The 71,648-nt window shown below is 47.9% G+C and overlaps 1 protein-coding gene and 1 non-coding gene across 2 annotated transcripts; both read right to left on the bottom strand.

Annotated features, from left to right (window-relative positions):
- Nucleotides 1-17,760: 17,760 nt before the first annotated feature.
- On the bottom strand, nt 17,761-53,086 carry RGS10 (regulator of G protein signaling 10). The gene is made up of 5 exons (XM_065894608.1): nt 52,987-53,086; nt 42,887-43,005; nt 41,405-41,491; nt 31,910-32,053; nt 17,761-18,114 (listed from the first exon to the last, which is right to left on the bottom strand). Exons 1-5 carry the CDS (start codon nt 53,033-53,035, stop codon nt 17,965-17,967), a joined length of 549 nt encoding a protein of 182 aa, XP_065750680.1. The 5' UTR covers nt 53,036-53,086; the 3' UTR covers nt 17,761-17,964.
- Nucleotides 53,087-58,891: 5,805 nt separating this feature from the next.
- On the bottom strand, nt 58,892-58,964 carry TRNAV-UAC (transfer RNA valine (anticodon UAC)). The gene has a single exon. It is a non-coding gene; the product is annotated as a tRNA-Val (tRNA).
- Nucleotides 58,965-71,648: the final 12,684 nt, after the last annotated feature.

The raw sequence follows: 71,648 nt of genomic DNA, 5'->3' as shown, positions 1-71,648 counted from the left end.
CGTCCCTATCAATCTGCCAACTGGACCACAGCCAGAACAACGGGCCTTTTTTTTTTTTAAGACAGAACTATAAACCAAACCACATAAATGTATTATTTTCCCCAGATATGTAAAAAGAAAGTGTATACTTGTTACTGAAAGCAGACAGTGAGGGAAAGGACTGGGTGGCAGCCGCTGAGGGAACAGACTCACTGAGGTGGCCCAGCCCCAGAAGGTCATGGCCTGTAACTTGTGGAGTTTGTGGTTGATGGGGTGGGGATGCCTCAGGAAAGGAGGATGTGTCAGAATGGGCGACAGCGGGCCAGCCCAGAGCCCTGGGAGGTCCCACAGGGAAAGGGAAGCCGTCACATGGATGCTGGGCCAGGCTGGGGAAAGGAGCCCCAAGCACAGTCTGAGAGTCTCTTAGTACAAGGAGGTCACCTCGGAAGCTCATTTAACATAGAGGTTCAACTCCACGCACTCGAGAGAGAGAGTGACCTTTTTAATAGTCGAGGCAATTCCACGAACCATCCCACGCGGGAGCATACTCCGTGAGCGAGCCTAAGGGGGACACGTGGGTCTGATCGGCTAGTGTTACTGCCCTACTTGGGGAGATCATCTTGCCCCTGTGTGTAAGTCTGCTGTTTAAAGACGTGCATTTTTCACCCAGCCTGACCCCTCCGTAGAGGCGACCTCTGGGCTAGAACCTGTCCTCAGACCCAGGAGTCTGTCCCACCCACCCTGGAGGGAAACCAGACGGATCTGTCTTCAACATAATGCCTTTCTGCAGGGGTTTCCAAGGGAAATTTGGACAAAGCACGACTTTCATCTGATGGGAAGGAGTGGAGAGAAGGGGGCAATGAGGCTCACGAGCATGAGGGAGGGAGGGAGAGGATAGGAGACTGTGGAGTAAAGTCAGTCCCAGCAGAGCCAAAGTCACCACTGTCTGACCTCGCCTTGACCCTTAGGGGGCTGAACAGCCCCCATCTCACCTTTACTGAGACTTTCACCCCTCTCCACTTTATGGTGAAATGAGGAGCAGAAGGCTCCCCCTTAGAAAAATGGGGGACCCCTGAACCAGATGTGCACTCTTTCCCCAGCATATAAGATGCTTTGGGGTGGTGCTCAGACACAAACAATATTGTCAACATTCTAGGAAAGTGATTTCCTTCCCATTCATTTGTGAATCTTTCTGGCTATCTTACAGGGAAAGCTGTCACACCAAGTCCCATGGAGCAGGGGGCTTAAGCAACAGAAATTCATTTTCTCACAGTTCTGGAGACTAGAAGGCCAAGAGCAAGATGTCTGCAGGGTTGGTTCCTTCCTGTCTCCTTGGCTTGCAGACAGTCGTCCCGTCTTCTCCCTGTGTCATCACATGGCCTCCCCTCTGTGCACTCCTACATCCTAATCTCCTCTTTTTAAAAAGACACCAGTCAGATTGGACTAGGGTCCCCCCTAATGGCCTCATTTTAACTTAATCACCTCTTCGGATTTCAACACATGCATTTCAGGGGGACACAGTTCAGCCCACAACACCTCAGTTTAGTGCTGACATCACTCTCTCCTGACCTTCTCTCCTTTTTAGAAAAGAGAGAGAAGACCTCAGGTTTAGAGACTTGAAGGCAAAAGAACCTGAGTCAGAGCTAATCATGTCATGTTTCCATCAACTGTACATTGTCTTCTAGGACATTTGACACTGATTGGCCACTTATAGCAGTGATTTAATTTTTTAAAATAAGTACACTTGACAAGTGAGTGAACTCTTCAGTATTATGAGGTGCATTATGAAGGCGGTACACAGAGGACTAAGGTTTGGGGAAATGTGATCTAGCCTAAGAGGCTTTGCAAATGGGATTGGATTGATGCCCAATGGCTGGCTGTGTTAGAGCAAGAACTGGAACCCAGGGCCCTACCCCCCAAGCCAGATCCTTCGCAGCAGACCCAGTGCTATGCCAATGGGCGTTTGGTGTCATGCTCAGGGGTAGTGGAGCTCTGTGGTTTGGTATCTTAGTCTGTTTAGGCTGCTATAACAAAATACCATAGACTGGGTGGCTTGTAAACAACAAACACTGGGCTTCCCTGGTGGTGCAGTGGTTAAGAATCCGCCTGCCAATGCAGGGGACACGGGTTTGAGCCCTGATCCAGGAAGATCCCACATGCCGCGGAGCAACCAAGCCCATGAGCCACAACTGCTGAGCCTGCATGCCGCAACTACTTAAGCCCATGTGCCTAGAGCCCGTGCTCCACAATAAAGAGAAGCCACCGCAATGAGAAGCCTGCGCACTGCAACAAAGAGCAGCCCCCGTTCGATGTAACTAGAGAAAGCCCACGCACAGCAACGAAGACCCAACACAGCCAAAAATAAATTAAATAAATAAATTTAAAAAAACAACAACAAACATTTATTTCTCACAGTTCTAGAAGCTGGAAATCCAAGATCAGTCTGCCAGCAGCCTTCTTCTGGGTTACAGATTATTGACTTCTCACTGTTACCACATGGCAGAAGGGGCTCAGGTTCTCTCTGGGTCCCTTGCATAAGGGCACTAATTATTGATGAGGGCCCCACCTTCATGACCTAATCACCTCTGGAAGACCCCACCTCCTAATACCATCCCCCTTGGGGATTAGGATTTCAACATATGGATTTGAGAGCCAGGAGAACACAAACATTCAGACCATAGCATTTAGAGAGAATAGTCTTACAGGTGAGCCCACCATGTTCAGGCTGCAACACACTGGACACGTTCCTTAAACACTCTGTGCCACTGTGTCTTTATCCACAGGGCTGTGGTAGAATTTAAAATGCTAATATACATATGTGCTTAGCCTAGTACCTGATCTGCAGCGAGGCCTTGATTAATATTAGCTATTGATCATGACCACAAAAAGAATCATGGAACATCCTCTGAAACAACTGAACCCCAGGAGTGTGTGTGTTTATTTTTTAAAGAAAAAAAATCTAGAAACAAACATCCTGTGAGCGCTTCCCATACATGTACTCAAGCACATGTAAGCACCCGCTCTGGGTAATGAATGGAACCCGTGAACGGTGAATGAGTAATCAGTTTCCATCTGATGCTCCTGGGGCACATGTTAAAATGCAGATCCCTGGACCCAGAACAGGGACTCTAGGAGGAGGGTTTGGGAATCTGTTTTAACAAGTGCCCTGTGTCATTCTGATGTGCTCTATGTGTCAGAACCACTGACCTAGAGCCAAACTTGTCTGCCTGTATGGCCTGTGGGCTGGTCATCCTTTTGACAAGGCCCAGTGTGGGCCCTCCTAGCTACAAGATGAAAACAACCTTTCTCAAAAATGTACATTGTTGGAAGTATTTTCCCATAATTGGCTGTAATATGGAGATGTTGGGGGGGGGCGTTGTTTTTGCTTTGTTTGTTTCTTTTTTTTTTTTTTTTTTTTTTTTTTTTGCGGTATGCGGACCTCTCACTGTGGTGGCCTCTCCCGCTGCGGAGCACAGGCTCCGGACACGCAGGCTCAGCAGCCATGGCTCACGGGCCCAGCCACTCCGCGGCATGTGGGATCTTCCCAGACTGTGGCACGAACCCGTGTCCCCTGCGTCGGCAGGCGGACTCTCAACCACTGAGCCACCAGGGAAGCCCTGTTTCTTTTTTTAAGTGAAGTCTTTTATTTTGAGAGAACTGTAGATTCACACACAGTGGTAAATAATAGAGAGAGAGAAATAGAGACCCCATGTACCCTTCATCCAGCTTCCCCCAGCAGTGACATCTTACAAAACTCTAGTACAGCACCACAACCAGGACGGTGACATGGATGCTGTCAACTTACAGGACACGTCCATCGGCACAAGGATTCTTCATGCTTCCACTCCTGCCCCACCGGATCCTTGACCCCTGACAGCCACGAAATAGAAAGGGAGGCCACTGCAGAGGGCACACACGGCAAAACCACCAGCTCAGCAGTAGGAAGGAGAACCCGCGGGCTGAGGGCATGGCAGCCTGAGCCACGGGGGCTCATTTTTTTAGGAAAACACTTCAGAGACAAATCTGTTTAAGGGGAAGCCTTAAACAAGGTGTGCGTGAAATTGAAATCTATAAAGACCCAAGGGTGAGGTGGAAAGGATGTGGGAATGGGCATCAGGGTCCCATGCTTTCTGCCGGCCTCTATTGGGGGGGACGGCAGGGGGAGACAGAGGCAGGGGGAGACAGGGGTGTGGGGGGGAGTGGAAGGGGGGGCTGGGTGGAAACCCAGGGGGAGGTCAGACCTCTAGACCTCTGTGATAAAGTTTTGCAGAGTGAGTAGCATCTTGGAACCTGTTTTTTCTACAGTTAAAGAAAAAAACCAGTCCAGTGAACTGGTTTCACCTCTGAAGAAACTCTGTGGTTTCTACAGCTTGAACTTGAGCAAAACTGGAACATCAGAAAATTCTTTCCTTCTGTGGCATCTCTTAAAATCTTCCAGTGAGATGCCTGATCTGTTCCCTCACCCCGTTTCCATAAAGAAATCTGGGTGAATGAGGTTGTCTCAAAAAATATATTTTATTGTCCCTCCTTCTGCTCCCTCTGCCCCCTTCCACCGCCCTTGCCTCCTCTGGGACCCACAGAAGGAGGGTTCCTGTTGGAAGGGGTGACCTTCAAACCAGTCTCTTCTTGAGATGAGCTGCCCAGCAGTTTGTTTGCTTTTCTTTTTCATCTAAACTCCAAATACCACAGAACCAGCACCTGCAATTTTCCCTAACACATCCTTTGAACTTGCTGCAAGTTAAACCATAGAAGGTTTCATTTCTCAGCTGCAATGTATGTCGCCTTCCCCCACCCAATTTGCTTCCAAGAAACACCCCATGTTCCTCCTTTCCTACCCCGCCTCCCAACAACAACAACAAAATGGAAATACGAACTTCAACAGCGCCCTTGCTTGACTCTATGTAAACAGCATAGTGAGAATAAAGGCCAGGCTCCCTCGCCCTTCTTCCCCTCACTTCTGAGCCAGGAACACCATAAATAGGGACTTTGCTGAGGGGCAGATAAGGCACATCCAGGCGGGAGAGATGTAATTAACGGCATCTTCCTTTGTCTGTGCAGAAGACAGCAGAATGCCGCCACCCACGTGATGCTTTGGCAAATGTATTGTCACTCATTTTCACAAACAATTCAATGGGTTTTTTAAAAGTGCCTACAACAGGCAAAGAAAGGCAGGGGAAAAAAACCAGAATGACAACTCAGCCAGTGTTCCAAAGTTACTTGAGAGTTGCTTTGGGGACAGCGAAGCCAAACTGACTTGACTCCTCAAGCCAAAGTTCAGATGGTCAGAGAGCCTAGGGTTCACGGGACAGGCAGGGGGCAAAGCACCAGATTCACAGTCAGAAAAATTAAGCTTGAATACCCCCGTGTTCTTCATGCGGCTGTCACATGCCTCTGAGTCTTAGTTTTCCCATCTGCTTAATGGGCATATTGATACCAGTGTTTTACCTCTAGACTTCTGGTGAGGCTCAAAGGAGATCACTTGGAAGAGTGAGTGCTTTGGGATCTATAGGATAGGTACTGTTGTTTAAGGAAGCCAGAATGGCAAATCACCCTGCAACACTGAGTATTAACTCTTCCACGGAGGCAACCCCTCTGGCCTCCCTTCATTAAGAACAAGGGTTAATAAAGTAACCCAGAACCTACGCGCTCCACTCTCAGAGCAGCTGCACAGTTGATGAGGCACCGTCCAATGTGTTTTCCTTTTATTTCCTCCAAACCCTGAAGGAGATCCAAATACCAGGTTCTGAGAACTTGTTAAAAATCCCTGTTTCTCTCCCACCCTCTCCCCGCACCCCCGGCAGTCGCCCTGGCACTCCTCCGTGCTCCTCTCTCCCCTCTTCCCCACCTTTCTGTAGGATGGAGCTCAATGTAGCCTCTCTGGCCTAGAAAGAACCCTTCTTACGTGTGAGGTGGTGATCCAGCTGGCAGTGATGGGATTCTTGAGGGCAGCTGGTTACAGAGGAAGGGAGGAAGGCTCCGGGGTTAATATTTATTCTTTATACCAAGGCGATTGTTTCTTTTGATGGTGTCCTCAAAGCTCTCCGGGGCCCAGACTTAAGGGTTTGTGCAAATGTTGAAAACAAATTATGCCTTTGGGGATATTTTTTTTCTCCTAAATCTCCCTTTTAAGCTCATTTCCTGCTTTCCCTCAGGGTGAAAATGAAGATTTGAGTTCCTGCCTTTCTTGAGAAGCAGCTTCCAGAACAAAAACCCACAGCCTCTCAGAGCTGAAAGAGGCTTCAGGGTTCAGCTAGTCCAATCGCAGGTGATGTCTGAAGGCCCTGTCCCACGCCCCACAGGAGGGTGCCCAGCCTCTGCTCGGATGCGTCCAGGGAGGGGGGATTCTCCTCCTACTTGAGGCTCAGCAGATGATGTCTCCCTTCTTCCCAAGTAAGCCCTCCCTGAGGGGTACTCTGGCCTCTGCGTCCAGGCTCCACACCTTCCCACCCCACACACCCAGCTCCCAGGGGAGGTTGTAGGAAGGAAATGACCCAGAAATACCCACATATCCTGTACAGGAGATGCCCCAAATGTCTGAGGAGATGCAAGTTTTGAAGGAGAATGACTTAACCTTGATCAACCAGAATTCCAGTGGCTTCTTCTCAGATTCACAGCTGAAGTTGTTTCCGAGAAGGGAATTGGAAAAGCACTGAAGTCAGGGGCATGGGCCGCAGCTGCGACTGCTGAGAGAGGCCAGCTCCCAACATTTCAATTGAGACGTTTAAATAATTCACCAAGGAAATATTGATATTCTCATGGGAAAAGGGCGCTCAACTCTCCTTGTCTACTGAGATTGAGGGAAATGGCCTCTTTGGTGTGGAATGGGAGGGGAGAGTCAATATCCCTGGAAAACTGCGATGACAGGGTTTAAATCCACCCTGATGTTAAGTCATGCCTTGGGGATACATTATTTATGTCCCTTTCCTCTCAGTGGCTGGAGAAACACAAGGGCAGGGCTGGCCTTGTTCATCTCTGGGTCCCATACTGCCTGGGGGTCAGGGACTGTCACATGAGATGTATTCAACCAGCACCTATTCAAGAGAACAGGTTTTCTAGAGAGGGGCATTCACAAGGCCACTGGATCACTCTATTGGCTGGATTAAGACCCAGGCCTCGTTCGTTGAAACTTTATATTGTCTTTTTCCATTTTCTTCTCTGAGAGTGAACTCTGAGTCAGAGGTGACCTCAGAGGACTTGTCCTAACACAGTGTCTTTGGGTTACTTACACCACCAGGGATGATCCCTTTTTTTTTTTTTTTTTTTTTTTTTTGGTACGTGGGCCTCTCACTGTCGTGGCCTCTCCAGTTGCGGAGCACAGGCTCCAGAGACGCAGGCTCAGCGGCCATGGCTCACGGGCCCAGCGGGATCTTCCCGGACCGGGGCACGAACCCGTGTCCCCTGCATTGGCAGGCGGACTCTCAACCACTGCGCCACCAGGGAAGCCCATGGGATGCTCCCTTTTTAAACAGGTACCTGAAACCCCCCGGGTCAGTTTCCCTGGGGCGGGGCTCAGGAGTGTTCATTGCAGTAAGGTTCCCAGATGTTTCTGATGCGTAGTGAGGTTAGGAAGCACTGCTCTAGGTAAGGAGGTGGTGTTCTCTGGTCATTTAGTTGAGACAAACCTATGCTTGTTCACTTTGTCTTCTGGCCACTTGCAATCCTTGCAGCTGAAGTTAGCAGATGCTGGATTCATACTGTGGTTCCCAAACTGCCCACCGAGGCACCCAGAGGCCACCGCAAACTGACAGGAGTGCCAGAGGATATCTTACACTTTCAAGGGAAACACGGGGATAGCTGACACTGAATTAACTCAAGGTGGTTCATGGTTTTAACACTAGATCATGCTACATTCCTTCTGATGGAGCCATATCTTTCTAAAGCTGGGTTTTCGGTGGTTGCTGTGATAAAAAGGAAGTACTGCATGAAAATCGCTATGGGACAGGATCTAACGGTGGTGGCATCAATCTGATTCCAAGGTTTGAGAAGCTGGCTGGAGCCCACAGGTGCACACATTCCATTAGTAAGTAATTTTGGTTATTTTTGAATGAAATAGAAATACTCTCTTTAAATTTTGATGTATGTGTGTGATTTTTTAAATCAATTATGAAGTTGTTAGGACACAAATACTTATTAAATTGTTTGGACCTGTTTAATAAATGGAACAGTTAGTTTGGGGTTTGTTTGCTTAACCTAAGAACACTCGGAAAAGATTTATGAGACTCCAAGGGCATCGTGAACTGAGAAAATTCAGGGGCCTCTGGACTAAGGAGAAAGGTCAGCATACATAATGTTAATTTATTCTCAGAAGTAAAGGAAATACAAGCTAAATGACACCATGAAGAAACAATAAAACAAGTCAGGAATGTGGAGCATTTTATACTATACTTAGCCTGGTTTCTTCGAAAAAGGCAACGTCATTAAACAAAAAATAAAAAAGATTGGGAGACTGGTCTAAATTACAGAGAGACATTACAATGCTAGCTCCTTGATTGGATCCTGGTTTGAAAAAAGGACACTTCAAAATGTTCTGTCATTTGAGAAGTTTTAATACGGAGTTGTTATTAGATGATATTGAGAATAATTGTTCAGTTTACTAAGTGTAATAAATGTTATTACTTTAGGTGAACCACTACATCTAATTTTCTTTAAAATAGTTTGGCAAAAAAATATGAACATATAGAGGAAACATGGCTAATAATTATTAATAATAATTAGTGGTAATTATTAACAATGATTAAATACAATGGTTTTATTGTAATCGTATTTTTACTTTTCTGAATGTTTTGAAACTCTTCCTATAAGCAGTTTTTTTGTCTTTGTTTATTTATTTATTTATTTTTGGCTGCGTTGGGTCTTCATTGCTGTGCGCGGGCTTTCTCTAGTTCCGGTGAGCAGGAGCTACTCTTCATTGCGGTGCACGGGTTTCTCATTGCGGTGGCTTCTCTTGTTGTGGAGCACGGGCTCTAGGCACGCGGGCTTCAGTAGTTGTGGCTCGTGGGCTCAGTAGTTGTGGCTCACGGGCTCTAGAGCACAGGCTCAGCAGCCATGGCATACAGACAGCTTAGTTGCTCCACAGCATGTGGGATCTTCCCGGATCAGGGCTCGAACCCGCGTCCCCTGCATTGGCAGGTGGATTCTAAACCACTGCGCCACCAGGGAAGCCCTATAAGTAGTTTTCATAAAGTAACAGTTAGTGGTAAACTGAGCAATGCAACTGGTCAGCACTGAAGAAGCAGGGATGTGAAGATATGGACGAATCCACTGAAATCCCTCCCAACTTTGCCACAAAATTGTACAGAGGCAGAATGGCACCTTGGCTAGTAACTATTTTGCAAAGTAACTAATTTTCTTAATGAAAAAAATCAGAGGAAAGTCTCAAAGGGTTCTGTGCATGAAGGAGGGGCCACTTTATTCTCACTCCATACAGCTGGACAAGTAGTTGGGGACAGGGTACCAAGATCTCCATCCGTGAGAACCGAGACAGGAAATACAGAAGGTAGGATGAAAAAGCACAGCTTCTTGAGAAGATGCCCCTTAAAAGCTGTCCCCCAGATGCTGGCATTGTTCTGTAGCTGGACCTGGTAGTGATTCCATGTGTGTAAACAAATGTGGACAGTCACTCAGCTGCCCACTCGAGATTTGTATATTTACTGAACATTAATTATTCCTCAATTTTAAAAAAAAGCCATCCCCTTACCCGCAAGATAATAATGCAGCCCAGAGAGCTGGGGAGGAAAGAGTGAAATTTTAACCTCTTATCTTGGAGGCTTCAGAAATAACCACATTTCAGAACAAACACCAGAGATAAAAGATGAGGGTTTGGAGCTATACTTTTAAAATCTACCGATTAGAAAGAGAGAAATTTAATATCTCAACAATTTTAAACCTTTAAGCCTCTGTGCACAAAGCGAGTCATTTCTTGATCTCTTTGTTAATGCAGCTTTTGTACCAGGCAGTTTACTGTACAAAGTCCTGCAGTTCTTTAATAAACTCACATCAAAACATTGTTTCCAAGTGCTTAAAAGGAAATTAACAGTGACTTTAGAAATGAATGAAATGAACAAAACAGTCCTCTCCTGATGACCTGTCTGGGTCTTTGGGGCCCGCAGAGGCCAAGGTGGGGGGCTGGGGGGAGCGAGGCCGGGGGAAAGAGGCAAAAGAAAACCTCAGTGTAAATGCAGGAAGTGCCTCATCCTCCTCCCTAAACAGCTGTGGGACCGTGGCGGCTAGGAAGAGTGCCCACCTTCCTGCCACTCACACCTAGAAGCCAGGGCGGTGGCCCTGGTCAGCGGGCATGGACCTGGCAGTTCCAGGGCTGCCCCATCCCCAGACCCGGGCTCTCGGAAGGTGATTAGCACAAAGACCCTTTTACAAGTGGACCTGGGGAGGGGGCACCGCAGGGTGCCTCTGGGGGGGTGGGGACCCCTCGGGTGGGGACCCCTCCCCGGGGGTGGGTGTGGTGCCCAGGGCCTGGTAGGGTCCTCCCCCGCTGCCGGCCCCTCCCCGCAGAGAGCCCAGCTGCGCCCTCTCTTCATGGCTCAGCAGCTCCCCCGTGAGCCCGAGCCGGGAACTTCAGGAAAGCTGTCCCTGTGCCGGGTTCCCTCCTCTCGCAGAAGCAGGGTCGGGGACATCCTGGAAAGCACGAGGGCAGCTCCTCCCCGGGGAAACCATCATTCTTGCAGGCCGAGGGAAAGTCGCCCAGGATACGAGCAGCTCCCCACAGGACATCTACTGGATTCCCTTCCCTTTCCTTCAGACACAGAGGGGCTCCAGAAGAGACCACCAACTCCGTTTTCACCGCTTTTCCCTGGTCAGAAGCCAACCCCTTCTGTCAGAGACCCTCTCTCAGACTTCCTGCCCTTTAACTTGGCCACTTGGCTGAACTAGGAACCTGGCTCCAGGTTGGCAACGGAGCCCCCTCCCGGCCTTGATACCCAATCCCAGGCCCATCCTGGTCAACCCTTCCCCCCCCCCCCCACCAGCTGCCCTCCACATCCTCTGGTGCTGACCCTCTCCTGCTCTGAGACCCACTCACTTTCTACATCAATCATTTGAGCAGTATTCAGATCCAGCTCCCTGGCCCTGGGGCTCTTCCTATGTTCACTCAAATGACATAGAGGAAGAGCCCCAGCCAAGGACTCAGGAATTAGCCCAGACTAGGAATCTGCTACATCTTTCCTTTGTGACCTTGAACAGACTACATGACTCTGGATCATTAATGTTTATTGACCCCCCTATGGGCCAGGAACTGTGCTATGTACATTATATGTATTATCTCATTAAATCTCATTGAGTCAATGTTATCCCCATCCAACAGGTGAGGAGATTTAGGCTTGGAAAGATATGTGACTTGCCCAAGAGCACACAGCTACTAAACGTTGGAGCTGGGTTAGAATTTAGGCAGTCAAACTCCATGACCTGATCTTAATCAAAATTCTCATGCTAGTCAATAGTAAAAAAGAAATAATAAAAATAATTGAGAGAGATTCTTCTACTGCTAAGATTCTGGGGAAAGCTGAAAAGTTAGTAGAAGTGGACCCACATTTTCATGTCTCCAGATGGGCCATGACCTTAACCACCCAAGAAAATTCAGAGAAATACTGCCTCCAAGAGGGAAAGGGACAGCCCTCCTGGGAGGGCAGGGTCTCACCTCTGTAATCGCCAGGATCTGTAAATACAGATATTTACAAGGCAGCCAGTGAGTGGCACTATATTTCTTCCCCATTCATCTTACGAGGGTAAGAGAGGGGACATGTGGACCAAAAGCCACATACTCGCAAAGGCATCCTTCCTCTGGAGACCAAGAAGCAGCAAATTCTTTTCCTGGGAACATCTCCATCAAGCAGACATCTGTTACTCTTAGGCGATCTGTATGCCATAACAGTTTAAAAAACAGAGTTTAAATGCTTAAATAAGAAGGAAACAGTTTGCCCGCATTGCAAAATAGCATATAAACTGTGCTGGAATTAGCACAAGGGAAACATTTATCTTCCCTAGATAATCTTGAAACTGGACTTTTTTTTTTTTTTTTTGGATGGTGTATAATTATGTTTACTGGCATGGAAAGATGGTCATGATATATCACTAACTGGGGAAAAAAACTGGTTTTTTTTCTAGTCTACCAAACCAGACTTTTTAAAGGAGCATTTGACTCTACCTCCCTTGCTGGGGCAAAGTACTCTCTGCATATCCTGCGAGGGAAAAAGAAGGATGAGTCAAGACCAGCTGGGTGGTGGCCTTGTCCCTGAGAGAGCAGAAAGAGAGTCCCATTTTTTAGCTGGAATGGCCAAAGATTTGTCTGAGCTGAAATCTGGCCCAGCCTGGTATAGAGAAAGATGGTGGGCTGGGAAGGGGTGTGTGGAGGGGTCTAAAAGACCTGGGTTCCTATCCTGGCAGCACCAACCATGAGCCATGGTGACCTGGTGCAGGTTCAATGCCTCCAAAGGTCAGCCCCCTTTGATATGGTGGAGGCCACACCCACTGCCCAAGTTTGACACCATCTGCAGTGCGCCTTGCACAATGCCTGGCACATGGGAGGTGCTCAGGAAGTGGTGGGCCTCCTAATTCTGCAATCACAAGGGTTGACCATCACCAAAGGGCAACACTGGAGTGCCAGGCTGTGAATGAGACCAACCAAAATTTGAGATCCTGACCCACTTGACATTCCTTTGCTCACTCAAGGAACATTTATGGAGGGCCTACCACGTGGCTGCTCGGGGCCAGGCAGTAGACTCACCTCTGGGAACTCAGTGAAACACATCTCGTCCCTGTCCTTGGGGAGAGAGGTCATAAGCTGGTAACAGAGAAATAGCCACGTGCCAGGGCTCTGAAGGCGCTGGGAAGCGGGCAGGGGGATGCTTAGCGGGGTCCTCGGGAAAGACCTCTCCCAGGAGCTGACATTTGGCCTGAGAGCCAAGGAGCCGAGGTCAGGAGGAGGCAGCCTGTGCAGAGGCTGCAGGAAGCAGCGTCCGTGCCCTGCTCACATCTGAAATGAGCTGTAGAGGGACAGAAGGTGAGCTGGGGCGGGGCTCAGCTCTCCTGGCTTTGCAGTCCTGAGGCCATGGTCATGATCTGAGCTTTCATTCTGAGCACAAAGAAAGGCCCAGAAAAGGCTTATCCAGGTGAGCAACCTGGTCAGGGTTTTGCTTTCAAAAGGTGTATGCTGGATGAAGATGGGGAGGGAGTGTGCAGTGAGGACTGACCTGTGCGGAGGCTCCATCGGGCAAGACACGAGAGAGGCAGATTGGTCAGGGCCCAGGGCTGTGGAGGTGGGAAGGATGAATGCATTCAAGATAGATTTTGGAGCAGAATTTAGAGGACTTGCTGATGGATCAGACTAGAAGTCAGGAAAGGGGAGACCCTCAGACCACTTCCAGGTCTCTCGACCCAGTGCTTTCTGGGAGTTGGTAAAAGGTCCCCCCTTTCTCCAGGTGGATGCAACACTGTGAATGCCCGTGCAAGCACCCAGCCAGTGTACCCTGTAAGACCCTCACTCAGAGGCCCCGAGGAGGAACCCCCATGTTTCTGCTTCAGCAACTTTGGACTTGCAAAGTTTGCAGTGCCTGTGGGAATCCAAGGAGAACCATTTGGGGACAATTTCGACAGAGATTCTACCCCTGCCCCCATCTGTGTGTGAGGTTTCTCCCCTCCCTGCCCAGGCGTCAGCCCTTTCACAGTGCTCACTGCAGTGTATGAGAAGAAACACAGTTTTAAAACCCTGGAAGCTAATGGTACAACAAGACCATTTAGCACTTAAATAAATGTAAGTTCTAGAACATCCGCGGCCAAAATGAAAGTAAATAATGACAGAATGCGAGTCATGACTGCACTTGCCTAGCATTTGCCAAGCGTATAAACAGTGCGCTCACAAATTCAGAGCGGGGACCCGGGAGTTGGGTACCAATTCATCAGCTCCCGACTCTAACACAAGAAAGGGCATATTAGCAAAATCGTAATGGGAAATGTAGTTAACTAATTCTTCATTCTCTGGAGTTAACCTGAGACTGGAATTTAAAAAGCTCATCCCCATAAGAACAGAGAGTACTTATTCTCATGTTTTTCAAATGAAATCACTTCACCGCCAGTGTCAACATGAAGCTTAATTAACCCCCTGACATTTAGGGAAAAGACAAAACAACTGAGCATGTAAACTGAAGAGATGAACACAACCAGCCAGTCCTGTCCCCTCAGTCTCTCTCCCAGGGGCTGGTCACTTTCTTTCTTACAGAGTTTTTGGTTAAAAACCCCATCTCATCTCCCGACCAGCTGCTGGCAGGGTTGATGCTCCATTCTTTTTTTTTGAACTGTGTATAGTATGACTTTTGTCTATTTTATGGCTGCACGTCACAGCCTGTGGGATCTTAGTTCCCTGAACAGGGATCGAACCCATGCCCGCTACAGTGGAAGTGCGGAGTCCTAGCCACGGGACTGCCAGGGAATTCTCCATGCTTCACTCTTTAATTCCTCTACATTCTTATAGCTAGTATGTGGCCTGGGATATAGTAGGTGCTCATTAAGCATCTGTTGTATGAGTAAAGGAGCATCTTTACCAAAATGCCAGTATTCACCTCAGCGCTGGGCCTCCCTGGGGCCCTGTCCAGGCAGAGGGTGAACCAAAAAGGGAGCTGGGGTCGGGAGATGGAAGGTTTGGTTCCAGCCTCAGACTCCACCACTCACAAGCACGTGTGAGTCATGTCCTTTGTTTTGGTTTTCCCATCTCTAAAATGGGAGAAATAGATGTTCTCCCACTTTTTAAGGTTTTGTGTATGAAGCAATGGGAAAGAAGCCTTTGGAAAGGTGCTCTTCAAGTGTGAGGTGACCCCCGCCCTGCCTTGGAGGGGAGTTCTGTGATTGACAAGGCAAGATGGTGCAGGAGTGTGAACCGCAACTGACTCTGAGAAAGCTGGGCGGGTCAGCAGAGTGGATCTGGAGGTATCATTAATGACTGAAAAGTCACAGAGGAAAATGTCACCAAGGCCGTGCTCTCTGCATACAGGAGATGGAGATCAGGGCACAAACTGTAGAGCCAGCAGAAAATGTAAAATGTGAACGGCCTGTTAGAAGGCAATAGGGAATGATGGGGCCTGTAGCCAACTGGAGATTACATGTGCGCTCTGCCCACGGCAATTGCACTGAAAGCTTTCAGACACATGCCCCATCAAACACAACATCTATGGCCTGCAGGTTGAGATTCTGAGACCCTGCAGACTGTTGTCATAAGCGTGTTTTACTCTGATGCTTTGACCTCTGGGTCCTGGCTGGCACTGGAGGGACTGCCCCTCCCAGTGCTAGCTGATTCTTAGAGACAGAAAACAACTGACAGATACAGAGCTCACATCCCCAGGTCCCTTCTTTATGGGGCTCTCACACTCTGGGCCACCTGCCCTAATGACTCAGGCCCAGGTACCAGTTAGGGACAGTCCCTAAGCCCCAGAGCCCACGGAAATGATACAAACTAGCCAAACCTACCCTTTGCCCTGCCTTTTCCAAGGAAACCACAATAAAGGCTTTTGCCTACGTTTCCCTCACTCTCTCTACCTTCTGACCGACCCTGGTGATTCCCCACGTGGCCCTGCACGGTGTGACCTGCTCCTTTCTCTTAGAAACTATCCTTTCAATGATAGTCGTCTCCTGATCTGCTGGGCTCACCACACCTGAATAATAATAAAACCTACATTTTAGAACACCTGTGAACTGGAGCATGAATCGTCATGGCTGCTATACTCCCCCCATTGAATCTTGGCACCTAACACAATCCCTAGCACATTGCAGACACAATTTAAATATTAATCAGTAAATGGACGGATGGACAGACATAGGGTGAAAGTGAAAAGCTGGGTAGAAGCATGGGTCTGGCTACACAGATTCCCTACACTTCTGTCTCACTTCTGCAATGGCTTTAGGAAGCTGAATTCTGTACCTGCCTCAGTTCCACGATTGGCAGGGATGCAGGCAGCCCGGCCAGAGCAAGCTGGGGGAAGTGCTGTGAGAAGTAAGCCGTGGCCGAACATAGGCAGCTCCCCCTCCCACCCACATTCAGCTTTTCAGGCAGCTCCTAAGCCAGTGGCTTTCTTCCGGCAGACAGTCTCCCAGCTAACTCTGGCTGTTACCTTTATGTGCTTATGAAGAGCTCACCACCTCAAAGGGCCTCTGAACCCAGGGGTAAAAGGGTAAAAGCCAGAAAGAGGGTTCCCAGCCCACCTGCAGCCTCTGGGACCCGCCCAGCACAGGCTCTCAAAAGAGAGCACCAAGCAGCTCGCTCAGTTCCCTGGCACCTTGAAATGATCCTGCATCTGCGACAGTGCAGTGGGGGTGTGGGTCTGCATCCCTGCACTTTTCTGGCTAGTAAACTGCAAGTTGAGCTAGAGAACCCAGCTTGTTTTTATTCCTTACTCTTTCAAGTGCATCAGTCTGCTCTGCTTGAAGATGGACTGAATTTCCCAGATGACAGGGCCCTTGGGTGTCGTTCTCAGCATTACTATCTCATCCCAGGCAGAGAGAAGGCATGTCGGGGATGACCTGGGGGAGGCAGAAAACCCCCTGTCGGGGGGATCAAGCATTTGCTGTTTCTGATGAATGCTCAGTTGGGTGGTTTGGTTGGCAGCAGTGAATGGCTTCCTAAGACCATCCCTTCCCCAGGTCCGAGGTGGAAGGACAGGGGGCGTTCGACCACAGTGAATGGACAAGGAGAATCCGGGGAACTGCCCAAGTGGTCGCCCTAGGAGAGGGTGGTCAGTAGGGTGACTATGCAAACTGGTTTCACCGGGAACACAACCAGCTGATGCCTATTATCCCAGTGTAATGATTAAGCTCACGCCCCGTCTCTCTCAAGTGTCCCGGTTTGATTGATGAATCATACAGTCGTGCTCATGCAGGGAATTTTGCAAATGGGAACGTCTGACTTGGAAGGCTCTCAAGGAAGAGTCTGGTTGCTTTGTTTGTACAAACAGGAGCTTAAGGTTTGGCAAACATGCTGGAGAAGGTCTGGCAGCAGCAGACGGCAGGAACAATGAGCAGAAGGGAACTGTGCCTGACCTTGGGCTCTGCTGGGGGTGCCTAGGCCCAGCAGGACTTCACTCACAGCCTCTTCACCCAAGAGGGGGCTTCCAAAGACAGCATTTCCTTCCTCTGGTTGAAGTCTCAAGCCCAGAGTTAACAAGTCTAGCAAGGGGTAGGCATCAAGAAGAAAGGGTTTCACCAAAAGGGCTGCAAGAGAAGGGACCATCCCCCCAGCTCCATCATCGGCACGGCTGGTGCCACCATCCCATTCAGCACCACCTTGCATCACCATGGGGACCCTGAACAGTCTCCCATTTGTCTTTCTTCCTGGTTGAGATCTTGTTTCTGTCAAAATGAACTATTTATCTTTGTAGCATGAAATGTCACGGATTATGGGCAAAACCAGAACAAACCCACGCGCAAGAAATAAGAGCCCTCTGACGATACCCACACGCAGCTCCCCAGATCTTCAGAGGCTGTGATGAATTTTCTTTTCCCAGCACTGAACTTACTCTCTAGAAGTATTTAACCCAAGAGGCACCTGACAGACAAAACCCCAGTGACCTGAGCTTGTCAGATCGATTCATTCTTGAGCTGGTTCACCAAGTGAATCTGTGGACACATGTGACCCACCCACAGAGGCAGGGCAAAGACTTTAGAGGTAAGAGGTGGCTGTACGTTCAGCTGGTGGCCTCACATGACGCTTAATCAAGCTGTGAAATACTCAAACTGTCCAGTGTTTTAAGGACTATCCCCCGTTTGGGTGTGTGTGAGAACTAAAACTTCAAAGCTATTTGTCTTTTTATGTAAGATTAGCCATCATGCAAAACTTACTGGTCAAGCAGGTAATAAAATACACATATTCCATGGAAGCGTTTTGCACATTTCAGTCCTTGCAGAAAACAAAGAGGTTATAAACCCTGCACGGTCCTGAGAGTGAGTTCCTTCGCTTCTGAAAGCTGCCAGTCCTGCCAGTGTCTTGAGGGCTCATGTATTATAAATTCTCGAAGCTCTTTTAGCTGCAGTCTGGGCATCGGGTGGATCTTCCTCTTCCTCTTCCTCAGTTCGCTTGTGTTTTAAGAACAAGTCAGACTTTAAGAAGCGGCTGTAGCTGTCATACTTCATAAGGTTGAAGATCTAAGGGGAAAAGGAAAAAAAATCTGAAGGGTGAGGCTAATCATCCAATCAAATATTTATTAAGTACCTATCATGTGCTGAGGAAAATAAATGCCAAACACACAAAGAAAGTTAAGTAAGTCGTGTGCTAGACAAGCTGGATTTCCTGGATGTTTTGGGTCATTATGAAATTATCTCAATGGAATATAAGAGCTTAGAGAGTCACACGAAACAAACCTATCTATATCTTCCACAGAAGTATAGGTTCGCACAGCACTGATTTATACCTTTGTATCAAGAGGTCCTTTAAGAATTTCCGCTTTATTTGGGTAGATAATACAGGGATGTATTGCTCCAGGAACTTGAGATAGCAGAAGAGAAACCATTTCTGTAGAGACGACAGTGTACTAGGCCACTGTCACTGTCATATCAGACGATGTCAATATCGTTAAGACCCCTGGAAGTCTGGCATCCAAGATCTCAAACAAACCTATCATTATGCCCAGAAACAAAATGGGGCTTATTCAATGCAGGTCACGGAAGTGAAACGGTAGTCCTGGCGAGCAGAGGCTTCGGGAACAGGCCTTAATTAAAGAAAATAGCGGTCAGCTGCGGAATGCAAACACCTGCCTACTCACACAGTTCCAGGAGTGCATCTCTGGAAGAGAAATCATTCCAAGGTACATGCTCATCAGGTGCAAGGGGAGAAACCCTGACAGATTAGAGGGCTGCCGCCTGCCTCACCCCAAGTCCTCAGAGAGCTGCCCCCTCTCTTCCCAGCATCCCCTCTCCTCCCACCCCATCCTTTGCCACCACCCTCCTCCCTTGCCCTGCAAAGGGGTGGGGAGAGGAGAAGCAAAAGGGAAGCGCTTTCTGGTGGTCGAGGTATACAGTCTCTTTTGAGAAATCTCTCTCCATCTCTCTCAGACCTTTCAACCGAACTTTCAGGGCATTCTGCAGACCGAAAATCCACCCTGCGCACCCTGGTGCCTTCACTTATTGCACCACCAATGGGCTCAACAAGTGGAAAGTTCCAGGGGTGTCTAGAATGCTGCTCACTGCCAGGCAGGGTTATCAAGTGGGTGGTGCAACGTCTTTTCAATCTGTTCTCTCTCAACAGGCACACAAACTACTTTGTAAATGAAACGTCTGATGGTGTCCAGGGACTCAGAACATCTACCTGGGGGCTGGCAAAACTGGACCTCAGCCTTGACACCTTCATTTTCCCAAGACGGCTTCAACCATGGGAGAACCGCTTAAATCATTTTGCTTTCAGCAGAGTTTGGGTTTTCTTTAAACTCTTCAGCTACTGCCTGCCCTTCCCTGGGTGTCCTTCCAGTCTTATCTCACTGCTCAGAAAGACCACGCCTCTGTAAGCTCCCACCTTGTGCCTCTCCATGGCAGCCATCTATTTTGTAGCCATCTTGTAATCCTAGACTGATTTGCTACGGTTTGGAGAAATTATTCATTAAAAAAAAAAAAACACCTCCCAGAAAATACTAGAATCATAGCCAGGGGTGAGATGGGGGATGAGGAATGCCATTATCATTTCATGCAGGTGTTGCCATCCCTCACCACCTGCATTATTCGGCCCTTCCTGGCACAAGAGCCCCGAAAGGGAACTTTGAGATGCCCACCAAGTTCACAGTTTGGAACGACGCTCGAAAAGTGACTAATGAAACCAGCTTCGCGAGTGCCCCTCCTGGTGCCCAGCCCCGCACCCCATCCCGACCAGGTCCACAGCGGATGGGACCCAGCTCTGCCAGCAGGATGCGGTTCGACCCAAGTGTCTCGTCTGAGTCTCCACGTGTGGGAGTGGAACATCCTGTTTGCCTGCTGTGGCTCTTCAAAGAAGAGAAGCAAAAAGGCTGGGGCTGGAGGCACCTGGGCCAGGCCGGAGGCAGTGGGGGAGGGAGAAGGGGAGGTGGCTGCAGCCGAGCGGCTGGCAGGACTCACTCGGCCTCCAGGAGATGCCAGGACACCACAGGCTCGGCTGCCCCTTTGGCACTCCTGGCGTCAGCAAGCGTGAGGGGAGGGGGCTGCGAGCTATTTAACAAGAGCAGACGGGCTGCTCCCTGCTGTGGGCGGGTGTGAGATGCCCGTGAAGGCCTTCAGGCTGGGGCTGCCCTCTCCACGAGCCCTCACCTGCTTCCAGGTGCAGCTCCTGGTGCTGCCGAGTCAGGGGGTGGCAGCTGAAGCCATCAGACTGGGACAGATTTGAAGAAGAAAAGGGATGCTGATTCCAAGAGTCTCATTTTCTGGGGCTGTGAGCTGCCTGGTATCTCTGCACGGAGTCTTCACTGCCACCAGCAAAAGGTTTCCTGGGCACTGGCCTAGGAGCTCATGGCAATAGGCAGCTCCCATCCCAGGGCTCCTCGTGGTTGGTGCTCAGTGAAGATGGCTTAGAGGATAGAGAATGTCCTAAAAATCTCTTTCAAGAAAGTGGCCAGGACTTCCCTGGTGGCGCAGTGGTTAAGAATCTGCCTGCCAATGCAAGGGACACGGGTTCGAGCCCTGGTCTGGGAAGATCCCACATGCCGCGGAGCAACTAAGCCCGTGCGCCACAACTACTGAGCCTGCGAGCCACAACTACTGAGACCGCGTGCCACAACGACTGAAGCCCACGCGCCTAGAGCCCGTGCTCCGCAACAAGAGAAACTATCGCAATGAGAAGCCCATGCACCGCAACGAAGAGTAGCCCCTGATCGCCACAACTAGAGAAAGCCCACGCTGCAAAGAAGACCCAACACAGCCAAAAATAAAATAAAAATAAATAAAATTTAAAACACAAAGTGATTGATAAATTTAAAAAAAAAAAGAAAAGAAAAGAAAGAAAGTGGCCAAACACCAGGTACCCAGCTGCTGACCACAGCCTTCTTTATCATGGGGCAAATAGCCATGACAGAGGTCCAACAAACATTCACCCAGTGAATGAATAGACTCCACCCACCGAGCAATGACAGAGCGTTGGCAAAACAATTCAGGGTGGTACCAGCCCCACTAAGAGCACCTTCAAACCACATGCCAGGCAATGCATGGAGCATCCTCTCTAATCCTCACTGAACCCGAGGACCCCAATCACACAGGGGAAGGACGAAGGACTTGGAGATTTGGTGTTTTGCCCCAGTGGCTGGTATGTTGTCAGCTCAGCTGCCATGACAAGTACTAAGGACTGAGTGGCTTGAAAATAAAAAATTACTTTTGTCAGAGTCCTGGAGGCTGGAAGTCCAAGATCAAGGTGACGGCAGCATTGGTTTCTCCTGGCTTGTAGGTGGCCATCTTCCCCAGGGTCATCTGGTCTCTGCTGTGTGTGTGTGTATGTCCTAATCTCCACTCCTTATAAAGACACTGGTCAGGCTGGAGTAGGGCCCACCCCAAGGACCTCATTTAACGTGAGTCACCTCTTTAAAGACCCCCATCTCCCAACACAGTCACATTCTGAGGTACTGGGGCTTAGGAGTCTGACATATGAATTTGAGGGAGACACAATTCAGCCCATAACAGTGAGTAAAAGAGGGTGCAAAAAGGATGCAGGATGCCAACTCTGGCCGTCCGGCTCTCGAGCCCACACTCCTAACCTCCAGGCTATCCTGCCACTCATGTGGCAGAGCAAGAGGCAGTCATTAAAAATGAAGATTGCACAGGAGTTTAACATGGAAAAACGTACGTGAGTGTTAAGTGACTGAACACAGAATTTTTTAAATGCACGTAAACTAAAAACAATGATCCCAAATACGTTCTTTAACGAGTGCTTGTGTGTATAAGTGGGAAATAAACATCCCCAAAGGTCAGTATAGTAGGCTGAATGGTGTGCCCCCGCAAGTTTAGGTCCACCTGGAACTTCAGAATGTGACTTTATTTGGGAATAGGGGTAGTTGAGGATCTCAAGATGACATCATCCTGGACTTAGGGTGGGCCTAAATCCAAGGAGTGTTGTCATGAGAAAAGGAGAGAACACACAGAGAGACACACACAGAGAGGAAGGCCACGTGAAGGCAGAGGCAGAGATCCGAGTTGGAGTGATGCAGCCACAAGCCAAGGAACATCAGGGGCTGCCAGCGGCCACCAGCAGCTGGAAGAGCTGCTGGAAGAGACCAGGAAAGAGTCTTCCCTCCAGCCTTTAGAAGCCCTGCCGACACCTCAGTTTCAGACTTCTGGCCTCCTGAGCTGTGAGAGAAAAAAATGTCTGTTGTTTTAAGCCACTCAGTTTACAATAATCTATTACGACAGCCCTTGGAAATGAACACAGTCAAATTATTGATTTCACCTCACTCCTGCTTGTGCACAGAAAATGAGATGGCCCTAGGGGTTCCAGAAGATTCCACAGAACCAGGACTCTCTGATAGGGAGGACTGGCGTCACCGGGGCTGGGCTGTGATCATCCCCTGACCATGCGCCTCTAGTTGTCTGCAGGCAAGCGAAAGAAGAAGGTGGAGACCCAGGTGGGCAGGGGCCGGGCCTGCAGGCTGCTGACCAACAACACCCCTTCGGGGAGACAGGCAGCCAGCGGGGCAGAAAACTCGTTGGCAGCTAAGTTGCATTCCCTACCTTTTTTTTTTGGCCATCACAGCTGTGGCCCAGCAGGTTGCAAGTTTCAGCAGCCCCACATCTGGGGGCTAGACGCCAGGACTGTAAATTGCTTCATGTCCTGACCTTGGGAGCCAACCCTCAGGCTGCTGGCGGTGAGACTTGAAGTGAAAACAGAGAAGGGGGTCTTCCTGCCAGGAGGTCTCCCCACTCAAAGTTGTTATACAAGACGCCCCGCCTTCCCCAGATCCCAGACTGCGCGACCCATTAGCATTCCCCTTTCTGCAAAGGAAAATATCCACGTGGTGCTTCAATTTGAGACTCTTCCGGGTCTGCCGCTCCAGAAAAGGACTCCCTCACAGACGCATGTTCATCCATATAGACAATGAGAAGCTTAACCAGCCTTGAGGGCCCCTCCGTGAAGGTTTCATCCCTGTCTCAAGTGCATTTCAAGCCTAATAAATCTTTTAACCCGTCTTAGGGGACAAGGCCATTAAAGACCTAAACTAAACACGCATCCTACCTCCTCTTCAAAGCCCTCCACCATGTTATTTCAACTGGACACCAGGAGGAAAAAACATGAATCCTTTACTGCAACAGAAAATTTCATTAATGGGATTTCATATTTGCTTCAAGAACCTGGTTTAGTTTTTACATGAGAAGGACTGAAAGAACACATAACTGTCCATGAATTGCAGTTCTAGAATGCCACTGCACACCTAGACCTCAGACATGCTTTCACACCACACGGACAGACACAAAGTGTGAAGAAAACCAGCCTCCACCTCCAGCTCTCAGGCAAGGATCAGCGGGACGCCGCAGAGGCTGCTGGGGCCAGGCACAGATGGGGACGTCCCCACCCCTGATGGAAGATCACCTCCCGCTCTGGGGATGGGGGGATGGGGGAGAAGGCCTGAGGGCAGCTGGCAGAGAGCAAGTAAGAAGATAAAGCTCAGGCCAGCCCTTGTCCCAAAGCACCAGGGAAGGCCACACAGAAGGTTCTGTCGCCTGGACAGTGCTGCTTCCTGGACAGGCCCCCCACCGAGGTGGACGCCGTGCCAGGGTGAGAGCAGAAATCCAGAAAGAGGCCGAACACGGACAGAGACAGAGACCCCTGCCCGGCGAGCAATCCGCTCGCACACCCATGGGTTTGGTGCTGTCTCACTGCCAGGGGGTGGAGGGGGGTGATTTGTCCACTTGTTCCTGGAGTCCTTAATACTCAAATCCAAAGCTGAAATGACATGCTTTCGACGTGGGGTGAAGGCGTTTTATTTTCGCCTTTGGCCGTCAGGGAGAAAGTTCAATGCTCTCTGGCACCCATCCCCTACCCCCTCTTCTTCCCCTAAACTCCATTTTAAAGTTGTAAAAAAACCCAAAAACTCAAAGTATTTCAAATGCTGTCCTTCCCTCCCCACCCTCAGAAGCCATAGGGCCATGGCAAACGCCAGGATCCAATGCTCCTTCCACTTGAATGAAAACCCACAAACCGCTCTTTCTGGCTTTGTACGTTGGAACATGTCATTCTCTGGACTGGGCTTGACCGTTGAGAGCAAAAGGCAGCTGGCACCAAGACTGAGGTGCCCAGTAAGTCCAGCTCCAGTTCCCACCACAGGCAGACTTGGAGAAGCGAGGGGCTAGGAGAGCGAGTGGACTCCTAGACGACCCTAGTAGGCGTGGCAGCCCCTCCCCCCCAACCCCTGGGTCCTCACCAGCTGGCCCAACCCTTCTTACTGAGGTCTACAAAGGAAGCACTTCTCATTTCTTGGGTTCTGGGGAAATTCAAAGAAACGACACTGCTAAAAAGGGGCCTGGTGCATGGTTCCTTTCGCTGTCAAGGATGTGGCTGGGAGTGCTGACATCTCACTGAAGTCTTTTGATATTTTTTTAAACATCAGAGGTTGAGGACTTCCTTTTCAGTGGAGAAAACCACCTCCACTCTGCCCTCCCCAGACCAGACTTAGCACCAACCCCGAAGCCTGGGTGAGGGCATCCTGGCAACACGTAAAATCTGCAGTAAGTGTAGGCACTGGCGTCCCTAAGATTTATGGAAGAAGAATGAGCCCCCCTGCCCCACTCAAACCTGCAGGCTTCTCTTTCATGGTCTGAGAGAGCAATGACCTTGACCCTTCCCTCTTCTCCAATCTCCTTGCTATTCCAGGGAACCCATCATTCTACGCTGTGGAATTCAAACCAGAGGCTTCAGAGCAAGAAAGTTGTGTAAATTGGCGCCCAGAAACTTGCAGGAGCAGAATTCTGTTTTAAATCTTTCATATGGCACAACCTCAAGTCACTGAGCAGATTTCAAAGTGTTCCGTTTTCAAACATTCGGGGGAGGGTCTGGAAGGATACACAACATAAGGCGGAAAGTGAGAGGGAAGAGGCAGGAACTGGGGGATTTTAGCTTTTCATCTCCTCTTGGATTATGTGAATTTTCTTCTCTTCATCTTAACAATGCATATAGTAATTTAACAATTAAAAATAATCTTAAAAATTAACTTGTCCAGAATCCTGGGCAAGGCAAGTAACAGGATGTGCTCGTGGCTAGTGCTGGCTGTGTTGGCCTTCCTCCCTGGAGTTCTAGCCACGTACCTGAGCAGGACACATGTGTCCAGGCCACCAAGCTGACAGGCCCAGAACAGACCGGCACTGTCATTTCTTGTACATGTTAGGCTGCTGTGACTAATTTGATCCCTTCACGTCGTGGGTGACTCTCAGCGCCTTAGTGACTGATGGGAATATTCTAGAATCAGCCAGGGCTGGAGGTACAGGAGAGCACAACTGAGCAAGGGAGGCGAAGGTGGGAAAGGAGAAGAAGGTAAGAGTGTTGGCTGGTCTTTAATCGCCAAAGACCATGCCGCTGTACCAGCGCCCAGGAAAGGAAGATGGCGGCACAGACCAGAAGGAGAAAAGTAAGAACAAACACAACTGCTTCCCGTGGACCATGGGCCTCAGGGTGGCAGGAGGAGTCTGGCTGAACCAGAAGCGCCGGGTTCATGCCCCGTTTCCCCTCTTCCAGCTCTGGGACCTCAGGCCAGTCAGGTCACCTTCCCCTCAAGGGAACTTTCTCTCCTAAAGTGAGGTGCCAGGTTCCACCTTCCCCAAGCCTACTTGATAGTCAGATAAGATGCACACACAAAAGCACAGTGTAAACTGTGAAGAGGTTCCGCCTTAATGTTTCCCCAGAATTCACTGAAGTGTAGAAAACTGACAGACATTATTTGGTGCTTTTTTGAAAGGTGGGGACCTAGCGAGGGTAAGGCACGTGGATTCTGCTACATTTCTGAAAGTTACGTTAAGCCAGGGTTTCTCCACCTGGGCACCACTGACATTTTGGACCAGATACGTGTGTGTGTAGGGGGTCGTGGGGCGGTGGGGGGGCTCAGGGCTGTCCTGTGCATTGCAGGGTGTTTTGACAGCAACCTGGCCTCTGCCCATTAGGTGCCAGAAGCCCCCCCCACTCCGATCATGACAACCGAGAATGTCTGCAGACATTGCCCCATGTCCCACGACAGTTAAGAACTACTGCATTAAGACAATTTAAAGGACATGCACAGTTAACACCTGTGGAGGGCTGGCTGCACGCCAGGTGTGTTTCACAGACATGAGTGCATTTCATCCTCACAACTGCCTTATCGTAACCTGCATTTCACAAATGAGGAAACTGAGGCTTAGGGAGGGATGGCATCTTAGCCAAAGTTTCAAAGCTGCTAAATTCTAAAGTCAAAGAAAAGTCGGCTCTACGGAAACAAGGTTGTGGCCATCAGGGAGCAATTTTTTAAAATGGGGCATTGGGACTTCCCTGGTGGTGCAGTGGTTAAGAATCCGCCTGCCAGTGCAGGGGACATGGGTTCGAGCCCTGGTCCGGGAAGGTCCCACATGCTGCGGAGCAACTAAGCCCGTGCGCCACAACTACTGAGCCTGCGCTTTACAGCCTGCGAGCCACAACTACCGAAGCCCATGCTCCCCAACAAGAGAAGCCACCGCCATGAGAAGCCCACGTACCACAACGAAGAGTAGCCCCCGCTCACCGCAACTAGAGAAAGCCTGTGCACAGCAATGAAGACCCAACGCAGCCAAAAATAAATAAATAAATAAATAAATAAATTAATTAATTAATAAAATGGGCGTTGAAGGCTTGTGGACTGCTTTGCTGCTTGGAGAGGTAGCCGTGTTTGCCGAAAGCCCCACGTTACCGATGAGGCCACAGAAGCCACACCAGGAAACAGGACCCACCTGGGGTCAGAAGGAGGCAGTCTTGGAACATGAGCTCCCACTTCCCCCTCCAGCCTTACTTAACATGCAGTGACAATGACAGTAAATCCGAGCTCAGCATCCAGGAAGTGATGGGCAGGGAGGAGTAAGGGAGGGGGTAGGGGGTTAGGTCATCAGGGTACAAACAATGAGCCATGGTCAGGAGACTGTGGGTTCACAGCTGAGTTTCTAGAACAGAGATGGATCTGCACCGAGTCATCTGCATTCTCCTGACTGGCTGAGGAGGGACTGGCACAGCCGGAGCTGGGGATCAGAGCCAAGGTGCCCGGCTTTCAAGAGAACCAAACCTTATGAGCCCAGCCGGCACATTCTATAAATAGTCACTGTTGAAATTAAACTGGTTGCCATGGCCTCAGGGCCTAACCCCGGCCAGTCCCTTCCAGCTTAGCTTCTTCATCTCCCTCACTCACTCCACTGCAGGCACAGACCCAGTAGATTCCTGCCCCAGGGACTTTGCAACTGCCATTGGCTCTCCCTGGAAGGTCCTGCCCCCAAGTCTTCTCATGCAGCTCCCCCTTGCCACTCAGATCTCAGGCATCTCTTCAAGGAGTCCTCCCTGACCACTAGACCCAAAATAGGCCCCTCTCAGTCACTCTTAACCCGTCATCTGTTTTATCTCTTTCTTAGCATTTAGTCTGTCCTCTTGGGTGGACAGGTGCTGATTTCCTCACTGCACACACAGTTCCTAGCACAGTCCCTGGTACATAGGAGGCCCTGCATCGATATTTATAGCATAAAGGAATGAAAGAAAAAACAAGTTCACACACCAGCAAACCAACCAGAACTGAACTAGACCTCCCAGGGAAGTTTTTAAGATTAAAAAGCCACTGCAGTGAAGTGCAATCCATTGAAGAAAACAGCTCTTTGTAAGATCACCTCCGCCTTCCTGCTTCCCACAACTTAAAATTGTCCAACAGCAGCCTTTGACTGTAGGCTAAAGCTCCAGGGAGATGCCCCCAGTACTACCCTCACCTCTCCTGGCTTTACCTCACATGCCGGGCACACAACTGGGCCACGTTGGCAGAGCGGGATTAAATCAAAGAACAGTCTCTCTAATTATGAATTTTCCAGGTAACAAAGTTTTAAGCCCCCCAACTTCTCTTAAGATATAATTTATGGGGACTTCCCTGGTGGTCCAGCTTTAAGACTCCACACTCCCAATGCAGGGGGCCAGGGTTCAATCCCTGGTCAGGGAACTAGATCCCTCAGGCCGCAATTAAAGATCCCGCACGCTGCAATGCAGATGCCACGTGCTTCAACTAAGACGCGGCGCAGCCAAATAAATAAATAAACAAACAAACAAATGAATAATTTTTTTAAAAAGATATCATTTATGATGAAATTCTTATTTTTTTTTTTTTTTTTTTTGCAGTACGCGGGCCTCTCACTGTTGTGGCCTCTCCTATTGCGGAGCACAGCCTCCAGATGCGCAGGCTCAGCGGCCATGGTTCACGGGCCCAGCCACTCCGCGGCATGTGGGATCTTCCCGGACCGGGGCACGAACCCGTGACCCCTGCATCGGCAGGCGGACTCTCAACCACTGCGCCACCAGGGAAGCCCTATGATGAAATTCTTATTAAAACGCCTAACACACACACACAAAAAAAAAAAAAAAAAAAACAAACAAAAAAACGCCTAACACATTCTTCAGTGAACACGCTGACCACAATTTAAGTTTTGCTTTATAATCTGGGGTCATTAGGATCACTAACTGCATCACCATCCTGTAGCACAGGGATGCCCCCAGTGCGGTGTGTGGGGCTGTGAGATCCCCCACGCTCAGTGGTTCCCAATCACTGTGCTGTGGTTTTGTGTTTAGTATCGTTTTTCTGCTTCCTCCCTGGTTGTCAGCCATCACTTCTTGCTGCCCCTCACTCCACAGCCTCTACCAGCACTTCAAATGGGCTGTGAACTGAAAAACCAGAACCTGTTAGAACTGTGTGTAAACCAAGAATCAACAGGACCTGAATGAAGACCTGAGAAGCTCTCCTTTAGATGAGATTCGTGGATGTCAGGTCATCTCATCTGATGCTCAGGGAAGATCTTCCCATCCTTCTAGGCTCCAGCTGTGCCCCAAAGTCCACGCTGCCCTCTCAGCAGCCTCCAGGGCTCGGGGCACTGCCTGCCGTGGGAAGGGGCTGAGGCCCCTGGAGTTTTCCTGGTGAGCCAGTGCTGAAAACAGCCAGCTCAGACAGCTCGGCGATAAAGCCAAGCGGTGCTCAACGAAGCCAAAGCTGCTGAGGAGGCTTTTAAGTTACGTGAAATCTTGTGGTTCTAAACATGCTCCCCTCAGCTTCACTCTCCTTCACTTAGGAAAGCAGGGCTCTTGTGAGGGCCTTCGGGGAGAGAGACCCATAGACTCTGCTGAGCATACATTTTGACAGTTGCCAGCAAGGGCCCCAAGAGGCAGAGGTTTCTGAAGTGAAAGAGAACACAGAGGCCTTCGCAGGGACTCACTGTGGACTCAGCTCATATTCCAAATACCTTCTCTCCACCCAATTATGCCCGAGGAAGACAGTTAGTACCTCTGTCCTCCCCTCAAATAAATGACTTTTAACAACAGGGTATAAAAGTATTTTCTTTGCAGTAAGTACTTTGAACTGCATTGTGCCACATTTGTTAGATGTGTGTCCACGTTCATATTTATAGAAAAAAAATGATGGAAAGTCTAGACATTAAATGCTATCTCCACGCATAAAATTATGAATTGTTTTTATCTTTATATTTTGATTTCCCAAGTTTCTTTTGTTGAGCATATATGATTTTTCTAGTTAGGTCAATAAAAGTTTTTCTTAATAAAAGTTATTTTTAAAATATTTTGTCACTTAAAAAAATTGTCCTTGGTCCCTTGTATTTCCTCCTTTCTGCACCAGCTAAACCTCCCACAGTCTGAATCCAACGGGGGTGCCCTGGTCACAGAGGCCTAGCTCCATTCTGAGATGTGTCGCAGGCCTAACACAAGGAGAGCTGGTGGGACAGGAGAGCTGTCCCACCGCGTGGAGAGACAGCAGCCCACCTCATTCCTTGCGGCTACCTTGCCTTCTGCGATCCCAGAAAAGGACTGTATTCGCGTGGCAATCCCTCTGCTCCAACCGGTCTCATGCGGCTTTGAGGAGCCATGAGGGGCTGCCCACGAGGGCGGGACAGCTGCACAGGCTGTGAGTGTGTGCGGAGTACAGTCTTTGAAGGCAGGTGCATCGGCCTCCAGCACGCCCTGTACCTATGGGACTTTGTGCTAACAAACCACTTAGTCTCCTGGAACCTTGCTTTTCTCATCATCAAAATGGGAATACTACTACTCACTGGAGATTAAATGAGATAATATATGCCAAGGGGGCACAGAAGGGCACCCCTGAAGGGTAGATATTGTTCTTACTGAGAATACCTAGAACACAGGGGCTTCAGTGCAGGTTCTCAGTCCTGGCTGCATTTCAGAGTACCCCAGGAAGTTTGTAAAAGATTCTGAGGTCCAGGTGGGGCAGATACCCCCGTGTGGCTACAGACACAAGAACTGCCTTTAACCATGCATCCCTTTCCCTCCACAAATCTATGTCCATAGCATCCCTCCCATTGGCTCAACATCACTACCTCCAGGAAGCCCTCAGCAAGTCTCCCATGCTAACTGGAGTCCCTTCAACACTCAAATTTGACTTAGAATTCATGTGGAATTTGCACTTGCCACTGTACCAACTGGAAAACCTTCTCAAGCTAATATTTGTATTTTCTACCTATTTGTTTTCTATCTGATGCTGAGCAAATGAGGCCTTCTGCATGCTGGGACATGGCTCTGGGCTCTGTGCATATTCCAGGTGATCAAAAAACTGCCAACTGTTGCCGTGGGCCAGTGGTTTTCAAAGTGTAGTCCCAGGACCTGCAGCATAAGCATCACCTGGGGACTTGTTAGGACGGCAAAGTCTCAAGCCACTTGGGAACCATCAAGTCCACCGGTTAACTCTGGGGGTGGGGCCCAGCTTCTGTTTTAACAACAGGTGGCTCTAGGCTTGCTCATGTTGGAGGAATGCTGAATTAAGCTAAGAGCTGGTCTCCACTTGTGTGCCAAGTAAGGCCTTTGCTTCCCCAATAAGAACAGGGCCAGCAGAAGTTTGAAATCTGTCAGTGTTCCATGGTCCACATGTGTGCATACAACGTTTCATAAGAACAGAGCATGCTATGAATAGTCACATCTGCAAATACATGCCTAAAAAAATCTCTGCAATGCAACTTCACCCCTCTTGCCTATTTTACTGCTGGCATTCCTCATACGAAAATTTGCCAGAACACTAAAGTTTACCCCTTCTAGGTCCTTTTTTTTTTTTTTTGCGGTACGCGGCCCTCTCACTGTTGGGGCCTCTCCCGTTGCGGAGCACAGGCTCCGGACGCGCAGGCTCAGCGGCCATGGCTCACGGGCCCAGCCGCTCCGCGGCATGTGGGATCTTCCCGGACCGGGGTACGAACCCGCGTCCCCTGCATCAGCAGGCGGACCCTCAACCACCGCACCACCAGGGAAGCCCTAGGTCCATTTTTTTAAACCTAACTTTTCCTGCTTTAAGTGGACTACGTTGGCAAAGAGGACTATGGGGCCAACTGAAGTAGGAGGCGATGTTTGCACAAAAGCCCCAGGTTCCCCGCCACTCCGAGTCCACGTGCTTTTGCTTTTCTAGATTTTTCTGGCTGCTTCTACCTTCAGCGGTTACCACTCGTTGCTTCCTCAGTGTGGGTTCCTCAAATAGCTCCAGCCTCCCTTCTCATCTGGTTGAGAAGACAGATAACCCTGCTCGGTCAAACTACGTGTAGACCAAGAGGAACGAGGCCTGAGGGCGGCTCCAATGGGTCAAATCCTGGGCCTGGCAGGCCAGCCTGCTCTTTCACCAACCACGGCCCCTTCACATGCCGCAGCCTGCCCGGACGAGTGGGACGGCTTCTAGGGTGTCGAACATTTGGTTTTAACTGAATTCTTCCAGGCTGGGAAAAATATGCCAGTTTTCCAATCAAGGTGCATGTAGGGAAGTCAGGTTACCTGGTCCTGGAGCTTCTGGAACATCAGTGGGTGCGGTTCCTCCAGTATCGTCTCATTGAGCCGGGACTGGCCCTCAACGTTGACTTGTGAAGAGGCCTTGCTGGACAGAAAGGTCATGTAGATCTCCTTCGCCTTTTCCTGCATCTGGGGGAGACACAGAGAGCCTGTTCGTTATCGGCGAGCACAGCCCTTCCCGGCCTGAGCCCAGAAGGAGCGCTGCTGTAAGAGCCCTGGGGGATCTGGCTGTGGCTCCAGAGCTGAGCTGGATGGGAGGTCGGGGGGCGGGGGGCTCACGGTCGGCCTGGCCCCTTCCCCTCCCCTTCCATGCATCTGTAGGCCACACCTCCTGTCTCAAAACCACTATCCATTCTGAAATGATGTTGGAAAGAATCCCAGCCCAGAGTGAGGGATATTCGGTAGCATCCACAGCCATCCTGTGACTGCTCCAAATCAAGGCCTCATGGGAACATTATTCAGCAGTAGAAAGGAATAAAGCACCGACACATTCTACAACACGGATGAACCCCGAAAGCATTACGCTCAGTGAAGGAAGCCAGACACGAAAGGCCACACGTTACATGATTCTATTTCTGTGAAATATTCAGAAGAGGCAACTCCACAGAGACAGAGACATGAGTGGTCGGCTGCGGGAGGGAGAAACGGGGAGTGGCTGCTTAATGGGTAAGGGGTCTCTGTTTGGGGTGATGAAAAAGTTCTGGAACTGGATAGTGGTGATAGATGTATAACGCTGTGAGTGTATATAATGCCACTGAACTGTACACTTGTTAAAATGGTAAACATGAGAGCCCTAAAAAATGGTCAGCGTGGTAAGATGTATGTCGTGTCTATCCTACCACAATACAAAAACATCAAGTTAAACCATGAACACATATCCCAACCAGTGATCAAGCCCCTACTATGTGCCAGACACGTTAGGTGTTTTACAACTATGGTCCCATTTCCTTAATCCCTTGGGCGCCCATGAAGTGCCACTTTTCCTGTTAGTGCCACATCCCTGATAAGGACACAGAGGCGGGAGAAGTGATGTGGCTTATCCAGGGAGCCTACAGGGAGACATAGGACCATCTGACTCCAAAGCCTGGCATCTCTGCTCAGTTCTGCACAATACATTATCCTCCCAGCAGGCGATGCAGAGCCAGCCTTCCAGGGAGAGAATTAGCAAGAGAGAGAACACGCCATCGGGCCGGAAGGCATCAACCCTACGGAAGCACTGCCCTGGGAGGGCTTGTCAGTGGAGTTCGAAAAGGTGTGCGTATCTGCACTTAGGTTGCACCAAAACCCAGCAGTGGCTGGTACAGGGATGCTCTCACGGCGGGCGCTCTTAAACACAGCAGGCCTCTCCGTGCTGGGGTCCTGCAGGGCGTCCCCCGAGGATTCTATGTTCTCTGACTTCCTGTGCTCGCACCTCACAGGTGGCAAATATGGGGCTTTTCTCCAAACATTAGAGCCTCAGTATTAGCTCACCCTACAGAGGAAGCCAGACAACATATGCCTCTGACATGGAGCCACGGAGCTATGATTTGCGGGGGCATGCAAGGAGGCTTTTCGGGGTCCGCCTAGAAACTGCCATTCTCTCCAGAGAGCCCACCTGGGGCCTCACACGTGCTGCAGAGCTTGGCTTAGGAAGCCCCAGGCTCTGAAACCCTTTGGCCTCGTGGAAACCACCAGAAGGCTTCAATAGCAGGTGCTTGAAAGAAGGCAAAAAGCAGTCCTTTAACTTCTTTAGGTACCGGGACTAGTTGACAAACGACCCCACGAGATGGAGGCCTGACCACCTACCATCCCCCCCCAGAAAGAAAGCCTTGACAAGACGTGCAGGAAGACCGTCCAGGTCGGGGCCTTAACATGGCTACTCCAGGGGACAGGCCTGGAGACAGCTGTGGAGACCAGATGGGGCAGTACTTTGGGGCCACCCGCCTCTTGAAGACCCACTCCCTCCAGGAAGCCATGAGCTTCCCTCCCACCACCCCCATCTGTCAGGAAGGAACGTTTTTGGAAAACCACTTCCTGTTTTAACAATACTTCATGAAAGTAGACTTTCAGCCAGTCAGATTAGCAAACTCCATGTGAGGCTCTGGAAGGAGAAATCACTTTAGGCCTCCCCTCCTTCTTCCCTCCCCCCTGAACACACACACACACACACACACACACACACACAGTTTTCCAGATGGATGCAGGCTGTCTTGGGTGGTTCTGAAAAGAAGAAGTATAACGAGTAGCTTGAGGCTTAGACATGGGGCGGAAGGGAAGACAGGAAGCAGGTTCTGGGGAGGCGGGGCCTGTAGGTGTATCAGCCTCGGGCCTCTCAGCATCCCCAGAATGTCCCCAACACCCCGAGTCTCTGGGAAGAGTGCAGGGCCCCCGAGGCGCCCAGGCCAGGGCCACCCTCATTTCTGACTGATCACTCAGAGTGACGGCTTCGTGGGCAGAGCTTATCTGGCTGGGCTAGGAAGCGTGACTGAGAAGGGAAACCCTGAGACTGCTGACCGCAGGCCGGTCATGGGATGGCCTGGTGTCCACGCCAAGAACACTTAGCAAAAAAGAAGAACCGGGTCTCTTGAGTTATTCTGGTACATTTTCCAGAGCTTGGTTAACCCTATTGCAGCTCCTGTTGGGACAGGGTGAGAACATCCCCCACTGGTGAGGCCGCATGGGTCTGGGACCCTCGGTGTGACCTGGAAAGATGGTCAGCCGCTCTCCTACCAGACTCTACAGACTCTACCAGAGCAGCTGCCCCGCTGTGGACAGCAGCCGTGCCCAGCGCCCAACCCTGCCCCAGACGGTGCTGGAAAAGGATCCCCCCTGGGCCCGTGTGATGACTCCCGGCATCAACCTGAGGAATGCCCGTGGGAGCGTGTACACCCAGGTCTGCTTCCCAGACACCCCGCAAGCCCAGGACCTTCCTCCCCGCCTGGCAGTGCATCAGCCACAGCGATGCTCAGCAGAAGTCAGCACTCCAACGCTGCTCCCAGGAAGTGCACGTTTAGGAGAAGCAAATTCCCTTTAGCATCAGTCCCAGAAACAAAAATCAACCCAGAACAAAGGCAAAGGCATCGGCAGCCCATGCTCCGAGGAGCGCTCCTCTCCACGTTCTGCCTCCTCTCCCTTATCCAATAAGCGTGCTTTACATTTTTCCATTGGGAAAATAAAACAAAACCTTTTACCCACATCCCCCTATAGTTAATGACTTCTTACTGAAACATCTCAAAAGAAAAAAAATGTGCATTTGTGTCTCCACTTTCTCCCTCCCACCTGCTCCCCAGCCCCTGGCTTCCGCCCACCCTGCCAGCCCACTGCCGTCCTTCTCCTGGACTGCTCTCTGGCCCCTGGCCCTGCTCGGTGCCGCTGCCCTCTCAGGATTCCCCAACACCTCCCTGCTTCTGTCTCCTTCACCAGCTCCTGTCCCTCTGTCCCCCCCACCCCCATAAATTCTGGGGTTTCCCAAGTTCTGCCCTAGGCCGCTCCTGTCCCTCTGTCCCCCCCACCCCCATAAATTCTGGGGTTTCCCAAGTTCTGCCCTAGGCCGCTCCTGTCCCTCTGTCCCCCCCACCCCCATAAATTCTGGGGTTTCCCAAGTTCTACCCTAGGCCGAACGCTTTCCTAACCACATACTCTCCCAAGATCTCAGCCCATCCCTCTCCCCGAAGCTACTGACCATGTAGCCAACTGATTCCCAGTAATGTGGGCTTGGATGTCCCACAGACACCCCACACCTAACGCCAAGGAAAGAAGTGGGCCCCTCCTGGCAGGGGGGTCCTGCCGTCTCTACTCCAGGAAGCCGGGAACAGTGATCCCCCAATGCCTCTCTCACCCCGCACCCTGCTTGTCACTGAGTCTTGCTTATCTTGCCAGCCCATTCCCCTCTGTCCCCATCACTCTGCCAGAGATGGACAACGGGACAGGACACATAAGGAAATTAAAGGATCAAGCCACTACCTTCATTAATATCAACTTCAGAAAGAGAATGAGGCAAAGAAAATGTCAAGTAAATGATTTGAGAATATTTCTGAGAACAGACTCAGGAAATGGAAAGCAGATGGAGGGACAGCGAATGACTCTGCAGAGAGCAGCAAGGAGAAACCTAGGCGCCTGCAAGGTTGGTGAGGGGAGGCGGCAGGGCTGGGGATGCAAAGAAATGTCCCAAAATGGCAGGAACTCAGGGGCATCTGGGAACCTAGGCAGGAGGGATGAAGAAGGCAGCAGAAAGAAGCCATTAGACCCCCAGGTCCCGACCACCAGCTCTGAGCAGTTATCCACGCCCCACCCCCGAGAGCCTGGAGTTTTCTTCTCTAAAGAAATTGACTCAGGGAAGCTGCAGACAGAGACACGAAGGAGGGCACGGAAGAGATGCCAAACCGAACACAAGGGTTAAGGGAAATTCCGCACACAGACATCCAGCAAATTTCTCCCAACCCAGCTGATTGGAGGTATGTTTAGTTTATAAACACATCGGGGGACTTGCCTGGTGGCGCACTGGTTAAGAATCCACCTGCCAATGCAGGGGACATGGGTTCGTGCCCCGGTCTGGGAAGATCCCACGTGCCGCAGAGCGGCTGGGCCCGTGAGCCATGGCCACCGAGCCCGAGCGTCCGGAGCCTGTGCTCCGCAACGGGAGAGTCCACAGCAGTGAGAGGCCCGCGTACCGCAAAAAAAAAAAAAAAAAAAATAATAATAATAATAATGATAATAAAAATAACAATATAAGAACATCTCCCAGAACTACAAATTTCCAGATTAAAAGGCTCCACAAAATGCCCCACACGATGAACGAACCTCACCCCGCTCTAAGCCTGTGACTGTACAGTTTTAGAATACTGGTGGTGAACAAGCAAAGAAAACAAAACAGCTTACATGTAACATACTGATTCTTAACAAAAGTGGAAGATAATGGGACAATGTCTTCAAAATTCTGAGTGAGTTTTAACCTAGAATTCAATTCTATGCTCCATCAGATTATCCATGACGCAGGAGAAGAGGAAAAAAGTAACATTTTCACTCAATACGATTCTTTAAAGGTCTACCTGCCATGTACCCTTTCTCAAGAAGCTGTTGCTGGTCATGCTCCACCAAAATGAGGGAGTGACTCCAGACAGATGAGGATCTGGGTCCAGGAGGCAGGGGAGGGACAGAGGGAATGGCCACTGGTGGCAAAGGAAGACAGGGGGGGTGCCCCAGTGGGTGGGGTAGTCAGGGGTCCCCGGGAGGAGTCCCCAGGGGAACTCGGACTGCAGAGATGATCTGAGAGACCTGTGTAACACCGTATCGAGAAACATTTTAAAGGGCTATCTGAGAGTATAAAAATAAGAAAAGCAAAAAATGGTCCAAGAAGAAAAAAATGTAATCATAGCATCCTCTTTGGCTCAGCAGCAAACAGTAAACAATAAAGTTTTAATAAGGAAAATGCAGTAGACAGGGGTGTAAAGTAAGTGAAACCTTGGTTACAGTAAGAAGACAGTAGAGCACGTCGGAAAGTTACACAGTGAGGCAGGAAGGAGTGGAGATGCCGGGCAGGCCCATGCCAGACCCCAGCCCACACCGCGAGCAGCTGAGCTCCTATCCGGTCCCGCCTGGACCTGGCCAAGACCACGTCAAAGGTCAGAAAGACACAGCCCAAACCAGAGACAGAGTGAAACCTGGAGGGTGCTGAGGGAATGAACCCTTCTTACTGCATCTGCTTGTGAACTGAATGACTTCCATATAAGGAACACTCATCACTTTTGGATTTTTAAGTAGTTTTTTTTTAAATAAAGAAGATGGTGTTTTAGCCTTTCAGAAAAACCTTTACGATTACTTTAAATAAGGACATCAAACACTCTAAAACCCTGGATCAAGTTTTAGTGTTAAATAAATACAATAAAATGAATAAATACCACAGACCCCTCCCCCCATAACTGTTAACTCTAAAACACTATAAAAAAGCATGGTACTATTATATTTAAATATCAGTGCAAGTTGCTCTCAGAGTTATGATTATCAGACATGTACCACCCCACCACTTCCCCACCCCCACTCGGTTTGGTTTTTACAAATCTGTACGAGCCACTGTATCCATCTTAATCCTTGTTACACAGTAAACAGGCCCAAATACATGTGCAGATGAATGAATGAATGTGAATGAATGATTCAGGGACAGCCAAAGAATGAACACCTTCTTGGAGCTTTTTCTGAGGTTTTATAAGACATATAGGTTGCTTTATGTTAAAAGATAGATGGATCTCACATGCTAATTCATGGGGAAGAGGCTCTTCATAGAAAAATGTTAAACCACAAAGAAATAGCAAAGGGAGAGAACTGCTTTGAAAGCTGATTGTGGAATATGAACACCTGGCAATTACAACCCCAGGAAGGGAGGGTGGGAGGCATCACCCTCCCAACTTCCTAGAGCCCCAGCATCCCCACCATAAACACAGAGCGTTGAGACCCTCCCAAACTAAAGGGCTGCTTTTCTGTCTGCCAGGGGGCAAAGCACAGACCACGGAAGGCAGCAAAGACACAGCACCAGTCCACTGTTTGGAGCTTCTGAGAATGCAAAGCCCCAACAGAAAGGATGGCACGCTCCTCCCTCAAGTCCACCCCTAAGGCTGCAATTGCAGCTCAAGGTGAGCAAGAGGGCGGGACCCTACCCACGGCAGATACTCAGGTGTCAGCTGACCTAAGTGGAAATTGGGAAGGAAACAGCGAGCCCGGCACTGTCCTAGGCACACAGTCCCAGTGGGGGAGAAGACAGACAAAGATCACAAACCTTATAGAGCCTGCATGATAGAGGGAAAACCAAATTGTACAGAAGATAAATAAATTATACAAGGTACCAGAGATCTGGCTGGATAATGATAGTAAAAAATGAAAAAAAAAAAAACAAAAAACAACCAGCACAGGTCTTATTTAAATAGATGCAAAAGTGAGATTTGCATCAATCCCACAACTGCCTTAGTTCACTGTAGAGATAAATGGTCCACAAACTTCATGCTTCACCTTGACACCCCGCTTCTCCAGCTGTGGCCCCAGTCTCAGACACAGCAGACCCAGCCTACCCCTCAAGCACAAGCCTCCCGTCTTCTGGTCTTCCTTCAGCTCTTCTCTCCAGGCTTTCCTCCCCACAGGCTGTCCCCTCTTCCAGGAACACTCCCCCCATCTCCAAACTCCACTTAGATGTCAGCTTGAGAGTCACTTCCCCAGGGACCTTCCTGACACCCACTGCCTGTGCTCCCATGAATCCTGCACTTCCCATTTCTGTTCTCGTCACACTTGCCAAGGCTTGTTTAACAAGCAGCTTCCCCTCTAGAGGCCTGTTCCCTAAAGAGTCTCATCTGTCTTGTCCCTGTGTGTCACCCATGCTTTTCACAAGGCCTGGCCCCGAGCAGGCGCGCTGCAAAGATCTGGCAAAAACTCAACTGAACTGAAGGGCACGTCAGCCTCACGTGCAGTGAAAACGACTGGGCAGCTCATGGGGCAGGTTCAAGTCCCAGCTCAGCCGCGCGGGTACCTCAACTGCCTGATTTGTACACTGCAGGGGTGGCTGGCTGACCTGTCAGCCCCTCTAACCTCCAACACGCAAATGAAGGCAGAGAAATGGACATCTGTCTGCCTGCTTGACTCTGAGCTAGGGTTTTAGGGTGAGGCCGGATGAACCCATTGCCCAGGCCAGCATTTATTGACAGTTGTCCCTGGGCCCTGTGCTGGGTGCTGGGGGCAAAGGATTGCAATGGGCATGCCTGCCTGAAGGGGCACAGCCAACACCTGAGACCATTCACCAGCCCAAAGGGCTCAGATAAAGTCATCCAGGGTCAAGAAGCAGGAAGGAAGCAAATGCCCAGCATCATGCCCGGGATGGCTTTCTGGGCTGACCTAGGAAGTTCAGCTCAAGGGATCTTGGAATCCATCCTTGCCCCGACAGAGGGGAAGGTGACAGGGCGAAGGTCACACTGCTCCATCTTGGGGAAAGGGTGTCTGAGGTGGAAAAGCCTTTGAATAAACCAAGGAGTGACATTTTCTGCAAACACATAATGGCTTTTGGCCTCATGGATTCCAGCTTTTGGAACCAGAGGCTTAAAAACTGGCAGCCCACAAGCCACATCTGCCCATGGATATGTTTTTTTTGGCAGGCAAGGTTTTACATTTTTAAAAAATTAGTTCCATCATTTATAAAACTGGATGGTTTCACATAAGAATCCAAATGTCCAGCTTCTCTGGAAAAACAGGCAGCATCAGACTAAAGATGCGAGAAGATGCCTTAGGAAGCAAGGTCCCTCAGGGTTCTGGGGCAAGGGTGGGCAAGCGAAGACCTAGGTGGGTAGAACCCAAAGCAGGGAAAGTTCAGACGGCCACAGACCCCAAAGCGTTCACTGCCAAAGTCAGCTAAACAACCAGCTACAGCCTCTGGAGGCAGGGCAGGCCACCCCCTAATGGCCCCAGTCCCCACCACTCCCTGCAGCCTCATACAAAAAACCTCACTCGTGCACATTATTACCGGCTCCTGTAGGCATTTAGCCACTAACCTCTTAGAAATACACAGGCATGAGCCTCGTAAACACACCCAATCCACAAGCCTCCTTCCCCATAATCTCCTCCACCACCCCAACACCCAACCTCCAGTGGCAGAAAATCTGGTTGGCATTGGAGCTAAAGGCTACCTCCTTCAAAGAGCACACATCCACCTCCACCCAGGAGAGCAGTCAGAAACTTTCTACGTGGGATGCCTGCCAACTACAAGGTGTTTCGTAAAGATATACTGAATAATTGACAATCCATCTGATGTGCGTTGTGCTTTTATCACCACACATCTGCTTTACGGTGTCCATAAAAAACACAGACATGTCAAACTCTGGGGGAAGCATTCACACAACTTATTCATGAAAAAGAAATCATACTCGATGAGAAACTCTCAATGACTTAAATCATTATTTTTACTTTAAACATTTGTCCATTTGAACAGCTCCATTTAAAAATAGATTAACAAGGCGTCCCTGGTGGTACAGAGGTTAAGGCACACGGGTTTGAGCCCTGGCCCGGAAAGATCCCACATGCCATGGAGCAACTAAGCCCATGAGCCACAACTACTGAGCCTGAACTCTAGAGGATGCAAGCCACAACTACTGAGCCCAAGTGCCACAACTACTGAAGCCCGCGCTCCTAGAGCCCATGCTCTGCAACAAGAGAAGCCACCACAATGAGAAGCCCGTGCACCGCAACTAAGAGTGGCCCCCGCTCGCTGCAACTAGAGAAAGCCCGCGTGCAGCAACGAAGTCCCAACGCAGCCAAAGATTAATTAATTTTTAAAAATAGATTAACACACTTTTTAAAAGAATTGTTAATATTTGATCAATACCACATAGGCTATTCTGAAGCTTAAATCTTCCCCAAAATCCAATATGGATCAGATTTCCCTAGGCAATTTCAAAATTTATTGGAAAGGCAAATATAACTTTATAAGGAGAGAAGAAAATTACCAAGAATGTGATTATAGAGTAGAAGTACCTGCTTTTTATCTTGTGTTTTCTTAAAATCTTCACATGCTAGCCAAAATAAAACATTTTCTTCACTGAATTCCTTTTTTAAAAATTCCTGTGGATGAAAAGAAGAAAAAATATCAAACAGTATTCTACTTAAAAAACAAATAATGCATTTCCCTTCAAGAACTAAGTCAAAATTCAACAAATGAGGGTGTTCATTCACCCTGTAAAAGCTCCACCCTGAAAACATAGTGTATGTTTAATGTTAAAGCTGGAATTTCATATGCATTTGAACTTCAAGGGTTTGACACTCTGAAAAAGAGTAAAAATGAAGTAGGAATCTACTCACAATTCTCAACTGACGATAAATTACCAAAAAGTAAATTAAAGTGGAAGATATGTTAGTTCCTTCCAGACGGTGTTTAAACAAAGTACATTCCTTCAAAATCAGGCTCATTTTTTTAAACAAAAGAAAAGAAAACATACTAAGCATGTCTAAAAATGCCACAATGAAAACTATTTCAAGCTGGAGGTGTGCTTTCTTTTGGCAGATGTTGGGGGCTTAGTGGCACAGCCAGCTATCCTGCTGTGCACAGAAAAGTTTTCTCCCCGAGATCTAGACGGCGCTCTAGATGGTGGTCCTATGTCCAGAAATGCCTGCTACCCGCTCCTTGGAGTCTGCTACAGAGACCAACAGCATCAGGGCTTATCCTGGCCTGACCCAAGACTTAAAAGACAGAAGTCAGTGGGACTCAGGCAGATACAAGGCATTCTTGAAATTCACCTGTGCTTCTTCTGACACTTGGAGTTTCTGCAGGCCATTTCTAGGCAGTCCCGACACTTCCCCACCCACCTGCTCTCCTCTCTGAGTTCATCTTCACTTTGCCAGCTGATGTCCAGCCTCTTTCACTCTGTTAATATGTATCCTGAGAATCCCCAACATACAAGTGAACAAACCTTCACATCAGAGAGACCCAGACCACCCCCTCCCAGGTGTCACAGAGCTGGAAATTCTTTGTAGATTCTGCCAATGAGCACAGTACCTCTTCCTCATCACCCCACCCCGCTCCCATCCAGCTATATAAAAACCAGAAAGAGGGACTTCCCTGCTGGCGCAGCGGACAGGACTCTGTGCTCCCAATGCAGGGGGCTCAGTTTCAATCCCTGGTCAGGGAAATAGATCCCACATGTATGCCACAACTAAGAGCTCGCATGTCACAACTAGGGAGCCCATGTGTTACAACTAAGGAGCCCGCCTGCCGCAACTAAGACCTGGTGAAACCAAATAGTTAGAAAAAAAAAAAAAGAAAGAAACAGTCTGTGCACGCCCCTCCGTGCTGCTCCATGACTGCCCAGGAAAGCATTTCCATCTTGGTCATGACAGGTGAGAAGTTCTGCTTCTCAAGTTGGGCCAGACAGTGTTAAAACCTGGCCTGTGCTCCACCCACAGGCTTCTAAACTTCTTGGTATGTGCGTCCAGCCCGGTGAACAACGAAAAAAGTCAAACCCTAAATCTTTTCACGCCTTCCGGGTCTTCAAGCAGGTTCTCCAGAGAAGCCGCCCATTTGTCTGTGCTCTTGGGGTTCTGGTGGCTGCTGCTGGAACTCCCATCACTGTCGCGGATGTCTGCAAAGCAAAGTTTAGACTGTGTATGTGGCCCAAAGATACTGTCATCTTATAACGGGCATTATGGTCATCATCATCACCATTATGGCTAAGATGTAATAGTAAGTTATATGCCAGAATCTACTCTCCATGCTTAACACAGTGAATTCATTCTAGTCCTGACAACAACCTTATGAAGGGCGTGCTGCTATTCCCTCCATTTTACAGATGCAGAAAACTGTGGCTCCGAGTTAAGAAGGGACTTGTCATTTCCCAACACTCCCCATATATCCTTCCCCCACCCACGTGTCCACTGGCTGACCCACAGGCAGCCTTCAAGTCTCCCTCAAGCCCTCCTCCCAGGGACCTTGACTCAACAGCAACTCTTCCCCCGTTACGTTCTGTGCACAGTCTCATAATTATCCTGCTGTGTTGTGACTGCACGACCGGCACTCACCAGTCTGAAAGCTCCTCTGCATCTTGATCTTGTATCTCCAGCAGGTAGCTCATTGCCTGGTACATAAATTAAAGTGTGTACCAGGGCCGGGACTAGGGTGGGGAAAGGGAGGCACTGGCCAGAGGTGCAAAATTTAAGGGGGTGCCCAAAAAACTCAGGCATCAGGTAAATGAGGTTTTCGTGCAATATTCTGAAAAATCAAAATTAATGCAAAAAATTCCATAACGAGCAAAATACCAAAAATTTAAATAAAGACAGGATCATTATAGCTGATTTTTCCTTGTGCCTCTCAGGCTCCAATATGTCTCGGTGGGACGCTGTTACAAAGGGCATAGGCTAAATGAATCAGTGACTTTGCACCTGCACATCTGCTGTACTTTCTTACTCTTACCTCTAAAAAGAGCCTCTTGACTATAGGAAAGGGGACGGGGACCTCCAACTAACACACTCTGGCTACTTGCCTGAAGGAGGAAGTAACAACACAAACACACCTCATCTACAGAATTTGGCCCCTTCCTGGAGTCAAGGGAAAATCCGTGGAACGTCACTTCGGATGGGCCCAGGTTCCAAAGCCAGTTTTGCCAATTCGAACTATGTGAACACGGGCAAAACTCTGTGTAAGATGAAGATAATCCCCCTATCTCTTGGGGTTATCAGAAGGATTAAAGGAGGAAACACATCAGGCACCTAGATGCTCACAGTGTACCCTCAAAAAATATTAGTTCTTCTCTCTGCTTCCTTAAAATAATGATTTATCAAGTGAACTATTTTTATAGCTAATACTTCTTTTCTCCACTGCTTTCTTTTTTTTTCAAAGTAGAGACATGTCTCTCTAAAGAAAAGTTTGAATCTGGGAGAAAATAAACTTTAAATTAAGAAATCAGCAAAACAAATCATTTTAAAAGGACAAATTTTAAAAGTCTTATGACTATTAATTGCTGCAAGTAGCTAGGTGGTCATATGGTTTCAAATGTTTTTGGAGGAAAGCTGTATCAGGATATGTCGAACATGGAAGTAACTCAGCTTCTGTGATCTACTGTGTTCTATTGGAGGTCAACAAACATATTAATTTCTCAAGCAGCTGAGACTCGGTCTCCTAGCATCTGGGAAAACTACCTGGGTTCTATACACTGATTGGCTGATTTGGGCTAAATAAAGCAGAAGCACGATGCATTGGTGATGGAGCACATAAGAGAGTTGTTTGGGACAAATCCATTCCTTTACTTGAGAGGCAAACTCACTCAAACATCACAAATGGACCTGACACTTCTCTAAAGTGAATCTTCAGTTCGCGGAGATTAAATTAGTTCTCTGCTCTCTTTGCAAATGTTAAAACGGCAAGCTTCTGAACACTGCATTTCTTCCCAATGAAGTATAAATCAAACTAAAAGATCATTATCGTAAGAAATTTCTGCAACAGGGTTCATTCTGCCAAGCGTTTCACAGATTTACTCCCTGTTCTCTACCCAAAGAGTACAGTTGGACAGTTTACTCCACTCCCCTAGCAGATCTTCTCTTAAGTAAATAAATTACAGACACAAGTTCGCTGTTCCGGAAAAATCGTAGGTAGCCAGAAATTTCTCTCACCATTGCAGAACAACTGCTTTGGCTATAACTTTTCAACCTTGGCCTGTAGTGATGCCAAAACTCTTGATGTTCTTTTCAATAATAAACCAAACCACATTTGGGTTTTCACGGCCTCACTGTCTTGCAAATAAATACACTTGGTGGATTCCCATTTAGCCAATAGAGTGCTCTGGTTAACTAGGTCTTCTGGTTAACTGAGAGATAAGATAGCCATCCCCACCGTGAGACAATTGCTCCCTCACTCCCCTCTTTTATTTCATACTCTAGTCATTTTGCATATTAGGTTTCTGTGCTGGCTTTCGTGTGAACAAAAAGTTTTACAACTCAAAACCCACTCATCTGATCTAGTCTCCTTATTTAACAGACTGAGAAATAAAGGTCCAGAGGGTAAGGTGACCCAGCTAAGGAACTGCTGGATGGAACCAGTACTGGGACTTAAATATGCGGGCAATTGTCCCCACCAGGACCACCTCTATGGAACCCCAGGGTGCCTCGGAACACAGGAGTTTGCAGATGGGTGGCCCTTCCTTTCAGCTCCCTCCTAGGCTACCATTTCCCTTCCATCAATGTCATGAAATACATCTATGGCTGACACTGTTACAGAGGCACAGAATTTTCAGGGCTGGCCCAGAAAGCATACCAAGACACAGAAAGTATCTCCATAGCCATGGTTATTAGTTTCGGCTTTGGTGCCACGGATAAAGAGAAATTTCTTCTTGCCCTTCTGCTCACCTTCTGCCCTAGCAGTCCTTTTACTATAGGAATCTTCTACTCAAACTCTACTGCCATGTGTTTTCACTTTTCCAGAAATACTGACTTGAATTTTGCCAAGACTTCCGGATTGTCTTTGAATTTTGATTAAGGCCTTTGGCTATGCCTTTTTTTTTTTTAATCCTTCTTGATTGGTATCAATATAGATAGATATCTCTAGTTAGAGCAACACTTGCAAACTCCACTCACTTAATGATGTCTCTCTTTTCCAAGTCATTATCCCCAACCTCCAATGAGACTGGCAGAGGTCCACTCCATTTGGCAATGCCCTGAGAGACTGCCCCCTAACCTGAGGCATTTCCATTTCTCAGGATCCTCGTCGGTACAAGTAGACTTCCCCTATTTTCCGATGCATGTAAGTAAGGGCTTCCTAAGACAACGAATTATTCACAGTGTGCTGGGTACTATTCCAAGCTTTTTCCATGGGTTAAATCATTCTGTTCTCACAACGACCCTCAGATGTGCTTAGTATTATCCTCACTTCACAGATGAGGAAACGGAGGCACAGTAACTCGCACGGGGCACCCAGCTAGAAACGGGGAGTCACGGTCCAAGCCCAGGTAGTCCTGCCTGCAGAGCCCAGGTCAATGGGCTGCCATTGTTAGTTCTGATATCTGCTGATCTTCACATTCACACAAGCCAGAACATGACGGCCTTGACAAGAATGATAACACTTATGTGTGAGAAGACTGCAAAAACGAAGAGTCCAATTCCTTGCAGACAAAAACCCACCTACGGCTGGGCCAGAATCATCCAGCACATAAGCACAACGGGCAGACGCTTTCCATTTACGTTTACGCTGTTCTGTGTGGTAAAAGCTGTCATTTCAAAGCCGGCACAGCATCCAGGTACAGAGGGCTGAGGCTGGCTGCTTGCAGCACGTTGTGTGATGCATTATTTATAGATGCCATGATGTCATATCTAACAGAGACCTTCTCCAGACATTAATTCCTTGGAAATCCATACTCAGAAGGCATCTCTAACACTCATCAGAACAAATTCCTGCTATTAGTCTTCAGGAAGGTCTGGCTAATGGTCCTGCATAGACAATTTCCCCAAGTCAAAGATTTTAGTAAACTCTCAATATCCAGCTTCCTCAATAGCAGAGTCAACTTACATCCTCAGAGGGTTTGTCAAAGGCACCCCCCAAAAGCACAGCACATTAAAGAAAACAAACTAAACATTCAAGCCCGGGAAAAGGCAGAAACGTTAACCCTAAATTCTAATGTGGTTTGGTACCACACACACATACACCATACTCCTTTAAAATAATCAGGGAAAGTACACACCCCACAAAACTGATTTAAAACCTCATATCACCTATATCACATCAAACATCACATTTTTTTAAAAAGTCATCCCACTTAGAAGCAGAGAATCCGTTTTCACAACTGGTGATCCATGTAAGGCTCCAGAGAAACTGGGTCATGGAAACCCTCTATCTAAATATTACTTAAGTGTTTATCAGTTCCAGTATCTAGCTTCTGAGAATAATGAGCCTTCAGGCATGCAATTCCCTTGGTAGGGAGGTTGGCATGAACTGCCATTAGCAGAAAATAAAAATAAAATCGTTCTGAAATAATCATACTGATAGCAAGCATCAAAGACCAGAGCAGCCCAACAGGCTGGAGAGGTCAGCTGGGCTCAGAAACGGCCTCATGGCAGTTTTCCCACGAGGTCTGAGGCCTCAGAAAAAGTCAACTTGCTCAGCCGAGCCCTCCAGGGGCCCCCTGTGCACCTGCAGCTGCACCACACACACCCTTACCTCTACCCTGCCCGCCAGCACCCAGCGATGGGTGAGCTGAGGGCATATCTGATAGCCAAAGGGGTGGGGACCCTTCCTTACATGCCATGCTCTGGGGTCTGCCTGGGGAGGTCTCCGCTGCCTTCTCAGAGACGCTTTGTGCGAGACAGACGGGGGCTGTGGGGCTCCAGAGCACCCTTTTGGATCCAGAGGAAAAGCAAACCTCAACATCCTCTTCTGAGTGGACTAAACAACAGATGCCCCAGTTTCCACTTTCTACCAGAGGGAAGGAAATAAGGACGCCAGACTGTCTTCTGTAGCTTCCCGAGAATCCTCACTTTCTAGGCAAAGGCCCAGAAAAAATAAAAACTACCCAGGAGCCCAATTCTGGAGGTGAAAGTGAAGACCCTGTCCATATTTCTTCTCACTTTCCAGAAGCCCCCATGCTTCCTCTGGGACCTGACTTATGCGGAAATGTGCCCTTGCTCTCCCCTGGCCCCCACCTCAGGGAAAATAAGTAACTTTTTCCCTCCGGTGTCAGTAGGGTAGACTGTGTATTTCTTGAGAGTAAGAGCTGTGTCTTCCTCAGGGTCTGCAGTGCCGGGCACTCTTGTATAGATTTATAGTGATAGCTGTTTTCTGATAGATTATCAGGTTGAGCGGGGGACAAAACAGAGAGGAGGATGACGGTTGTAAAAAGAGATGGCATTTACTGAACACTGACTACATCCCATCTCAACCTCACAGCCCTTGGAGGTTGGGTCCATCGGTGGCCCATTTTACAGATGAGGAAACTGAGGCACAACAAGGTTAAATCACTTGCTCCAAAGGGGACAGCCAGGAAGTCGATGAGCTGGGACTCAACCCTAGGCTGTCTGGCTGCAGAGGCTGTTAAGGGAAGGGCAGGGAAAGACGCAAGAAATAAAAGGCGGGTGCTTTTTCTCAGGGAAATTAAAAATAATTGAGAAGATGAAGCCAGGCATTCCCAGATGGCATCTGGCTGCAATGCCACACACTGCCATGAAGTTTTCTTCACTGGTCCATGAAAGAATGAGAATAAGCAGAAGGAAGTATTTACCAAGTGAGCTGTGCTGATCGAGTGGGACAGTACTGGGGTGTCTTTTTTAAGTAGGTAATTACATTTATTTACAGGGTACAAAAGACAAGAGCTACACAAGGGAGCACAGTGGGACAGGTCTTCCTATCGCCCCTGCCCTTCAGCGACCCAGAGCCTCTCCCCTAGAAGCAACAGCCTCTGGAAGATTCTTGTGTATCAGGACAAGTTCTTTACGTGAGATTATCTCTCTCTTCCTATTTGGGGTGTTAAAACATCCTTCATTTGTGGGATGATAAAGACAGTGGATGATGGTGTTGTTGGTTTTTAATGTCCCAACTGGAGAAAGAGAGAAAGAAAAGAAAGAAGGAAGGAAGTGGAGCAGAGAAGCAGGGAGGCGAGGAAGGAAAGAGAAAAGCCCACCGCTCCACACTCACTCTCTAAATACACACAAGCAAGATGACACACTGGATACTGTGTGAGGTCATGTAGGCAGCTCTGGGCTCGGTCAGAGATCTGAGTCCCCTGGTCTGTCCCTTCTGAAATGGGCGGGCTCTGCAGCTGTCAGAGGAGAGACAAGATGCGCAGGCTGCATTTCAGGTGCAGAGAGGGAGGCAGGAGGCCTGGAAGAGCGGGCCTCCTGGAGCTTTGGGAGAGGACACAGGACAGAGGTGGGAATGTCCAGCCACCCAAGGGCGGGGTGGGCAGTGGGGGGACTGAGCGAGAAGGCAAGCCAGATGAAGGGTCCCTGAGCCCACCACAGAGCGGGGACAGCAGAGCCGACCCACAGGCACTCGGCGGGGCCCTCGAGAGATGCGAACCTACTGGGAAGGGAAATTGGTCCCCGGAAGTCTGCAAGGGACTGTTTGGCTCCAGTGTGCGCCTCCTGACAGCTCTTATCGAGGAGCTGCTTCTGTCGCCTGCCTGGGCCCCCGCTGCCACCCCCGGGGCTGCTGCCGTGGAGAGCTATCTGGGGGAAGCAGAAGAAACTGGTGAGCGTAAATTTAGTACAATTTAAACAGCAAGTTCCCAGAGCCCAGCGGCAGGGGGCCGAGGGGATTACTCAACCCCAGGGAGGGAAATGACTCAGTTCACCCAGAAAGCCCTAGGAAATGGCCCAGCCAGGCACCTGCCTGGTTTCCACAGTTTCTAACAGTGCGTAAAGGAGACATCAGTTCATACATCATACAGTCTGTGAAGGCAAGTAAAGCACCCCGAGCGCCCGGCACCCACCAGTCCGCGAGTTGCCCGCGGTGGTGTTCAGGTCGCCACCCGGGTATAAACCACGCCCCTCGCTCAGCCCCGCCTCTCTGTGCCCGCTTCGTTCTCCCTGAATCTGAAGGCCCGGCTCAGTGATGTTCGGCAGGGAAAATTTCCCCCAGCAGCCAAGCCGGCCATTAAATTGTATGTCAACTGTCATCTTTAAATAAAAACTTAAGCCCTGCCATAAATCTGAAACTGGTCCCAGAGGTTTAATGGGATAATGTATAACAGGCTCTGGGCGGGGGAGCGGGGAATTCCCCTGGCGGTTCAGCCCGTGTTCTGCTCGCAGGGGGCGGTGGAAGGCCGTGGCTCTGGCTTTGCTTTTCAAGCGAAGAGCATCCCATTTACCATCAACAGTGCAAGTCGCTGTGGGGGGCAGGGTGGGTGCACAGAATCCTTGGCGGGGTCCTCACACTTAAGTGGCGTAAGAATCGACTGTCAAAAATGCAGCCAACTCTCCCTCCCACCTCGGGTCCGCAGGACTGAATCCGGGACGGGGCGGGGTCTGGGGGGGGCCTGGAAAGCTGCATTTTGTCGAGCCCACCTCCACTCCCACCCCCTTGTGGTTCGTGAACACACTTTGAGAAAGCTCAGGAAGGAGAATATTTGCCCTTTGAATCGCACTTTGAAACTTGGAATTAAGCGTTGGGAGCACCAAACCTCAGTTTAAAGACATTGTCTCCAATAAGATTTTGCAGAAAAGCAAGAAAGGTTTGGAGTAAAAGGAGCTGGGAGGCAGGACTGCAGCCATGCTCAAATCAGGGTCCAGCAGGGATGGATCCGGTTTTTGTGGGGCCAGAAACTTACACAATCTGGAGAGCCACTTTAAGAAAAATAATTCGAAATCACCAAAAAAAACCACACAAAAATCAGTCCAGGGTCCCATGGGTCACTTGGCTGGCTTCCCAGTGCCTTTGCCTCAGGGCCCACATTCCCCCTTTCTCACTGCTGGGTGGTGATGACCAAACTGGCAGGGGCTCATTTGTCCTTTCCCATCAGGGGGTAGACATTAAACCTAAAAATCATAAAGAAATCGGGCTCTTGGAAGTCTGGCATTTAATACCAATCCATGATCTTTAGCTACTGATCTTTCTATCAGTGACCTAACCACATTTCATCAGACTTAAAATGCGTTACCCTGAAAGAGGTACACTCCACTGGTGTCCCTAAAACTGTCACCAGTCTTTCTGGGGTACAACCTGCCCACATGCAACAGCACCCCAAAACCATGTATGTCCCAAAATTCATGTGTTCTATTTGGAAGACTTCAACCCAAAAGCAAACTGTACAGGGATGTTCAAAGCAGCTCTATTTATAATAGGAAAAGGCAGAAAAGATAAGAGCTAACCATTATTACTCAGTAATGCCATGCACTGTACTAGGGACTTCATATATATGCGTTCATGTATTTGATTCCACAGCTCTATTGAACCCACTTTACAGACGGGAAAACGGACGCAGAGGTGTGCTGGTAAACCAGCTCTCCCAGGGAAAAACAAAAACAAAAAAGCTTGATTTTTAGCATCTGCTGATTTCCAAGGTGTAAATGGCCACTGGTAGCCAATTTCAAGCTACCTACGGTTTAGCAACCAGCTTCCAAATTTCCCAATAATTTAGCAATTGGCTCGGAGGTAAAGTAACTTGCCCAAGGTAGCTGAATGATAGAGTCACGGTGGGAACCAGGAGTTTAACTTCAGAGTCCAGGCTCTGACCACCACTCCGTAGGCCTGTGAATATCTAACAATAAGGAATGGCTAAAATGAACGCCCACAGGGGAATCCTTTGACCCACAGGTAACACAGAAAGGTTTACATGACCACTAACACTAACTCTAATATAAGCAATTTATAACTCTATGAAGTCCTACTTTATTAGAGTTGTCCTAAACAGTAAGTGCAATAATTTGCAAAATTTGATGGATGAGAAACCAGCTTCGATTTAGTGTTTAAAGAAGGGTATTTTATTCTCATTTTGCGGATCCTTATCTACACAGAGAGGCTCCACAGCTAGTAGTGGTGGAGGTGGGATCTGGACCCAGCCAACCTACTTTCAGTGCATCCTCTTCACCACAGTGTCCCTCATAAAATACATTAGGTGAAAAAAAGATACGGGCCAACACGTACAGCCTCTTGGTACTAGCAGAAGCGTCTCGGGGTGGGAGGCAGCAGAAAAGCCTCTGAACTCCAGAGTCAGGCCGAGCTGGGTTTGAAAGATTCTCCATCACCTAAGTGTGACTTGGAGCACGTTACCTAATAGCTCCTGGCTTCAGTTCGCTTCTCCGTAAAGTGGGGAGAACAATGCCTATCTCAATGGGTTGCCCTAAAGGTGAAAAGAGAATTCACAAAACAGAGTGAACACAGATCCGGGCCCACAATTAGCGCTCAAAAGGGGCTTAGCTATTAGGAGCAAAAAGGGTAAGATGGTTGGAATCAAGGGCATGGTTTCATCTTCACCACGGGTTCTTTGTCCTATCAAATCGTTCCAAATTGTGGCTGGTCCAGAGTGACAGCCAAACTGTATCCTTTGTCGGCTCTTCCCCGGCGCTAACTGCAGATGTGCCCTTCACCTGGTATTTATTCACCCTCCTTCTCTGCCCCATAGTTCGGCTCCTCGGCGCAGAACAGAAGGCTTCTGGCAGCCAAGGCCTGACAGCCCTGTCGGATGCCTGGGGTCCAGGCGTGCCTTTCCTGGCGCCGCGTGGGCATCATTCGCACCAACGCCCGCAGCGGAGGCAGAGGACTCCCGAAGGGAGGGAGGGAACTCGCGCGACGTTCTGCTTTCGGAATCTAGAGCCCATACTACCTTCAAAGTTTGGAGGTGTTTTGGATCTCCTTTTTCTCCCAGACCATCACTAAAAAGAAAACTGCTGTTGTTCCTCCTTTCAGACAAACTTCCTCCCCAGCGCGCCTCTCGGGGCTCTGCGCTCCCGCCGCGGCTGGGACCGCAGGGGCGCTGGACGGAGCAGGGAGAAGTGGCGCGTTCGGCCGGGGCTCCCCTCCGTGCGGCATCGCAGAGCCGCGCCCGAGCCTAGTAAGGATGCCCTGGGCGGGCAGCGCCTGCCCGGGCGGTTCATCGCAGCCCCTGCGGGCGCCCCAATCCCTAGCACGCGGGGTCCAGGGAGCTTACCTGACGGCGGCCGCTTCCTGCTCAGCCGACTCACGGCGCGGTTAAACATAGCCGCGGGCAACCCAGGGAGGAAGGAGGGTCCGCTGGGCAGCGCGGCGGCTGAGCCGGAGGAAGGCGAGGAGGAGGAGCCCGCTCAGCACCGCCCCGGAGCGTGCGGCCCCCACCCTGCCGCCCTCCTCCCGGCCAGACGCCGCGTGGCGCGCTCCGTGCGCCCTACCGGCCCGCCCAGGAGGGGCCCCTGCCGTCCCGCCCCGGGGTGCCTGGGCGGGCAGGGTGCACCCGGGTGACACCCAAACGCCGGGACCCGGCCCAGATCCCAGGACGGAGCGCACTCTTTCGGAAGTAGTCCGCGCTGCCAGGGACTTAGGAACCCTGCCCAGGTGGTTCGCGGGTCCCGGGGACCCTTCGCCGCCCGAGCCCCGCCCTACCCTGCCCCCAGCTCCAGCGTCCATCCCTGCCTCCCGCCCTCTCCCTGCAGCCCTGGGAAACTGACGCGGCGCCTTCAGCGCACTGCGCTTCGTGGCTCAGCGCGCTTTTGCCGGGCGGCCGGCGAGGGTCACCTCCTGGTTCAGAGACAGGAAAGCTGAGGCCTCGTGGTTCTGAAAAACCCAGGTGCGGCCCACGGCCTTCGCCTCCTTGCCCTCGGGTTCCTGGATCCCTGCGCGCCCGGGCTTGCCCGTCCCGCGACTCCGTGGGCGCTGGGCCTTCCCACGACCGCGAAAGCCAGCGAGGCATCGCCAGGACCCGGGCCGCGGTGTCCGCGGGCGGAGCGAGCCGAGCCGGAGCAGGTGGGCGCCCTCTCCCGGGCCGCGCTGCGCGGGCGCCGAAATTTGGGCGCCTTCTGCCCTCGGTCTCGAGGCTCCAAGGGCGGACCTCGGGGGAATTCTGTAGGAACCCCTCAGGTTCCAGCGCGGAGCTGTGCCTCTGCCCCGCACACCGGCTGGCCGGAGACACTAACTTTCGGGACACGTGGCACACCTTTCGGCGGGGCCTTTGCGCTCAACGCTCGGAATCACTCGGGCCGCACTGCGCTCTACTTCTGATTTCTCCTCTCCCGCCGCCAGTCACCTGCTTAGGGCCGCCAGCTCCACTTGAATCTATTACCTCATTTCTTCTGCAAAACAGCCCAAGAGGGGGTATCGTTAGCCCCATTTTCTTGAGGATTTGGTTTACGAGGAATTGTCTTTCTGGCGAGTCCTACTTTTCTCCTGTGTATCTGGCTTTGTCTCTAAATTAGTCTTTATTTTTAGCTGTACTAATTGCTATTTTTCTAAACTGTTCCCCAGTCGTCGGTCCCCCCTCCACCCATCCTTTCTCAGTATTTTCACTAGTTGGCATTTTCTTTTGTGTCTTCTATTCTAAGCTTCCCATTCCGCTCATTTTCCCTCCCTCCCTCTACCCACCCCTTCAGCCCCAATCCCACCCCCATCTCTGGCCTTCTGTGGTTGTTTCTCATTTCTCTCCCTACCTTTCCTTCCCCTCTCAAAGTATTTTACTCAGAGTGTTTCTAAGCACCCTGCCCCTCTGCTGCGGGTTTTCAGCTGCAACTCGAGGAGGCAGGCTATTGTGACCAGGAGCAGAGTTAGAATCGAGCTGAAAAGCTCGGTTTTTAAAGCGTCTCCTGTTGCCGGCCTCCTGCCAGCTTCCTCTCCGTTATAACGGGATTGAACCGTGATGCTTAAACTCCAGGCAGCATGTTCAGCCATTTTAAGAGTAGGACTTTCAAACTCTACAGAGTCCTGCGTACAAATGAGGTAACAATAACCAGGGAATTTGTGCAACACCTCCCCAGAAAGCGTCTCCAGAGACCAAATTACAAGTAATTCTAACGCAGGAAGTAGGGAGACTGGCACAATGGGTGAAAGTTAGGCACAGCTAAATGTTATGCCACTTTCCAGGTCCACCCCTGCTGTGTCCGGAAAAAAATCTGCTGTGGCCTAGAACATCCTTATGAATCTGTCCTGAGCTAAGACTGCGGCCAGTCTTAGCTGGAACAGCTTTCTGAAATGAAAGGAAAATAGAACAGCTTCAAATCACTTTTACTGTCCTGTTAGCATATCAGATAGTGAGTACAAAAATAAAGACCCATGATTTAATGTTCACAGTTTAAAATTTGTTTCGGGGCATGAAAAGACTGTCTTTATGAAATTGCTATAAATACCTGTTTCAAGTGTCTGAAGATCCAAAAGCCAGTTTTCAACACGTGCTGTGCAGAAGACCATGTATAGAAGTATAGAGCCTCACAGTTCCTAAGGCTTGCCAAAAGAAAACACACACACACACCCCTCCCACGTGATTCAAGTTCTGCCTGTGGTTTGCAATGGCTGAAGGTACTCTCCATCCAAACCGCATTGCTCAGGGGCTTCCCTTGTGGTCCAGTGGTTAAGACTCCTTGCTCCCAATGCAGGGGTCCCCGATTTGATCCCTGGTCAGGGAACTAGATCCCGCATGCCAAAACGAGGATCCCACGTGCCACAGCTAGGACCCGGCGCAGCCAAATAAATGAATATAAAAAAGAAAAAATAGCATTGCTCACTTCCTGTAGCTCATCTCAAGCCTTTACAAACACTGGTAGCCAGTCTGAGTAAGAAGAGGACAAGTGATTTGGCCCCCTCCTACCCCTGCTGGTCTCACCTTTGGTTGAATAACTTTCACATGTCTTCTGGTAAAGCAGAATTTCAGAGTGATCATTGACTCTAGAGTTTGACTTTTTTTTTTTTTTTTTTTTGCGGTACGCGGGCCTCTCACTGTTGCGGCCTCTCCCGTTGTGAAGCACAGGCTCCGGACGCGCAGGCTCAGCGGCCATGGCTCACAGGCCCAGCCGCTCCACGGCATGTGGGATCCTCCCGGACCGGGGCACGAACCCGCGTCCCCTGCATCGGCAGGCGGACTCTCAACCACTGCGCCACCAGGGAAGCCCGAGTTTGACATTTTTAATTCTCAAAAACTTAAAAAAAAAACAACTGGTAAGCTGTGAATACATTATCGTCTTTTACAATAAAATATATTTTAGTCTCTTATAAAGAATATGCTCAGCCATTTGAAGCAGATGAGATATAGTAAACTAAGTAAATACATAAGTGCGCAGCTTGAAGCCAAGAGACCTGGTTACCAATCCTGGCCATATAGCAGACCAGCTGTGTGTCTTCCCACACCCCATCCCCCCACCCCACCCCCGCCCCGCAGCTTGTGGTCTTAGTTCCCTGACCAGGGATCGAACCTGCGCCCTCAGCAGTGAAAGTGCAGAGTCCTAACCACTGGACTCCCAGGGATTCCCCAGCTGTGTGTCTTTAAACACAGCCTCCTAGGATTGGACAAGGAAAGGATGCCACCCACATTCTAAGGGTGTGGTGTTCACTAGCAATAAACAAGAAAACACCTGGTATAGTGCCCAGCACATGTAGGCACACAAAAATGTACTGGAATCTGACTTACTCACCGCCCCCTACAATGCTGTTTTTTTTTTTTTTTTCTGTTTTTGGTACGCGGGCCTCTCACTGTTGTGGCCTCTCCCGTTGCGGAGCACAGGCTCCGGACACGCAGGCTCAGCGGCCATGGCTCACGGGCCCAGCCACTTCCCAGCATGTGGGATCTTCCCGGACCGGGGCATGAACCCATGTTCCCTGCATCGGCAGGCGAACTCTCAACCACTGCGCCACCAGGGAAGCCCCTAATGCTGTTTTAATAAATAATAAACTTTAGCTTATATGTGGTGAAAAGTGGCGTTTTAGAATGGAATTATAGGACGTTGGCAGGGTTAGTAACAGCCTGATGCAATTGACACACACAGTGAAGGCGGGAAAGTAAATTGTTAACAACCTCTCTGGAAGGCAAGAGAGGCAGATGTGTTAAGATGATGTTTGGCAACATGCATAAGAGCCTTCAAAATGTTTATACCCGTTGGACCAGTGAATAATTCTACAACTGGTAATTTATGCCAAAGAAATAAATACAAAGATTTGTGTGCAAAGTTGAACATCATAACACTTCTTTTATCAGTGCTATTTATGGTAGCTATAACTGTCCATTAATAGAATGACTAAGTTACAGTATATTCCTATGATGGAATATTGAACAGTTGTAAGAACTGAATGAAGAGTATTTGGTGATGTAGGGCAGGGGTCCCCAACCCCCGGGCGGTGGATGGGTACCAGTCCGAGGCCTGTTAGGAGCCAGGCCACACAGCAGGAGGTGAGTGGCGGGTGAGCAAATGAAGCTTCGTCTGCTGCCCCCCATCGCTAGCATTACCGCCTGAACCAAACCCTCCTGCCCCCGCCCTCCCTGCCCCCATCCTGTCTTCCACAAAACCGGTCCCTTGTGCCAAAAGGCTTGGGGACTGCTGATGTAGGGAACGTGCTTGTGAAGCTGTCATTGAAAAAAAGCAGGATACAAATATAGAGAGTTTTCAGTAGGAGAGGAGAGGAAATATAGTATATTTATGGATAGAAAGCTTTATGGAAACGATTCCCAAATGTTACTAGCATTTATCTCTAGATGATGGGATAATGGGTGATTTTAATTTCCATTATTATATTTTCGTGTTTTACAAAATTTCTGCAGTGAATATGGTTTTCAGTGGGGTGGGGTGGGGAGGGGATCAGTAGTTGGAAACATCAAAATCTCTACTAGGTTTAATCTACAAATATTTAAGCCCACATCTTTACAACGTTAGTTGTGCTTTCTTTAATCTCCCGTGGAAGAAGCAAGCAGACATTGACTGCCTTTCCCGTCTTTGATCTCCCTTGCTTTTCAAGTCACATATTCATGGCATATCACAGCTGGATGGATCCTTGGAGATCGGCATCTTACGCTGCAGATCAGGAAACTGAGGCCCAGAAGGCTTTGGCTAGGAGTGATGCTAGGTTTCCTGAGTCATAGGAAAGTGGTCTTCCTAGCACAGCACACTCTATCTTGTACCATGCTGCATCCATGAAGATACACCTGAAAAAGGAAGACCTTTATGTACGTTTAGGATTCGAGTCGGGATTCCTGCTAAACAAAGGCAGGTTACTTATTTCAGTATGCAATCATACTTGTATTTCTCCAATCCCAAAGCAAAAAAAACACACAAAAAACCAAAAACAAAACAAAGCAGTTCTCTATTGCTCTATTTCACTGCAGCACTTCTCAGCAAAGTGCCTCGAATGAGTTGTCTGTACTCATTGTCTCCCATCCCTCTCCTCCACTCTCCTAAGCCCTCTCGGTCTGCTTGCTTCTCCACCACCCCACTCAACTGCTCTTGCAAAATCACAGTGGCATCCCCCTTGGGAAATTTAAGTCAGTTCCATCTCTGTCTTACTTGAGCCACTGTCAGCATTGGACCCTGTTGATGCCTTCCTCCCTTGAACCACTTTCTTCCTTTGACTTCCAAGACACCACTCTCTCCTGGTGTTCTTTCCACTACGTTTGCTGTCCCCACTGCCACCTCTCCTTCCACTTAAAGGTGAACACTGCATGCTTAATTTTAGGATCTCTCGTCTTGCACACTTACTCCCTTGACCATCTCATCAAGTCTCATGGCTTCTAATACCATTAAAAAAAATAGACTTTGGGGACTTCCCTGGCTGTCCAGTGGTTAAGACTCTGCGCTTCCACTGCAGGGGACTCAGGTTTGATCCCTGATCGAGGAACTAAGATCCCTCAAGTCACGCAACGCTGCTAAAAATATAAAAATAGACTTTGTTTTTTAGAACAATTCTGGTTCCACAGCAGAATTAAACAGAAAGTACACAGAGTTCCCATGCACCCCTCGCTCCCTGCCCCCAGTACAGCCTACCTCACCAGGGTGGTACATTTGCAACAAGCGGTGAATCTGTATCGACACATCATTTTCACCCAAGTACGTGTGAAATACCATTTTTAACTTTTTTTTTTTGGCCGCACCACTTGTCTTGTGGGATCTAAGTTCCCCGACCAGGGATCGAACCCGGGTCCTCAGCAGTGTAAGTGCTGAGTCCTAACCACTGGACCGCCAGGGAATTCCCTGGAATACCATTTTCAGACCACACAACTCCCATCTTTCCATCTCCAGCCTGGACTTGCCTGTTTGACATCTCCTCTTGGATGCTAAGACATCTCAAACTGAGTGTGTCCAAAACGGATCCGCCTCTTCCTGCCCACACCCACACTACCCGCAGCCTTCTCCTCTCCCCTGAAGACAGCTCCACCCTTGCAGTTGCCCAGACCAACGATCTCAGAGTCCCTTCTGATCATCCTTCTTCTCACACCTCACATCTAGTCCATCAAGTAACTCTGCAGGTTCCACCTTCAAAACAAATCCAGAAGTCCATGCTTGCACCATCTCCATCTCCACATCAGCCCCATCCAAGTCACCATCCAGTGCCCTGGTTTACTACAGCATCCTCCTAACAGGTCACTCTGCTTCCAATTGCCACAGTCTATTCTAAACGCACCAACCAGAGTGAGCCTTTAGAAACAAGGGAAGTCTCACCATGTCAACCCTCTGTTCAAAGCTGCAGTGGCTCCCTATGTGGCCCCAAGAGAAAGCCCAAGACCTTATAAAGACTGACAAGACCCTACATGACTGGGACCTCTATTCCCCTCTGACCTCCTTTCCCGTTCTCCTGCCTCACTCATCCGTTCCAGCGAAACCTCCCCCTATCCCTCAATCCCACCCCTCCAACAATCCCACCTCATGACCTTTGCATTGGCTCTTCCCTCTGCCTAGGGTATGCATGGTGCGCGCTCTCAGTTTCTTCAGGTATTTAACCAAATGTCACCCCATCAGTGTTTAAAATGGCAATCCCACGCCTGTATTTCCATGCCCCGTTTTCCTCCACTCCTGCCATGTTTCTCTGTAGCGCACACCACCTTCTAACGTGCTGGAACTTACTTCCTATGTATGTATATTGTCTGTTTCTCTGTACAGTACCTACACTCGCTCTACTCTCCACTCTCCCTAGAATGTAAGCCCTGCTGTCCCAGCACCTAGAAGAGTGCTTGTCACATTTGTCACATAGTGAGCACTCCACAAAAATGTGCTGGTGAATCAAGACGAGAAATACTTATCCCCTGTCTCCCAAAACTCCACTAAGATGACAGAAAAGACCTTACAAATACAGTAATATATATATATATATATATATATATATATATATATATATTTTTTTTTTTTTTTTTTTTTTTTTTTTTCCGGTACACAGGCCTTTCACTGTTGTGGCCTCTCCCGTTGCGGAGCGCAGGCTCAGCGGCCATGGCTCACGGGCCCAGCCGCTCCGCGGCATCCTCCCGGACCGGGGCACGAACCCGTGTCCCCTGCATCGGCAGGCGGACTCTCAACCACTGTGTCACCAGGGAAGCCCAATACAGTATATTTTTATAATAAGGTACAAACCTGCCTGGACGAGGGTACTGGCAAGGAGGCAATAATGGGAGAGATATTTCTTCTTTTTTAAATTGAAGTATAGTTGATTTACAATATTATAAAATGTCAACCAATCTGAAAGCAGATGGAGCAGCAGAAACTGCTTTAACACGATAAAGGAGCCACCACCAGAGGCGGGCAGCTGGGCGCTGGTGAGGGGCCAGTGTACACTGCAGAGCCACACATGAGTTCCAGACCACAGGGCAGGCAAGGGCTGAAAACGGGTTTTGGACCAGTCTCTGTATAAGGAGGCCTCACTCAGCCTCCCTCCCACCCTAGCCCAGGAAACCAGAAATTGTTGTGGGAAATGTGGAGGCACAGAGGCTGTGGACTTAGGGACCACTGGTCAGGCTGAGGTGCAAATGAGACTCTGGGCTGTATGAGAGTTAAGTGAACTGGGAGGCCCCTTCCCCTCCCTGCATCCAGAAAGCCAGCAGCAAGTTGCTGATAAATAAAACAAATCATAATAGATATGAATGTTTAGGGATTCCCCAAAGTTATCACATCTAACTAATCATAAAGAAATACACCGTCCACAAGCCTCTTTCACACACATACAGCTTCTGAGAGCTTTTAATGCCTCCCTCTCAAATATGAGGGGTATGCGAGGATCACAGACGTTTAATGCCTCTGACATGAGAGACCAGAACAAACAAGATAAGAATTCAGGGGAAAGACAATAGAGAGAGTAGAATAAATCTTTTTTAAAAACTGTATTTACCCGAGAGAGAGTGAAGTTATTGCATCCATAAAACAAGAAACAGAGCTTGGAATATAAATATAAAAACAAAATATTTTTTAAAGGGGGTTGGAAGAAAAAGTCAAGGAAATCTCCTAAAAAGTAGAACAAATGAAGAAAACTGTATAATAGGAGAGAAAGAAAACTAGTAGAGAATCAGTCCAAGTAATAGGAGTTCTAGAAACACATTACAAAGAAAATAGTGGAGAGGAAATTAAAGATACAATTCAAGAAGATTGTCCAGACTAGAGAAAACTCATCTGCAAACTGAAAGAGCCCACAAAGTGGGCACAATGACACACCTACAACAAAGTACACCAGCCTGAAATTTCAAAACAGACAATTTCCAAAAAACTTACAAAAAAGCATACTGCTGGTGGGAATATAAAATGGTATAACCACTTCAGAAAGCAGTTTGGAAGTTTCTTTAAAAGTCAAACATATACCGAGTGTATAATTCAGACATTCCACTTCTATGTATTTACCCAAGAAAAATAAAAGCATATGTCTATACAAAGATTGTACATGAATGTTCACAGCAGCTTTGTAATATCCTCAAACCGGAAACAACCCAAATGTCCATCAACAGCTGAAGAGATGGACATTCTGTGGTATATACGTACAACAGAATATTAAAAAATAATGAATTATTGATACATTCAACAGCATGGATGAATCTCAAAACTATTATCCTCAGTAAAAAAGCCAAAAGGGGTACATACTGTATGATTCCACTTATGTAAAATTCTAAAAAACGCAAACTATAGTGACAGGAAGTAGATCAGTGGTTGCTCGGGGATAATAGCGAGTGGAATGGGGTGGGGGCGTCAGGTGGGAAGGATGCATTTCAAAGGGGCACAAGGAAAGTTTAGAGGTGATGGATATGTCCATTATCTTGATTGTGGTGATGGCTTCACAGGTGTATACGTTTGTCAGAACTTAAATCGCATACTTTATGTATGTGCATTTCATTGTATATCAAGTATACATCAATAAAGCTGTTTGTAAAATCACCTATGAATTGAGAATGTAAAATGGTGTAGCCCCTTTGGAAATAGTTGGGCAGTTCCTCAAAAAGTTAAACATGAAATTACCGTATAACTCTGAAATTCCACTTCTGTGTATCTACCCAAGAGAAATGAAAACAAATGTCTGCACTAAAACTTGTGTGTATGAATGTTCAAAGCAGCATTATTGATGATAGCCAAAAAGTGGAAACCCAAATGTCCATCAACTGATGAAGGGATAAACAGATGTGGTGAATATTATTCAACAATACAAAGGAATGAACCCTGATGTATGCTACATGCACGAACCTGAAAAATATTTCACTAGGTGAAAGAACCATCACAGAATACCACATGCTGTATGATCCAATTTAGATAAAGTTCGAAGTAAGCAAATCTGTAGAGACAGAAAGTAAATTAGTGGTTACTTAAGCCTGGAGGCAAAGAAGGAATGGGGGGGGTGACTGTTAATAGGTACAAGCTTTCTTTTGGGGATGATGAAAAAGTCCTAAAATTAGGTTATGGTGACGGTTGCACAGTTCTGTAAATATACTTAAAATCATGTAATTGTATGCTTTAAATAGGTGAACACTATGTCAGCGGTCCCCAACATTTTTGGCACCAGGGACCGACTTTGTGGAAGACAATTTTTCCTCCGCGGGGAAGGGGGGGATGTGGTTCAGGCGGTAATGCGAGCGACAGGGAGCGGCAGATGAAGCTTCACTCGCTCGCCCCCCACTCACCTCCTGCTGTATGGTTCGGTTCCTAACAGGCTGCGGACCAGTAGCGGTCCACGGCCCGGGGTTGGGGACCCTTGCTCTATGGTATATAAATTACATCTCAACAAAACTGTTAAAAATTTTTTTAATTGCAAAGATCAAAACCAGCTCACATACAAAGGTTCAGAAGTCAAATTGTCACTGGACTTCTTGGAAAACTACTGGAGGATATGGTGCAACAATATAAGAAAAGGCAAAAAGAGGGTAAAACTCAGGCTCCTAGGAACAGGGAACCCAACATCAAAGAGAGGCAAAGTCCCTGTTGGGATGCCGGTGGGCATGTGGTAAAGTCAGGACAGCCAGTCCAGAGGGAAGCATGACAGTGAAGGCTCCAGGAGCCTCATCTGATGAGTCTGAATGTTTTGACATTGTATTGAAAAGCATTTGATACATCTGTGGCTCTATTTGGTTAAAATTAGTGACAAGTTTATAGAAAACTAAGCAAAGAAAAATCAGTCAATTATTAACTCCAGGAAAAACCCCAAAGAGTACAAGAAAGAAAACTAAAATATACGACTTGTAATTAGTAATGACAGAGTCACAAATGCTTTTAACTGAAAACGGATACATTTGGGGGAGGGGGATTGAGGAGAACGAAAAGTAAGACAGCGAAATACTCATCTACCATAATGGGAAGTCAGCAGCAAAATTCTAAGATTGTTGCCTTAAGGGACAGCAGTATTGTATATTGTTCCTGTTATGTGGAGGTAAATATCAGAAGAAACAGTTAAAAATTTTAAATGATGGCCTCTGAGGAGTAAGCTTGGGAGAGGATGGTGAAGGGGAGTGCTCTTTGACTTGACTTTTTGTACTGTTTGACTTTTTAAGCTATTATATATCATTTTAAAATAAAAATTAAGTTTAAAAATTCTAGTAGGGCTTCCCTGGTGGCGCAGTGGTTGAGAGTCCGCCTGCCGATGCAGGGGACATGGCTTCGTGCCCCGGTCCGGGAGGATCCCATATGCTGCAGAGCGGCTGGGCCCGTAAGCCATGGCCGCTGAGCCTGCGCGTCCGGAGCCTGTGCTCCGCAACGGGAGAGGCCACAACAGTGAGAGGCCCGCGTTCTGCAAAAGAAAAAAAAATTCTAGTAATCATCACGTGCCTAGTACATAACAAAAGAGGTAAGAAGACTTGGTGATATCACCAATAACAGCTAGATTTCACTGAGCAGTTTGTATGTGTGTGGCACGGTTCTAAGTACGGTTTTAAATACTGTTCTCATTTAACAACCCCTTGAAGGGGTCTTAATCCAGCTGCAAGTAAAATTGTGAGTCTCCATGGATTAAACAAGCACATTCACACACATTTTCATTTGATCTTCCCTAAACCTCATGATACGGGAATATAGATGGAGAAAACTGAGTCTCAGAGAGGTCTGGAGAACGGTTCAATGTCACAGGTACAACTGAAAAAACAGGACTGGAATTCAGGTCTTTGGGCTCCTGGTACTCTTTATACACATGCCTCACATCCACGAAAAAATGATTTTTAAAAATCGCTGTTCCTGGTGTCTACTTTGTAACACTGTTCCCTCATCATATTTTTATTTTTTGATGTAGACCATTTTTATTTTTTAAACATCTTTGAGTATAATTGCTTTACATTGTTGTGTTAATTTCTGCTGTGTAACAAAGTGAATCACCTATACGAATACATATATCCCCATATCCCCTTCCTCTTGCGACTCCCTCCCACCCTCCCTATCCCACCCCTCTAGGTGGTCTCAAAGCACCGAGCTGATCTCCCTGTGCTATGCAGCTGCTTCCCACTAGCTATTTTACATTTGGTAGTGTATATATGTCACTTCGTCCCAGCTTACCCTTCCCTCTCCCCGTGTCCTCAAGTCCATCCTCTATGTCTGCATCTTTACTCCTGTCCTTCCCCTAGGTTCTTCAGAACCTTTTTTTAGATTCCATATATGTGTTAGCATATGGTATTTGTTTTTTTCCTTCTGACTTACTTCACTCTGTATGACAGACTCTAGGTCCATCCACCTCACTACAAATAACTCAATTTCATTTCTTTTTATGGCTGAGTAATATTTCATTGTATATATGTACCATATCTTCTTTATCCATTCACCTGTTGATGGACACTTAGGTTGCTTCCATGTCCTGGCTATTGTAAATAGAGCTGCAATGAACATTGTGGTACATGACTCTTTTTGAATTATGGTTTTCTCAGGGTATATGCCCAGTAGTGGGATTGCTGGGTCATATGGTAATTCTATTTTTAGTTTTTTAAGGAACCTCCATACTGTTCTCCATAGTGGCTGTATCAATTTACATTCCCACCAACAGTGCAAGAGGGTTCCCTTTTCTCCACACCCTCTCCAGCATTTATTGTAGATTTTTTGATGATGGCCATTCTGACTGGTGTGATGATACCTCATTGTAGTTTCGATTTGCATTTCTCTAATGATTAGTGATGTTGAGCATCCTTTCATGTGTTTGTTGGCCATCTGTGTATCTCCTTTGGAGAAATGTCTATTTAGGTCTTCTGCCCATTTTTGGATTGGGTTGTTTGCTTTTTTGATATTGAGCTGCATGTGCTGCTTGTATATTTTATTTGTATATTTATATTTAATCCTTTGTCAGTTGCTTCGTTTGCAAGTATTTTCTCCCATTCTGAGGGTTGTCTTTTCTTCTTGTTTATGGTTTCCTTTGCTGTGCAAAAGATTTGAAGTTTCATTAGATCCCAATTGTTTATTTTTGTTTTTATTTCCATTTCTCTAGGAGGTGGGTCTAAAAGGATCTTCCTGTGAGTTATGTCATAGAGTGTTCTGCCCATGTTCCTCATCTTATTTTTAAATGTTAAAGGAGAAAAGGGTTTGGCATTTTCAAGTATCTTAACCAGACCTTCCTTAAATTCCAGATGAAAACTGCTCTCTGAAAAGCCAAAAAAAAAAAAAAGGGAGAAAGAAGTGCATTTTTGCACACAAACTCATGCACAAATAAGGAATGACCATGACATAATTTTTTTTTGACCATATTGCAATACACATCTCGCACTAAATGTGGTCCATTCCGTGTGATCATGCAGACACTCCTCAGCACTCCTGAGACAACGGGGTGCTGCGACTGCTCAGACCTTACAAAAAAACTACTCCCTGGGTACGTCTAATGGTGAGCAATATCATGCAGCCGTCACCAGTTTTGGGAAATTGCTAAAATCCATTTGATGGAAATCAGCAGAATGACATGGGTGATACAGTGGTGAAATGCTGGTGGGGGGCTGCGATACACAGCTGTAAAATAGCTGGGCCAACTTACGGGTGTGGCTTATAAACCAATCTCAAAAACGACTTCAAAAGAATCATCATTTGCCAAGAGGATTACAGGTGACTTTTTTTTTTTTTTCCGCTATGCTGGCCTCTCACTGCTGTGGCCTCTCCCGTTGCGGAGCACAGGCTCCGGACGTGCAGGCTCAGCGGCCATGGCTCACGGGCCCAGCCGCTCCGCGGCATGTGGGATCTTCCCGGACCGGGGCACGAACCCGCGTCCGCTGCATCGGCAGGCAGACTCTCAACCAGTGCGCCACCAGGGAAGCCCAGGTGACTACTTTTTAAGACAAATATATACTTCACATTTTGGATATATAAAATCTGGCATGATTAAAAGAAATTCATTTTATAAAAGCAAAAAGTTACAATACTAAAGTTTACGGCCATCATATAACACACCCACAAATGTTCCTTAGTACTTAGTAAAAAACAATGGACATTTTTTGAACTAGTCAGTTCCATAAGACAGAATTCAATGAAGAACATTTAAAAAATTATTTTTTAACCCAAGCCTAATTGATATTGAAAAACACAAAAGCTTTAACGATTTTAATGAAAAGTATCTGGTTATTCATCTACACTTATAAACTAATCTCCAGAACTCTTTTAAATGCTTTTAAAAATCATAAAACCTAACCAAGGTAGAAAGCAATCTTCAAAAGACAGATCATTTATCAAGATATTCCCATTTACCATTTCCAAGTACCATTTGATCAGCCATCAAATTTCACCTAAAAGCTATTTTATAGCTGTTTCACATGTAGTTGAAGAAAATGTTAAAAATGGTGGTAAACATATAAGAAAATCATCTGACAAAATACAGGGACTGCAGATCATGTCGTTCTTGCCTACATTTTAGCCAGACAGAAACTTCTGTGAATCACTACTTCTTAAACGTTCACTGACCAAATTCTCAGGAAATGTACTTTGGCTCACAAGTTTGATATTTTTATCAGATTTTAAAGGAACATAACATGTGAGTTTTTGCACCTTAAACCAAAAAGAAAAAAAAAGCTGAAATAATATACAAAACCGTAAGTCAGATCTTGAAGATACTTGGGGTGGGAAAATACACGTGTGTATACACAAATGAACATGTATGTACATATTCACCTATATGCATGCACATGTATGCATATATACATATTTAAATGAGTTTTTAAGGAAGCTGAAAAGCAGTGCGTTTTGTTGGCCCAGCAACTGGATAAATGCACTTTAGAAATAGTCTGCACAGCTACACCTCTCAAGAGTAGGCATTAGTTCCACACAGAGATCTGGCAATCATCAGATCCAAAGTTTTCAGCCCATAAAAAGGAGTTACCTTTATAGGGAGGCAAATACCACAAATTTCTGTTTATCAGGATTGTTAGATGATCTCTGTTGATAAAGACAGGAGAATCAACTAACAGTACTTAGTTTTACATGCTTCCAGTCATAAATACCAAAATACCTTCTTTAATAACTGCTATTCCCACACATTTACATCATAGGCTACAAAGTGCCATTTTTGATCCAGTCCATATTTTGAAGGGATTTACAGATACAGGTAAAATTTGTAGCCAGGCACTATTTACAACCTTGAACAATCTTTCCAGACAAGGCCACGTCTGTTCTCAGCCACTACTACCCTCAACCTTTTTCAGTCAGGGTCACCAGAAAATTTTTTCACCCTTAACATAAACAGCAGTAAATTCTCCAAGGGCAAACATACCATATTCCTGACTTTATAGGATAAATGGATACGCGGCGGTTAAGGAAGACTGTTATCTGCTACATTTTGCAGGCATTGTTCTCCTAGTGTTGCTGAGGTTGATGGCCTACCTTATTTCTTCATGTCTAATATTTTTATGTCATTAGCTTAAAAAAATGACAGATTAAAATCACCGTAAGGCAATGTAAGAAGAAATTCACTAATAAGCTGATGACTAGCTGAGATCTTAACTCACCTAATGTCTTAAATAACTAAGTTATGTCACATAAAATGAAAACTTGACAAAGCAAAGATGTGGAAGAGTACTGTTTCTCAAAAGTATCTAAGAACAGTCATCTAACAAGAAGAAAGCTGAGTAAATTTACACACAGACTCTAATTCTGTCAGAGAGAAAATGAGAATTCTGAGATGTTACAAATCTGAAAGGAAAGTAGTGCCTAGGCCCAAGCAGTAACGACTCTGTTTATTATTATTATATTATTTTTTTATTTTTACTTTTTGGGGTTGCGGGCCCCTCACTGTTGTGGTCTCTCCCGTTGTGGAGCACAGGCTCCGGACGCGCAGGCTCAGCGGCCATGGCTCACAGGCCTAGCCGCTCTGCGGCATGTGGGATCTTCCCGGACCGGGGCACGAACCCGCGTCCCCTGCACCGGCAAGCGGACTTTCAACCACTGCGCCACCAGGGAAACCCTCTGTTTATTATTTTTTAATGTGAGCTATAAAATTCAAAAGTTATATACTTTATTGTGTCAAAAATACACAACATAAAAATTTCCATCTTAGCCATTTTTAAGTGTACACGGTCACATTGTTGTGAAACAGATCTCCAGAACGTTTTCATCCTGCAAATCTGAAACTATACCCATAAAACAATTTCCCTTTCTCTCTTCCCTTCAGCTCCTGGTAACCTCTCCTTTACCTTCTTTCTCTATGAATTTGACTACTTTAGATACCTCATATAAGTGGAATTACACAGTAATTTTCTTTTTGTGACAGGCTTATTTCACTTAGCACAACTTCTTCAAGCTTCATCCAGGTTGCAGCGTGCATCAGAATTTCCCTCCTTTTAAAAGGCTGAAAAATATTCCATTATATATATTACGTTTTGTATAATCCATTCATCCGTCGATGGACATCTGAGTTGCTTCTATCTCTTGGCTATTGTGAACAATACTGCTATAAACATGGGTGTAGAAATATCTCTTTGAGAATCTGCTTTCAACTCTTCTGGATATATACTTGGAAGTGGGATTGCTGGGTCATGTGGTAATTCTCTTTGTAATTTTTTGAGGACTCTCCGGATTGCTTTTCATAGAGGTTGCACCATTTTACAATCCTACCAACAGTGCACAAGTGTTTTAATTTCCCCACATCCTCATCGACATTTATTTTGTTTTGCTTTTTTATGGAGTTAAAAAAAAAAAAAGCTGTATACTTTTTACGTCCACAGTAAAGTTTTCAGTTTAAGGTAAGTTAGAAAAATGGAAATAACTGTCTAAAATTTTTCAAAATTTTAAAATGTATATAGCCAACTAGATCATTGTTCCCAGAACTTAAAACGTTTTAAACTCCAAGTTATTTTTACTTAGATCTCTACTTATTCTTTCTTTTGAACACCCTGTCCTTATTCTAGCCCATCCGGGAGCAGAAGATAAGTAAGGGTGCATTCAACTGTAAACATGGGAACAGCTGCCAGTGGTAGAGAAGGGGATGAGGCGGGTGTGCATGACAGGAGAAGGGCAGAAGGGCAGATCTGGAACCTAGACCGGCTTCCCTCTTGAAGATTTCCTTTCCAATCACTGCCACAAGCACGTTCAGGAACATCGACAGCAGCTCCTGAAAGGAAGCTGACTTGCCTTTTCCCCAAAACAGCTGAGAACTGAGAGGCTCCCATCACCAGCAGTAGCCACCTAGACTGCCAGAGGAAGCTCTCAACGGCCCACTTGACTTTGGGAGTGACAAGGTGGAAGGCGCAGCAACTGTGCCTTGAATAATAATAATAAATGACCCACACTGCTTCCTGTAGCAGTGCATTTCCCTCATTCTAACAGAACTAACCAGACCCATGCTCCAATTTTGTACACAATGCATCTATTTCCCTTCTGTTCCTACTTTATCATCATTATTTGCCATTAGGCCCTTTGTAAAGTTTGCAAATTTACCTCATAAAAACTTATTCACTCAACAACTATTCATTAAGCATCTGATACATAGGTACCGTGAGAGTGGCAAACGAGACAAAATCACTACCCTGGTGGAATTTATAATCTGCTAGAATGCCATTAATCAAATAATCACATAACTATCTATGTCTATTGTTTCAAGGACCATAAAGAAAAAAATAAGGGATAATGAAAGTATAACTGGGCAATCCTTAAATTAGATGTGGGAATGAGGCAGTCAGGGAAGACTTATCTGAAAAAAATGACAAGCTGATACAAATAGCCAAGTAGAGAATGGTAGGAGCTTTCTAGACTAAGAAGGCATATGCAAAGGCCCTGAGGTGGGAAAGCTCAGCCAGGGTGACTGGAGCTTGTTAACAGGGGGGAGGGGGAGAAGGGCCAGATGGGTAGGAAAGCACCCAGTTGTGCAGGGCTCTAAAGCATGGCAAGGACTTGAGATTTTATGCTAAGTCCAGTGGGAAGTTATTGAGGCATTTTCAGGCTACATGTTAGTAAGTGTTTATTAAAAATTAGTGCAACTGTATACTAAGATTTATTAAGTGAATAAAGAAAGGTGCAGAAGCGTATATACAGGGCTTCCCTGGTGGCGCAGTGGTTAAGAATCCGCCTGCCAATGCAGGGAACACGGGTTCGAGCCCTGGTCCGGGAAGACCCCACATGCCGCGGTGCAACTAAGTCCATGTGCCACAACTACTGAGCCCGTGCTCTAGAGCCCACGTGCCACAACTACTGAAGCCTGCACACCTAGAGCCCGTGCTCCACAACAAGAGAAGCTACTGCAATGAAAAAGCCCACGCACTTCAACGAAGAGTAGCCCCTGCTCGCCACAACTAGAGAAAGTCCACGCACAACAACAAAGACCCAATGCAGCCAAAAATAAATAAATTAATTTTTAAAAAGTGTATATAGTACACTATCATTTATGTGGAAAAGGGAGGGAGAATAAATGTTCATATATAGGTACCTCTGAAAAAAATACAAGACACTGATAACACTAGTGTCTCCTGAGATGGGAACTAGACGGCTGGGAGACAGTGGGAGGAACAATATTTTACTGTATACCTTTTTTTTTTTTTTTTTTGTGGTACACGGGCCTCTCACTGTTGCGGCCTCTCCCGTTGCGAAGCACAGGCTCCGGACGCGCAGGCTCAGCGGCCATGGCTCACGGGCCTAGCCGCTCCACGGCATGTGGGATCTTCCCAGACTGGGGCACGAACCTGTGTCCCCTGCATCGGCAGGCGGACTCTCAACCACTGCGCCACCAGGGAAACCCCCTGTATACCTTTTTTTAATCTTTTGAATTAATTATCACACTTAAGAGTTACCTATATAACAGTAAGTTAAAAATTAAAAAGTCACTTTGGCTGTTGTGTAGAAAAGACTAAAAGGGTTAAAAGCTTAGGTTAAGACATAGGTAAGATATAGGAACAGTTAAAAATGAAAAAGATTGATAATACCTAGTGTTGAGGAAATGCGGGGAGTAACTGGAATTTTCATATGCTGCATGCAAGTGCAAACTGATGCAACCATTTTTGGAAATTATTGGGGAGCATCTGCTAAAACTGCTCAGACACAT

Source organism: Phocoena phocoena, chromosome 16 (genome assembly GCF_963924675.1).
Source record: "Phocoena phocoena chromosome 16, mPhoPho1.1, whole genome shotgun sequence".
Taxonomy (NCBI): Eukaryota; Metazoa; Chordata; class Mammalia; order Artiodactyla; family Phocoenidae; genus Phocoena; species Phocoena phocoena.
Note: the sequence above shows the minus strand (reverse complement) of the source record. Positions and strands in the feature narration are given on the sequence as shown.

What these genes read in the sequence shown, in the direction of transcription:
- RGS10 (XM_065894608.1), bottom strand. Translation starts at nt 53,035, where the DNA reads ATGTTTAACCGCGCCGTGAGTCGGCTGAGCAGGAAGCGGCCGCCGTCA. An exon ending in AAGGCGTGAAAAGATTTAGG is followed by an intron (nt 41,492 to 42,886) that starts GTTTGACTTTTT and finishes TTTCATCCACAG; the next exon opens with GAATTTTTAAAAAAGGAATT. An exon ending in TCCAGAAGCTCCAGGACCAG is followed by an intron (nt 18,115 to 31,909) that starts GTAACCTGACTT and finishes TTTTCCCCTTAG; the next exon opens with ATCTTCAACCTTATGAAGTA.